We start from the raw sequence: 72,089 nt of genomic DNA on the forward strand, positions 1-72,089 counted from the left end.
ATTCATGCAACATTTGCACACAGATTACTACTACTAAAGAAGGAAAACATTCTGAAAATGTTTGGACCCATGTGATATTTTAATGTATTCACAAACCCATTTAGAGAGACAACACCAAGTAACTTATTATGATGGTCTTCTAGGATACTGCAATGCTTTGAATACATGATCACATTCAGTTGCCTAGCAATGGGTGTGGGGAAATCTTAGTCTTGGCTGCCAGAGTACAGTACTACTATAATGGGAAAAATTCTGAATGTACAACCACATGGGCAATTGAACTACCCAGCTTTCAAGGCCCCATGACTATTATGGTAAAGACCCAGGCAAGGTTAATCAAAAGTGGACTGAAGGACAAGCTTGATGGTGCCAAATGCCCATGAACCAAAGCTGACTAGGTTTTCCTCATGCCTGCCACATCCATCCAATATATGTTAAGACTTGACTTTGATGTACTTAGGGAATCTCTTTGGTTGCTTCAAAGTCGAGGAGTGGGAATAATTGACAGCACAGCTCCCAGAGGAGAATGTTACCATTTTCTGTGGAAGTGTACATTGTGAGATTGAAACAGCCAGTGGAGAAAATGAGAACACAACAGGGATTCTATCCCATTGCCTGAGGGCTCTTCGTGGAATGAAAGAAAACATGGGGGGGTTCTCCTGAATGATAAACAATTTTTTTAAATTTTATTTTACATACCTATCCCAGTTTCCCCTCTCTCTCTCCATTCCTCCCTCCCTCCCTCTTTCCCTCTCCCCCACCCTTACATGCACCCGACCACCCTCTCTTCCCATCTTCCCCCCCCAGTCCACATGTAGGGTGATGCTCTCCAGGAAGTGTCAGCTAAATCTGTCATTTGGAGTAGGGACTAGGACTTCTCTCCTGTCTCTATGTTAAGTGAGTATCCCTACATGGGGTGGGGGGGGAGTACACCAAAAGTCCTTTTGTGTACCAGGAATGCATCCTGGTTCCACTGTATGAGGACCCTTAGACAGCTCAGGCCTTCTATCTGAGATACATACATGTTCAGGGGATCTGAGTAAGTCTCATGCTGGATTCTTAGCACTCAGTCTGGGAGCCCATTAGCTCCTCCTTGTTCAGGTAAGTTGTCTCTATGTGTTTATGCAGCATGGTCTTGTCCTCCCTCTCTGCATCTGGATTCTAGCTCAGCTCAGTGTTTAGTTGTGGGTGTTTGCTTCTGTTTCCAACAGGTACTAGATGAGGGCTCCATGATGGTGGATAAGTTAGTCATTGATCTCATTATCAGGAAAGGGTATTTATGGGAGCCTGTCTACATTGCTCAAATTGTTAGTTGCAGTCAGTCTTGTTAAAGCTTTAGAAAGAGAGGCTAGGAGTGAAGCTCAGTGGTAAAACACCTGCCCAGCATATTCAGGTGCCTGGGTGTAATTCCCAGCCTAACCATAAATCAACTCTGAGATAATGTCTTTTGTACTCATTGCTGCTTCTCACTAATCTACAATTTCATCTGATCCTCGGCAGACAGAGTTGGCTAAAGCACTACCATTCCAAAACTTCTTAAACAACTGAAACTATAAACTTTTGCCTGACTTAAAATACAACAGTTGTAATTATTCTGTATCTACATTGGGGTTAATTAGCCTTTTAATGTATATACTTACACTTTTCTATTTCTTGCTTGGGCATAATCCAGCGCAGTCCATCCGAACATATCTAAAGACCAAACATCAGCTCCTTTATTTAATAAAAGTCTGACTAGATGTTCTGAATCCCATTTTACGCCATACATTAAGCTCGTTCTTAAATGATAGAAAGATGATTAAAGTAAACATTGAATTGCTCGTATTTTACCAATTCAATGTGTTACCATTGTGTGGAGAATTGAGCATTTAGAAACTAGACAATTATCTTGAGAGCACAAGTGTTCATCTCTGTCTCCTAGGCTATGAAGTGGAAATTAGCACTAAGATTCTTGACCCTCTTGATATGTGTGTGTGTGTGGGGGGAGGTTAAATTAGAACACACAATCATTTTAATGGTAATCCATGATCCAGTTAATGTTAATATGACCTAGGTCCTACTTGACCTAGTTTTAAAGCTTTGGTATTAAGCATGTAGGTACTGACCTAACCAAGCTAGCTCGGTCTTTCATGCCTAAATTTATGATTTCTGAGACTTTGAGGCTCTTCTACGACATGTAATAGTACCTTAGGAAAGACCTGATATCAGTAAACGTCAAAGAAGGCAATTTGAAGAAAAGTTGCCCAAAAGCCTATGATTTTACTTCAGTTAATTCTTAATATACTATACCAAAAATCAAGCACTATAAAGTTAAGTTTTCACAATAATTAAATAATTGAACTAAAACCTTATAATTTACAGAAAATGATTATATGACTATCCACATGACATTCTAAATAAGACATCAGGTATTATCACAGGGGACAGAAACTTGACTCTACATCATTTTTGTATTACTCATTGCATATAATTTTTTGATCTGACATGGTTTTATCCATATTTTTAGTTTATCCCATACATTTTTGATTTGAGTGACTGTTACTATTTTAGAATACAATTAATGTTTAAAAACGCAAAAGTGCATACCTTTGGTATGGGTCACAGAAATGAATATTTGCACCTGATGTTATTAGCAATGCTGCGGTCAATAAATTTTTTTTGTGGAGATCCAGCATCAGGGGGGTCAGGCCCTCCTGTAATGAAATCAACCAATAATTCATAATGCTGCCTATTCCCCAACTGAAGTGAAAACTTTATACATGGCACAGTGAATATAAAGTTTACCACAAAGTAGAGAGCACTAGAGATTTTCTTCACAGCAAACTGCTCATTCCTATGTTGTCATTGCAATTCTTCAATCCTGCCTACAGTTGTCGCAAGACCTCTCCAAAACTCATGTCAAACACTTTCCTTCCATGAATCTCTGTTCCTTTCACTACGTTTATCATGGTATATTAGAGTTATGTGTTTGCTTCCTTTTAAGTGAAAATTATTTTAATTGAATTAAAATCATTCCCCACTCCTGTTCCTACATTAGATACTCCCCTTCCCCCACACACCTCACCTCATTTAACTCTACTTAGTACTCTTCCCAGGCTCCTTCAAGTTAGTAGCCTCTTCATCTTTGATTATCTTTACTACATATATCTATATATGTGTGTACATGTATGTATAAACATATAAATAGAACCTACTGTCTCCATAGTTGTTCTGTATATGGTTTTTAGGACGGCCACTTTGCATTAAACAACCAATAAGTGGGTTTACCTTGAAGAGAAGCAACATTTGATAATAAATTCAAAATCTAGGGATGGAACACAGTGAAGGATTTCATCTTCTACCTTAACATGTCCACTGGTATTTTTATAATTCCAGTCTTTTTATGCAGCTGTTTCTAGGAGAGACTGTTGCATGGAAGACTTCCTCATTATTCTGCCTATTACAATCTTTTCAATCCCTCTTCCTCAATGTTTTCTGAGCCACAGACTCAAGAGTTGTGATGTAGATGTACAAGCCAACATTTCTTGGGAGCATATCTCAAAGGAACCAACCCCCAAACAAATGCCAAAGGATTTCAATATTTTGTTGAATAGGTGTACTAAATTTTCCTCTCTAACTCAGAATTTCTACCTGTATTTCAAATGATATTTGTGTGCCAGATGTAACATTTTCCAACATGAAATATGACAAAAACTGTGAAATTGTTCTTTTTCAAAATAAATAAATAACCAAAATGTGCTTCTTTGGTAAATTCCTGTTTGACCAACCGTGTGTGCAGCAGACATTAGCATCTGAACAACTTGTTTCAGGGGACCCACGATAGCAATGCCAGTCCCTTGCTCTGAACATGTCACCAAAGAAATTGACTCAAAATAGTCGAAGCGCCATATAAACTTTGATGAATTGACTGTTTCTATCATGTTATATGATGCAAGTTGTCCTAACCCTAGAAAGCCCAAGACATGTTCCTTAAAAATTGTTCAATTTAATTTTTGTTCATTTCATACATAGGTGCTGTAGTGACCTCATTTCAACCTTTCCTCACTGTCTCTCCTACTCCCCCTCTGTATCAACTCTTCTCATGCCCTCCCTACTCCTTCTAATTTTGATGACCTCTTCTTTAACCAGTATTGTTGTACACACAAATTTATCTATGCCTGGTGTATGTGTGTATGTATACCTATAATGTACTGAATCCATTTAGTTTTGCTCGTATTGTAAGTGTTAATAGCTGACGATCTAGCATTGCATTAATCTGTCAGAATTTGTTTCTAGAGAAAAAAGATTCTTCTCTCATCACCCATTGTTTACCCACTGGTAGAACCTTGTAAGATTATACTGAGTGGCAAGTCACTCGGTATTGTCATCATGTGGGCCTTATTTAGGCAAAAACAAGACTGAGATTTCCTGAGTTCATTATCCTTATTATATCTAGGAAACATTATCTTGCAATAGGCACAATAGTCCTTTGGTCCTTAGAGGCATTTGTCCCCTTTTCAATGATGTTCTGGTTTGCACCAGTAGAATCTGGCTAGTCAGCAATAGAATCTTATGTTCACATTATTGGAGTCAACAAATTGCAATAATAATACCTTACAGCATTTGGGGGGATCTCTTGAATTCTAGTCAACATTAATTCCAGGGACTGTTTACTTTTCCTCTTTTATTTAACACTCCTGTGCTTTGGGGTAGGGGAGACCGTTTCATCCTGTACTTAACACTACTTAAACTCCAAGACATGAGTTTAATTTCCTTGATATGATAATTCCGTGAGCAAGCAGATGTAACATATTCCTTTTTAAAGGTTAGATCTCAGTATACAGCCCAATCTGAGCTAGAAATCATGACCTTCTTGAAACAGAAACCCCCGGAACTCCTCCTGAGATTACAGGTATGCCATCACATCTGGATCATCTGCTTCTTCAAATTCTTTTGTATCATTTCTCCATTTTAATCAATGCTTAGGTTATTGATCAAGGCAAGATACAAATCAGAAATAAAGCAATGCTTTATCCATCAGTGAAAACTGAATAATCCCTGTATGTACTTGCTTTGGTACACTGCAATCACTCAGTAGCTTGCACTTGTGTGTAATATGACAGCAACACTGGATGTTGTTTGTAGGGTACACAACATGTCTGACTACAAACATGATCAACCCAATAAATCTAACACATCTCCTAATCAGAACGTTGTTATTTATATTGAAGATAATTTTTCAGGTGTTAGATATGACTTGTGCATAGTAGGCAATGCTCAGACACAAAGCTGATATTGAGAAATAATTTTAAAATGCCAATTGAATTCATAAATTTAAAATGTCAGTTCATTTCATAAATGCATCAGACATCCTAAATCAATATCAAAACACCAGGAAAGAAAAAAGGCAGACTGAAATAGTTACATAGGGAAAGCAGGGGATGTGAGGAAGGATTGCTAAGGCTTATTAGCAAATGGGACACACTTGGATGTTGAGTATGAAAGTGTTCACTGTAGGGACTGATTAAATCAAATGGGTTCAGAGGAGAAAGGAGTTGAATCTTTATGAACAAGATGAAATCCAGATTTCTGAATTCTCCTATAGATTGAGAGTATACTGTGTTCCTAGAGGAAACAGTAAGCATGGAGTACACTGACTCCACAGAGCTTTGGTTCACTCATTTTTTTTAACCTTTGCTACGTGTTTACCAACAGATTTGTACAAAGCAAGTATTGGTAGTGCAATCAACCAACTGTTCCTCAAAATAAAACAGTCCCAGATATAGTTTGAAAGTGAAATGTCACCCAGAGGTTCATGTGACTGACACTGTAGCCTAGCTGGTCACTATTTTGCAGGAAGCTTGTGGAAGCATTTGGACATGGATCCTTGCTCTCTGAGCTATGTCATGTTGGCAATGTTGGGGTTAGTCCCAATATTGTCCCAATTTCTCCAGCGGCTTTTGCTTTCAAGGCTGTGGGCATGGGAGAAGGTGAAATGTAAGTTCCTGACAGGATGAACCAGCATAATTAAACTTCTGTGCTTTCTCGACCAAGACAAGATCATCCCCTGCGACACAACAACTCCTTTCTTTCTGCTGGTACAAGCAGGAATGTTAAAACAATGACAAAATCATTATCAAGCACAGACTGTAATCAAGTCATTGGGATGGTTAGTTTCAATTGTCAAGGACACCACCTAGAATGACTTAGGATGAGTGTTTCCATTGGGAAGCTGAATCAATTAGGCAGACCTGTGGAAATGACTGTGGGTGATTATCGATTGGTAATTGATGAGACAGTGCCAGCGCACTGTGGATGCTAGCACAGCCTGATTCGGGGTTTGAGTTGTGTAACCGTCCAGATGGTAACTGAGTACTAAACAAATAGGCAGCATGGGCTCATGCATATCTTTCTACTCTTGTCTGAGGATGACAAGCTGTCTCAAGCTCCTTCCTATGGGACTTCTCCAATAATGGTCAAGATCTTGGATGGTAAGTCAAATTAGCCTTTGCTCCCCTGTGTTGCTTTTGGTCAGGACACTATCACAGCAACAGAAACAAAACTCTAATAGCCAGATGGTGTTGGTGTATGCCTTTAATTCCAGCACTTGGGAGGCAGCAACAGGTAGATCTTTGTGAGTTTGAGGCCAGACTTGTATACAAACAGAGTTCCAGGACAGCCAGGGCTGTTACACAGAGAACCCCAGTCTTGAATAACAAAAACAAAACTGACATAATACCAACACAGATGTTTCTTGAACTGGTTCTTTCACACTCTATTGATATTTTAATAAAATGTACAATTAACTGATCAACACTGCTCAATCTAAGCTAGGTAATGGAATTTATATGTTCCTTATTTTGTCTCTCTCTCTCTCTTTTTTTTTCTTTTGTTTTTTACAACTGCGAAACATATTGCCAAGGCTCTATAACCTTAAAATATTCAGTAAGATCTTTTACTTAACAGGTACCTTCAACTGACTACAGGGTTGTCATTTGCTCTACATCAGAAAACAAAAGCAAAAATACCAACCACAAAAAAAAAAAAAAAAAAAAAAAAACCCACATGAAATTAACTTTTGGTTCTGTACACTGTCTGATAAACATGAGACATGCAAATCCATGAAGAAGATGTCTTTATTTCTTAAAAGACTGAACATAAGTAATTTGTTAAAGTATTTGGAATTCGAGTGAATTATTTTTTTATTGTATTCATAGTTATCACTGAGAATAGACTCATATTCTCAACCAGAAAGGCTGAGAGAGTGTCATTATAAAATCATTGGATAGGAGAGAACACAAAGAAATCGCAGCTAACTGAGGTCTCAGTCTTGTAAAGAAGGCATAATTTTTTTGATATCAGGGCATTCACATATCACACTCATATATTCAGTGGGTATTAGTGTGGAGCTGCATAAGGATCTCAGAAATATTTTAAGAATCCATTCCCAAGCCTTTTTTAGATTTAGTAAACCCAAGTCCTCAGAGAAGTCTTGACTTTGACATTTTTAAAGCACTCCTCAATGTGAGTTCCAAGTATAGCTTCGAACTCAAGAACCAGACAACTTTGCTTCAGTCTCTTCTCACACCCATTCAACCAAGTCCCTTCTTCGTTTGGAAATTTGGCCATAGGAAGAAGAAGCCAGAGACATCCACTACTGGAAGACTTGATTTGATTTCCCTGGGCATTCTACAGTTATTAAAAATAATAACTAGGTCTCATCATCCAAAAGTGATCAATCTCAACTCTAGGGAATGCATTGCAGATTGGAGAGGAGAATTTAGACACTCATCTGAACAGTCACATCAGCAGGAACAGGATTAGACACTAGGGTAACATCTGAACACCTCTCTGATTTCAACATAAACTTCCCACATCTTTTTCAAATCAGTTATATCTCCACTCCAAGCATTTAAAGGAAATTTCTTGCTGAAATCATTGGCTTCACCTACCTTCCCAACAGGTGTTATCTGCTGGTTGTCAAAAAGAGCACGTGTCTCATATTGAACAGTGTGATGTCCACAGATTCCTACTAAACTGACCTCTAGGTGAGATTCTATCTCAGGACTTTCCTCAAAAGGTTCCTATTCCCCAAATTGAAGAGCAACATGTCAACACAAGAAATGGAAAAGATTCGCAAATGATGACCTGTTGTCAATATTGCCATACACTTTCAGTTTCCATCTTGGCCTATGTCCTGAAGCTTCTGATGATTTTACCCTATTATTGATGCTTCAATCTTACTGTTCAGAAATAAACATGGGCACATAACTATCCGAACACCAAGAGTTCAGTTTTCAAACCGTGTGTTTATTTGAGGACCAAGATAAAGCTTACTTCCAAGGTAAGGTTTGCTTGCTTTTATTATTTTAAACTGGTTAGAAAAGTGGTGGAAAATATTGATAAAGTAGAAGTATTATACATGGCATACTTTGTGTTTTCATGAAGATTTGCTTTCCTACAAACAGGAAAGCTGTGTTCTCTAATACTTCTTTCAATAAACCAAGGTTATTTCTCCCATATTTAAAATCAGATTTATGAAAGTTCCATAGTTATTTTGACTACATCTACCCTTCTCTCTCTACTCCTTCCTGATCCACCCACTTTCCCTCCCCACCATACTTTCTGTGCTCATTAATAGATCCCACTCACTAAGTCTAGGGATCATTGCAAAATTCTCTAAGAGACAGAGCAAGTCGATTGACCACAAGGAAACAGTGTCTTCTGGACACAACAGGGCAGATGTTCATATGAACTCACAGTAATTGTGACAGCACTCACAAGACTCACCCAGGCAATACCAAGTCAGCCAAACTCTTCATTGTGGAGACAGGAAGTTAGGACGAAGTCCTATCTCTAGCTGGGGAGCTATTGGCAACTGATAGCTGTGGGAGAGGGAGAGCCAGTTTTATTTAGCAGTGTGACTCCCTAGTAGGCTGACCAAACTGCAGTGGATGGTCACAAACCCAAAAGCATATGGGCTGTGTGAACTGCACTAATTTGTTGCACTAAAAAAGCACAACAACCATGTTGATGTTTAAATAAATACCAATCAAATGATTTCTAAATGTCAGTCAGGGAATACTTGAGCTTCAGAACCCAGATAATTGTGGCCCTATACATGAACTTGTGAAAGCACACAGTTCCTAAATACTTGAGAATTTAATTTAGGTAATCTTTACCTCTGACAGCTCTTCCACATTGCTCGCTGAGGCCAAAAGGGCAGCTACGATTTCAAGGGAGTCATTGTATATGGCATGATGAAGAGTCGTTTCTCTGTTGATGTTTTTCACGTTTGGATCTGCTTCTTCTTGTGGGAGAAGCAAGACTGTGTCTCTTGAGACAGTCTGTACAGCCTGTGGATGTTGTAAAAAGAAAAACATTGAAAACTCAAGTAATTCAAAACAGGCATGTCACAGCTTTCACTATGATTCATGTTTAAGTGAGGTAATTTCATTTTCAGTATGAGCAAATAAGTCAAATCATTCCGGAAATTGATATATCTGTACTACCTTGACATGCGGTGTCATCAACTTGCCATCCGTGAAGTTTTTGTCACAGCCATTCATTAAAAGAAACTTAACTACACTGTTCATCCATGAAAGGAGGCATAATGGAGAGCCATTCTGTGGGAGAAAGACACATGTTTTTATTGAAATTCTAGGCTATTATGTCAGCATGTACAATCACTCATAGTTTGCAATAATTACATGACATGTAAATCCTCTGACTCCCCACAGACCAGTGTTTAACTTTCTTCTAAGCATGTTAATTTGCTCTTATTATTCACTATATTTGAGCATCTTACTCACTGTCCAGAACGTTTGTCAATGGGGGAGAGAACCCATGGCTTTTGCATGCTAGATCAGTCCTCTGTCACTCACTCATCTAGCTCTGGGCCAAGGTTCTGGCTCAGAAGGGCCTACTTGAACAGAGACAGCATGACCTTTGCCTTGAACTCCTACTGACTTTGCATCCTGCTCTAGGCGGCATCCTCACCATCTATCCTTTAGTCCATCAATGCAGTGATTTCTTCATTTTTACATGCAGATCCAAACAACTCCTCTCCCAGTGTACTATGACACATCAGTGAGGATCTTTGCAACCACTCTGCATGGGCTTCTGCACAATAGCTCCACATGGTAGACATTTATTAATATTATTAATATTAATTACTATTAAAGTGTGATGAACATTTCAAGTAAGCAGCAATCCATTATCTACTCTGCAAAAATTTTCGAGGTTATTTGTACACTTACATGATCCGAAAATGCTGTTAGTTTGCTTTTATTTAACTTGAGACAGAGTCTGCTTTGTTAAAAAAAAAAAAAAACTACATTAATTCATGCTCTTAATATGACATGGTGCCCAACTTAAGAATTTCTTTGACTCAAATTTTCATTCACCAAAAACTGGAATGTCATTGACAATTCTTATTGCCAACAATGACTGCTAACCCTTAAATGCTATTCATTCCTAGCACACAAAATTGAATGTCATCATGCAAGTCATGGTGCCTTGGACTAGTTGATATGACATATATGCATGGCATTCCTAGTCTCTTAAGCTAGACTTTAATAAATGCTTGTTCTAAATGCACTATATGTAAGACCTGTGAAACCTATCAACAGCAAAGTGTAAATGCATAGGAACCTTTACTTAGTTTTTTTTTTTTTTTTTTTTTTTTTTTTTTTTTTTATACAAAGTTTAAGCTGTAGGTTACTTGGAGTTCAAATCAGTTGGTTTGGCTCATTCTTGACAAAAGTTGAAGACATGGAGAATTCATGGGAAACATATGTTTGCTATGCCCAATTGCAGTATCTAAGAATAATTTCACAAGGGAGATTAAGGACAATGTGGGCCATCTCAACTTGGGCCCAATTATAAAAAAATAATAACATGTGAGCCAAATATGTTTCAAAATCAACAGTTTTTAAGAATAAATGGATAGTCACATTAGAGAATTAACAGTACAACTGAAAGCCTTAGAACAAAAAGAAGCACACTCACCTTGGAGGATTAGATGCCAGGAAATAATCAACTTGAAGTCTGAAAGCAACAAAATATAAACCAGGAAAACAATACAAAAAATTATTGCAACAAAGAGTCATCAAAAGCCTTCCAACCACAAAAACTCCAGCGCCAGATGGCTTCAGTGCAGAATTCTACCAGACATTCAAGGAAGAATTAATACCAATACTCCTCAAATCGTTCCACAAACTAGAAACAGAAGGTTCATTGTCAAGCTCTTTTTATGAGGCCACAATAACCTTTGTACACAAGCCTCACAAAGACACAACTAAGAATGAAAACCACAGACCAATATCCCTGATGAACATCGATGCAAAAATACTTAATAAAATACTGGCAAATCGATTCAAGAATACATCAGAGAAATCATCCATCACGACCAAGTAGGCTTCATCCCTGGATTGCAGGGATGGTTTAACATATGAAAATCTATCAACGTGATCCATGATGTAAGCAAACAGAAAAAAAAAAACTATAATGAATTTTCTTTGTTCATTTTTTAAATTCTACTTAATTGTTCTTCACCCCCACATCTCCCATGTTTTGATAAAGAGAAATAATGAAAGGATATTGTTGGGTGTGTAGGGGAGATTGGAAGTATCTAGGTAGAAGTCAGGGAGGAGAAACAATGATTAGAATACATCATATAAATTGAAAGTTTGAAATGGTATGAAGGGAAAAAGAAGATAATAGCGAACTGAAATTATAATCACGTTAAAAGACCACATCATGCCATGACCCTGTCACCTTCATGCCAGAGATTCTGGGTGAGATCACAATATGTAAATAAATGAATATTACCCTCACAAAATAGAATAAAAGAAACCACATGTTCATCTCCATATTCGCAGGAAAGACCACTGACAAAATTCAATGTCTGGATCTTTATGCTAAAAGTCATGGAGAGGCTATGGATTGTGGGGATACACCTCAATACCATAAAAGCTATGAACAACAGGCCTATGAGCAGCATCTTGTTAAATTGAGAAACAACTTAAAATATTCCTACTAAGATAAGAAACATGACAAGGATGTTTGCTTGCTCCATGTCTATCATGTCTATCAGTAAAGAGCTGAAGTCCTAAATAGAGTAATAAGACAAGAAGGAAATTAAAGGATACAAATAATAAAACAACTAAAGTTTCATATTTGTAGACATGATGTTATAAGCTGTAAATATTCGATCAATAAACTATAGAGCTAAACAACACTTTATCAAATTATCAAAGTAGAAAAGTAACATACAAAAACCAGTAGATGCCTTACATACCAATGACAAACATACTGAAAAATAACTTTGACAAACACCTGGAAATAGATCACCTATGTATCCTACACGTGATAGATGGATACTGTAAATGTAGTATATGTACAAAATAGACTGTCATTCAGCTGTGAAGTAAAATGGAATAATGTAAACTACAAGGAAATGTAGGGCACTGATGGGCCCTTCATGGACCAGGGAGGCACCTTGAGCAAGCCTGAAGCTGTTGGCAGGACTATCTTGCCCCAGAGTTGTTATTGGTGTTCTTCTTATTTTCTTGCCCCCTGGAGTTGTTATTGGTACTCTTCCTGTTTTCCTAACACACATCTCTTGGGGAGGAGCTAAGCCTGAAAATTGTACTCTTGACCCTGTTGTTTTCCACTGTGCTTGTGAATCAGTGGATAAGCCCACAATATCTCTTCAATAGAGGACATTCAGCATTCAGCATCCAACAAGACCGCTGTCTTGTCTCTTATTTCAATCTCTAGGCTTTCACCCAATTAGTGAAATACATCATAGCGAGGGAGCTACATGGCAGTGAAAAAAAAGGATACATGCTGAGGCCAACCAAGCTCATAAAAACAAATTATATATGTTGTCTTCATGTGTCAATGCTAGCTTTGAGACTTTTATATGTTTAACTTGGATTACATGTAGATGCCATGTAATTAGAAATGACACATTAAGACATGGAAATAGTAAAATATAGGGAAAAATCAAAGCAGAGAAGAGGATCATGAGGTGCTGAGAGCTTCAAACATGAAGGGGTTGGGAGATGTGAAAAAGAAGGAGAAACTCTTAACACAATTGATGGATCATCAAAAAGACAAATAGAAAAAGGTGACTTTGAAACTCAAGTTCAATATAGTTAGAACGGTAGTAAAAGAAAGGTGACAAGAAATAACCCCGGAAGTATAGTCTCTGTTACAGAAATGAATTCAGGAGGGTAAGTGAGAACATGGGGGAAATGGTGTGGGGTAACCCGTACTAAGGATGTATGAATATGCCTATGGAATTTAGGTTTGTAAACGAGATAAAATATGTACTGGAAAATATTATGGAAAAACAAGGATCAGGGAAAACAGATAGGCTGAATAGATGTTTATTCAGGGAGAAATAACTCAAAACATGGGCAGATGAACACCAGCAGGTTCCAGTCCCAAGGATGCCTCCAGATGCTCTTCGTCGAGGAAGCAAGACAGAGCTCTGGGCTTCCGGATCCCAGACCTAAGTCCTCCACATCACGTACGAAGCTGTCTCCACCCCTAATGGGCATGGTCAGTGCAACGGGTGCAGGCAGGTGAATATCTCAATACAATTTCCCTTTTAGTTTAAATAAAAGATTTAGGCTTGATACAAAACTATATACAAAGACAGTGAATATCAAATATGCTCTAAGAAAAGGAGAATCAAGAACATACCTTCTTAAGACCTACATATCTAGTCCTAGCTTGAAGGTATAACAATGATTTATAACAGAGTCGGCCTAAGCTGGAAAGCTTAAGTCTAGTGCCTAATATTTCTGTCTAGGAATTGAAAATAATAATTGTGATAGTCTAATCTTCAACCTAAGTAAAATCCAGAGAAGGAAGATAACATTATTAGGGTAGGTAGGAAGTGCAGATGGGCAGCTTCCAAATGGTCCAGCAAAGGCAGAAACCACAGGCTACCTGGAGAGTCCCACAACGTCTCACAGCAACGTTGGTGCAACCAGTTTTGACTGAGGCCTAGAGTATCTGACAGACCATCACAGAAGCAGGGATGTAAAAGGCTTACTAACCTGACTTGGCAAGGTTCAGCAGTCTTCAATGTGTGTCACCTGCAAGCACATTAGGACAGCATGTCCAAGTCAGTTGTCAAGGTGGGGGCAGTTCTTTGCCCAAGTGGTCATTAGCCAAGGAGAGGAAGGACTACAGATGGAGCAACAGCAGTGCCCAGCATATTTTTGGTAAAAGCATGATGTTATCAGGAGCTATAGTGTCTCATGTCAACGGAGTACTAATATTAAAACTTTTAAATGCCATGTTCTACAGGTCGATGAAGTGTTTGGAGAGCAAGCATCTATGTCTGACTAATCTCATAGGTATAAGAACATGAGTAAAGATAATCTGCAATACTCGGGAGTTAAAACTTCCCTGAGTAAGCAGGGACAATTACTTTAGATATGTAGAGTAGAAATGTCTTGACCACAGGTAGAACTGTATAATGCAGCATGAAAAAAATATTAAATTTTATCAATATACAAAATGTGTCGAATGTAAGTAAAGGTTACAACATATAAGAATCTATAACAATGCAAGTTGTATATAACCAATAATAAGTGTTGTTCCTACCAGGTTTCCTCAACCTCCAAGGAAGTGACTCCTGACTGCAAAAGCAAAAGGTTTTTATTGCTAAGAACTGAACTGCCTGGGACTTCACTCTATCAGAAGACTAAGGTGCCCGCTTAAAATTGCAAAGAGTTTTTAGAGGGAAAGGGAGTTTGAGACTGCCAGTCTCAGCCCAGAAGGTTTCTAAAGTTACAGAGATTTCATAGAATACAATTTTTTTTTACAAGACAGGATTGTTTAGCGCACTTGCAAGGTTAGGGGGTTTTCTTTTCTATGTCTGGCGGGCTCAGTGGCCTTGTCATTAAGCTGACTGGAGAGTACATCCACTCAGAGAGTTATCTATATCTATTGGCAGAAACACTTGTCCTTTCTGGTTTTCCCTTCTTGGCATGAGTCCTGTATCTTTTAGTTATTAATTTTCCCACATAATAAGAAAGTAAGTTAATTTACCGATATCCCATTTACATCATACCTTTCCCAACCATACCCTATACCTGTCTAAAAAAAGCCTGAGCAACACTTTCCATACCCAACTGTAGGTAACTAAAACCAACCCTATGCAGATGAGTAATACACCTAAAAGCCAACAGGAGGGAAAGGGGTGTCATCATTATCTTAAGATTACTTCCTGCTAAAATAGGATGATGATTACTTGATGGTATGGTGGAGGAAGAAAATTTCTTGACAGGGACTAGCTGTAACCTTTGTAGCTAGTCTCTGAGTGGCAGGATATGCTTGACTGAAGTTCTATCTGAAACTCTGGCCAGGCTATAATGAGAAGGTGCACCATTTCAGCAAGCCAGTCAGGAGCTGTCTTGAGCTTAACAGTCACAAACAGGTTTTAGGATGATGTCTGTAGTCCAGATGCATGCATCAGTTTGAGTCAAGTGGAAACAAAAGTGTGGCCCCATATTCTTTCTAGAGATTTCAAAGATTGCTGTTGAGAATTTTCCAGTTCCTTGTTAAAAACTTGAACAGCAATATCAACATAAAACTTTCAAACTTTAAGGTATGCATATTGGGAAAGTCAACAATAATCATGAAAATGTGTATGAGGAAAAGTAGGATTTTAGAGAGAAAATCGAGTATAGGCAAATGACAGTCCCCAGACTTTTTTTTCTGCCTTAGACCAATTGGCTTCTTGATATAAGGCAGAAACTGACTTTAATATGAAACATATGCTTGAATTTAGAGAAGGAAAGCCAAATCCAACTCCAAAGCCAGCATTGGTTTACATTTACTGGGACTAATAGAGTACTAGGAAGTAAAGAGAAATAGATTCCTGTATAGAAATATTTCACTAGAATTAAATATTTTTACCATATATCAGATTCCTCTTCATTAGATGGTTCTTTCTGGAGAGATATTTTCTCTTCTGTAAGTACCTACATGGTCAGTGTCCTTTGGCTGTTTGAAGATGGGTGTTTTCTATGTCCTGTATTGACAAGAACAGAACACTTCCTCTCCACACAAATCCAAATCATGGGAACTATTTGGAGGATGACTTGTCATTTCTCTCCATTAAGATGTTTCTCTTGTTCAACTTGAATCTTGATCAACTTAGATGGTATCCACAGCTTTTGTTCTCCTGTTGATACAAAAGCAAAACCCCTACCCCAACGTAGCACATATCCTGGTTTCCATACTGAGGTCAATACCTCCTTGAAGGACACAGGTTGGTTTAGTTCAGAAGTTTTTACTATTTTGCAGTGTCTTTCTGTAGCTGTTTTTCCTTTCTCATTAGTATTAAGAAAGCATTATGTAATCTGTGTCTGGGTGTCTTGGTTCCCCCTGCCTGTTTATAGAGCATTTCTTTTAAAGCACAATTAGATCTCTCAACTACTTGTTGTCCTGTAGGATTGTATGGTATACCGGTTATGTGCCTTATGTTATAATACTCAAAAAACTGTTTCAATTTGCTGGAGACTTATGCTGGAGCATTGTCAGTTTTCCTTTGTGCAGCTATTCCTATAATGGCCATTACCTCTAATAGGTGTGTGGTATCAAAATCAGCCTTTTGAGAGCTCAGAACAGTGGCCCATAGAAATCCTGAAAATGTGTCTATGATGCACATATTATAATTTTCCAAATTCTGCAAATTCATTTGCCATATTTCATTCCTATTTATACCTTTAAGGTTACACCAGGCTGGCAGAGGAGTTTGGTAATAGAATGAGCAAGTAGGACATTTCCTTACGATTTCCTTAGCTTGTTGCCAAGTAATAGAAAAATCCTTTTTTAAACCTTTGCTGTTAACATGATGCTTCTTATGAAACCCCGAGGCCTCTAGCACACTTCCTATTAATAACCGATCAATTTCATCATTGCCTTGTGCTAGAGGACCTAGCAGACCCATATGTGATCTGATGTGCTGTGTGTGTGTGTGTGTGTGTGTGTGTGTGTGTGTGTGTGTGTGTATAGAGCTAGCCCTAATCCTGATAGCAGCTTGTAATTGTATAAACAATGAAGTTAATTCTGCATCATCAGGAATAAATTCGGCAGTCTCAATATGCAAGACAAATCTCTGCGTATTGAGAGTAAGTAATTATATTGCGGGATTCTGTAAAATCTATAAGTACCATGAGAATGGCATACAATTCTGTCCTTTGTTCAGAATTAAAGGGCTTTGAACTACTAATATTTCCTGATTTATATGAGGTCTTACCTGATCTGTTTGCATCAGTGTAGAATTTAGGAACTTCAGAGATTTGTATCTTTCTTAAAATTTGTGGAAGTATCCACATCATTTTCTTTAAGAGTTTTATTCTCTCACTTTTGGGATAACTGTTAGTAATCACTCCCAAAATGTTACTACAAGCTCTTTTCCAATATTCATTATCTTTCCATAAGGAGGAAATTTCCTTATTAGTTAAAGGTACTATAATTTCTGCTGGGTCCTTTCCTGTCAATTGACTAAGTCTTAATTTACAATTTAAAATCAAATCAGAGATCTTTTCTATGCTTATTTTTAGTTTCTGATTCTTTTCATGTGGTAGAAATATCCATTCTAATATGATATCTTCTGACTTCATCAAATCCCTGAAAGGTGTTCTCTACATGGTAACACAACCAGAATATAGTCTAGTTTCGGATAACACGGTGAATATATGGCTCTAGTATCCTCTTTTCTACAGACTCTAATTCCTTTTTAGTTTCAGCTGGTAATATTGATGGACTATTCAAGTCCTTGTCTCCTTTTAGGGCCATTTTCAAGTGTTTTAAATATGCCCTTCTACTTCAATTATGGTTTGTAGCTGAGAAACCTCTCCTGATCTGTACTTTTTGTGACCTAGTTTTTTTGTAGACCTGTTTTATATACTAAGTAGTTGATAGAATTGATTCTTTGTATTTTCTTAGGTGCAATTTTTAATCCCCAGCGAGGTCAAAACTTCTTTTTTTTTACTCAGATATTTTTTCTAATATTTCTATTTTAGCATCATCCAACAATATGTCATCCATGTAATGGTAAATTATGGATTGTGGGTACTGTTTAGGAATTATTTCCAAACATTTTTGCAGAAAATATTGTCAGAGGGTTGGGCTATTTAGCATTCCCTGTGGCAGAAAGTTCCATTGATATCTCTTGACTGGCAGAGAATTATTGTATTAGGTATCATGAATGCAAAGTTTCTTTATCTTTTTCATGTAAAGGTATAGAGAAGAAGCAATCTTTTAAATCAATGACTACAATACACCATTGTTTGGGTATCAGAGAAGGCAAGGGCATTCCAGGCTGTAAAGAGCCCATTGGCTAGATAACTTTATTGACGGCTCACAATATTTATCTGTCTCTTTCAACAGAGACAGATGAATACCAGCAGGCTACAGTTTCAAGGATGCTTCTGGATCTCCAGTGTTCCTGATTCCACACCTAGTTTCTCCACACCACCTCTGCCTCTGTCTCCACCCCAGTGGGCATGGTCAGTGCAACAGGTGTGGAGTGGGCAGCTGGATATCTCACCACAGGAAAAAAAATTGCTTCACTGTTACTTGGGTGTTTTATACTGTGGGTTTGGTTTCCCACTGTCTCTAGTTCTTAGGGAAGAGTAATGGCTATGTTGTTTGGAAAGAGATTCTTCTGGGGTTCTGATAGGTGTGGCCATTGGGGATTCAAGGCAAAATGTGTTTCTGGGTATTGGCAGCTCACACTGAAAAAGTGTCGGGAGGGCTGGGGAAATCATAGGAGGGAGAGTAGCAGGGTGATCCACTAGGATTTTCTTAGTCTCTTGGGAATGTGGGAAAAGAGCAATGAGAGACCACAGCAGAATATCTACTATAGATCTGGTGATGACTGGGGCATTGAAGTTGGAGGAACTGAAGGAGTGGTAATGAGCTGAAGTTAGCTTCCTTGCTTCCCTGGTTAGAGTGTCTTATGGATTGCCAGGGAGTGCTTTCTGGAGTTAGAGCCTGGGACAACACAATGATCATAGGGTAAGGACAGGATGGGAAGATCAGTGTAATCCACTGTAAACAGGATCATCGGGGAAGGTTACTCTGTTGCAGATCTAGGTATGAGACTGGAGGATTGGATTTAAAGGAGCAGAGGAAGAGGTGAATATCTGCATGCAGCCTGCCTATAACTCTGGCCAGAGTGGCCTGTAGGTTCTTGGAGTTGTGTACTGGGCTAAAACAAGTAGTGTAAGGAAAGATTGGAGGGGAGAATCTTTGTGATTCACTGGAGATGAGCACAGGGAAGGGAGGTATCTGTTGCTGGTGATATGATGCAGATTATGGGATGAGACTGGGAGAATGAATTTGGAGTAGAGGGAGAGGTGAAGCTCTGTAGTCATCCTACCTGTTTTTCTGGACTGGATGCTTTTATTTACAGTTATACTCATAACAATGACTGCCATCTACCTTGGTCAGAGGAATGTCTTTTGCCATAGGTAGTAATTAAGGTAGAGACTCCTAACTACTTAAAATTATCAGAATAAGTTACTGTGATGCTAATCTGAAGATGAGTCATTTGTACCAACCTCCCACTATGGAAAGTTCAGGAAACACTAAGGAACAATTAATGGTCAGGAGAAACAAAAGATTATGAATATGTGAAATGCTCTGTTCCAGACAGAACAAAGCTGATGCACAGATCAATTCACACAGCAGCTGTGTGTCATACACTAGACTTGCACAAGGTCAAGCCAGTCAAAAATCCAGCATGAATGCGGATGGTTGGCAGCTGATGGTTCTTAAAGGAGGGGATGATTTTGTCTTGGATTTGTGGCTACTAATAGGTTGCCTATGTTCCAGTAGATGGTTTCACAAACATTCACACATACTTAGCACTACTTGAACTGAGTGAACTATTAAGGATTATTTTTTTTAAAGGACATGCAGTCCATAGGATTCAGGGATACATGTTGATAAATACCAGGGCATGTGGAAAGTCACCAGTGCAATGTAGATAGAACATATTTTTTAAAAATAAATCATTATATGAATGCATGAATGTTTCAAAAAATAAAATGTAGTGTTGCTGTACTGATGTTAAAGAAAATGTTAAGTTTAACATTTTGTGGAGTTATGGGACTGTATTAAGAAGACAGAAAAAAAGGTTATAACTAAAATTCAAATATTTACTAATCAGTATGTACTTAATTTTTCTAGCATTGTGATTTTCTGCTCTTTTTCTGAGGTCTGCTTTTGGTCATCCATGAAATATTCTGTCGGGAAGTCTACTTATTTCACTATAACAACTACAGTTTGCATGCAAATAAAATCCATTTGTAGTGAAAATACTTACAAACATGTAAAATTTGTTTTAAGAAAATACTTTCATTTTCCTTAGGAATAATTTCAATGATGCAAATTATAGCTCAAATATTTACTTATAAGTACTCCCACTTCACAAAGTACATGTCAGAAAGTAACGGTAAGTGGGTGTTAATTTCCCTGTGGTTAGCTTAGAGTTTGCTGACTTGTAAGATACACACACACACACACACACACACACACACACACACTTCTCTCACACAGTACTGCATGACCTTCCATTTCTCCCAGTCCCCTCCACCTTACTTCACCTCTCCCTCAGATCTACCCCTCCCCCATTTCCCTCAGAAAAGAGTAGGCCTCCTTCATTTTCACCCATTGAATGCAGTGGTTTCTTATCTTGGTGGTAACCAACAGCTGTCTCATCATTAACTCCCATTTAATAGGAGAAAAATCATGCCAAGCACAGTAAACCAAGTCAATATCCATGGCTGGAGAGATACTAGATCCTGAAGCAATCTTACTACTATAAGTTTTATAACTGTATTCTAAGTACTTATCCCGAGACGCAGAGTTATCACCTCAGATAATTCCACTAGCCAATATACAGGAGGAGCATGAGAAGACTTGGAAACTATCTCTCCTGAGAATTGTACAAAAATTACAGTTGATCTATCACGTAACATTTAACCATAAATAAAAAGAAAAACAATAGCCCACCAAAAGTAGAAGATACAGTGTCCCACTCTACTGCATTTTCATTAGAGAACACCAAGTTGTCATTTACAAATGACGTTTATAAAAGCCCTCAATCTTCATCATGAAAAAAGAACTAAGGAAACCATCACATCAGTTCACACAAAATGTGAAAGAAGCCATAGGATTCTTTTTTAATCCTTTTAAGCTAAATTTACAAATCAGGATATAAATGCCTATATTGTGCCAGGAATGTCCTTCTTCAGGGGACGGGTCCAACTTTACAACATAAGTAACTCAATTATGTTGTCTAATTGGTTCAGGCTTAATCAGAAACTACCAAGCACTTTAAAACCATATATGTTCAGTCAGTAGTAGAGACCTCTGACAAAGCAGATCCCTTGTACTACTGCCTCTGTTTCCTTTTACATTCTCTAGATGTCTTTATTATACAGAGCACGCCCCCTTGTTCCCCTCTAAAGTCTTCAGTGATGCTCTCCAGCCTTTACATATTCATCCCAGGAATCTGTAGATTCCTGGAAACATGGGCTCAAAGGACATGAGCAACAGCTGGTTCCCTGCTTTAGGCAGACTAAATGGAGGGGCAACATCACACACCCAAGCCTGAACATATACTATTATCTATGAATATGGTATCCCATCTTTCACTCTAGAAAGGCCATGTTTTGAAAACAGTGCAGGATGCTCTAGATGGTAATCCAGGGTTCAGTGAATATAAATATGGCCTAGTTTATTCTTGACCAAGTTTTCAATCTTTGATGTTATCCTGAGAGTTAGTGACCTGAAATAGATGCATCTGTCATGTCTATTCGTATAAATTATGAGATTTTCAGGCTTGATATAAAAACAAAAATGCTCCACCAACCTAAACTTCTTGTAATGACACCAGTAAACTTTGAGAAAGACAGCAGAATAAAATCCATCGGACTGCCTAAGATTTTAATTTTTACTTGTTTTTACTGTATTGTACTACAACATAAAGTATTATAAAGGTAATATTTCACAAGGAATCAATAATTGAACATCCCTCACATAAAGGGTTGAGTGGAATTGGGAAGACATTTTGGAGTTCCTACTGAAAAAGGAATCAATCTTTACTTAAGTGAAATATTTAGATGCAGTGTAGTCCAGTATGCTAAGAGTGTAAAGTTCAAAGTGTAAGTATACATATATGGGTGCTAGGTAACATTAACTTTAGGTATAAAATAATTATAACTCTTGTATTTTACCTGCTTGAGAGTTCAGTGCTCAATTTCAGTAGTTTTGAACTGGAAGTATTTGAGTCAACTCCACCTGCCAAGGAACAAACAAAAAGAATTATTAGTAAGAAGTAGAAACACATGAAGAAATTGTATCTCAGGGTGAAGATATTTATGGTGCTGTAGGGCAAGAGTGTATCTGCCAGACTCCTCGGCAAAGCAAGAATTAAACTGTCCACTGGTATTGGCAGTTTGTCAGTCACTTGTCTCTGTGTCCTGCACAATGTCTGGCAGACACTTCCGTGAAGAAGGAATCCTGTAGCACTGTCCATCTTGTTTTATCAGTCACTTTCCTGTGGGTCCTGCATGTCAAGATTATAGAGTATCAATTCAAACAGTCCAGACAAGAGCAGTTTCTTGCCCAAATGGCTAGTCTTGCTAGATTGGGAGTATACTCCACAATGAGTTTCTTCAATGTCCATATTTCATTGTGACAAAGATGATGTTGCCAGGAGCAGTTAACTCTTATGGTCCAGAGAAAGCCCTAAAAAAATTAAAATGCCATATTCTTTAGGTCTTTGAAAGTTTTGAATAATGTCTATCCATTTGAAAAATATCTCTATATAGCTATAATTACCTAAATATAAATTTGAATATTATAGGTATCTATCTATAATTTATAATTAATTATGCATTACATTTTTAAATGAGCTACATAAAGACAATACTTAAAGAAGAAGGGAACACAATAAATGAAAATGCATTCCAAAAGAGAGAAACAGAGCATTCATCGCTATAGCATAACCCCCTTGTAACCTTTAAAAAGAGATTGGTAATGATAACTAACCATATACTACCAAACCCATTTAAATGAAAACAAACATTTATAGACAATATTTGGTAATTTGGGTATCATTGATTCCAAGCTTTTTCCTGCTTATTGTGATTGTCGTAATTCAATGGGAATCCAGAGAGGAAGCAGAAATCCTGACTGTAGTGGTCTGCAAGGCTGCCTTGTCCCAGCTGTTTTGAAAGTTGGATCAACTGGGACCCTGTTTCAGGGTTTCGAGCTTGATCAAACCATGTTAGTCTGTAGGGAATTCACAGCTTTTCATTTTCTGAGGAAACAAAAATAAAAATTCATTTCCCTAGTTACCTGTCCTTAGACTTAAATTTTGAAGTCCAAGCATTTTTTAAATGTATAGGTTGTAATAATTTTATAGCATTTCTAATCAAATATATTTTAGCAGCTGTAGCTCTTTCCTCTGCAAATAATTAAATTAAAAATTGCATTATAGTATACAATATCCAGACTCCGTGTATTTTCCATTTTTACGTGGCTTTTTTTTATTACTCTATTCCTTTTCATTTTAATTTTTTTTTCTGAGACATAGACTGAACACTGCCCAGTCAGTTTTTATTTTTTTAACCAAATATTCTTTTTATTTTCTCTTGCAAGCTTATGTACATTTTTAAACACACTGTAGAGACCTTTTAGGTTTTACTTCATCTGAATCAGTCATTACTATATGTCTCTACCTTTTTTCTAGCCACAAGTCTTGTATCTGATAAACAGCATTGCAAAAATTAAAGGGGCACCTGTTTTAGCCACTTGTTTTACCAAGATGGCAGCGATACATTTACCAACAGCATTGATAGCTGTGCTCATAGAATTGGTCTATGCTGCCGCCTTGGAGCTGTGGTCACTGCTACTGCCAGCTGTCCTACACATCACTCAATTTCAAGCAGGGCCTCTTAACAGTGCACTTCTTTTTTGTTTGTGTGTTTTGTTAATGCTGAGTCAGGAAACATTTCTTAAAAGAGTCATGTGAGTCTCTGCTTGTCTCTAGCAAAACAGAGCCTGACCAAGAAAAATGCTACCAAGAAGACTTGCTTGTCTCTGTTCTTTTGTTTCTAAAATCCCTTCTTAAGCTTTTGTCAAGTTTTAAGTGGAAGTTTTTAGTACACATGTTGCAGGGAGCATTTTGCTATAAGCACTTTCCCGCCAGCTTGGTCCCAGAGCTGCTTGAGCCCCAAATAACACACAGAGATGCTCTATTAGATATAAAGCTGTTGGCCTGTTCCTCACATTTCTTATTAGCTAGCTCTGTCTTAAATATTAACCCATATCTATCAAAGTGTTTCCTGGTGCTCTCATCTTACCGGAGAAAGGGTATGGACATATTACTTCTCTCATGTCCTACATAAACTGCCATACAAAAATATTCATAATTAGCATGTTGGGATGAAAAGCCTTCTGCTTATGTTCAGACCCCAGAACATTTATTGTAGTGAGTAAGTTTTATATTCTAAAGAATTTAACATGGTATATATTTCTGTAGTATTAACACTAAACTGCATTGGAATATTTACTCATTTATTTATTTATGTGTGAGTATTTTCCTGTACACCATGTGAGTATGCATGTACACCATGTGCCTGTATGGTGCTTGTGGTAGTCATAAAATGGTGCTATATGTCTTGGAACTGTAGCCACGGATGGTTGGAAAACCCAGCATAGGTTCTGGAAAGTGAACTCAGGACCCTTCCAAGAGCAACAAGGGCTCTTAACTTTTAAGTCATATTTTCAGCCTCAACTACACATTATACATCTACAAAAAATTTATTTCATATTAATTAAGAATCCATCGCAGTAAGTGACCATGACTACTAATCATAAATGTCATTGAAAACATGATTTGTATTAGTAATACAAGATACAATATTCAATCATTTTATGATTTCCTTTTCTATGTATGTAATTTAAGTGCCTTTTTGTTCTTATACATTTTAATTAAAGTATAAGATAACTTTCCCTGTCTTCACTCCAGCACACCCACAATCCAGCCTCTTCCGTGTCCCTCCAGTCTCAGACTGCTAGTCAATTTTCCCCTATAATTATCATTAAAAGTGGGCTTGTGCACAGAGCACACCCTTTACAGACACTTGTACAAACACACTCACGCACACACACACACACACACACACACACACACACGTGTGTACTCAGTTTTACTCTTTGTGTTTATATGGTTACAGCGCTGACTACATTTTCATTGAACAGTCAATTAGGGGGCTTGTCCATGATCATGCTAACTCTTCCTGTCTCAGCAGTCACTAGTTTGCTATAGTTACTTATCCAGGAGCATGACCCTCTTGAGAGTGGCCCACTTCTTTGTTAGAATGACTTTTGTTACTGCCTTTATTTGTTTATTATTCATACAGCAATTTCTATGAGACATTGTTTCACAGCAGACTTTCAGATTTACAGGCTTTCCATCTGCCACTTCTGTGATGTCCCCTGAATCATAGATGCTGGAGTGGTGATGTAGGGGAACCCTTTGGGACTAGGATCCATACATTCTGTTGATTTGTGCTCTGTGTCTGCTTGTCGATTTGTGGTGATAATCCCTTTTGCTATAAAGAAACACTCCTGTGATGATGGGATCTGTTGTTCATGTTTGTCTTCTTAAAAAAAAAAAATCAGTACTTACATTTACTGTATTCATGGATTCCTTGTAGTGTTTTCTTTGTCTCTAGTTTATTCATCTCTACTTTAAGTTTTATCACTTGTTGCTCTCCACTGTTTGCTGGTTTAGTTCTTGTTTTTCCAAATTCTTGAGTTGCATCATCAATTCACTTATGTTTCTTTGTGATATTTAATGTAGACACTTAAGGCTATGAACTGCCCTCTTAAACTGTCACCAAGGTTATGTTGTGTTGTGTTTCATTTTCATTCAGGCAAGGATTATTTTCCTTCATTGCTTTCCTCTCTGACTAATTCAATAATGAATTGCTTCATCTCTAGAAGTTTATATGCATTCTATAGTTTTATTTGTTGTCAAGTAAATTTTATTACACAGTAGTCAGGTAGGATACAAGGCATTATTTCAATTTTCTCAGGTTTTCTTTCTGTCCCATCAAAGGCTCCAGTTTAGAGGAGCTTCTCTGTGCTTCTGAGTATAATGTATGTTCTTTGGAGTTTAGGCAGAATAAGATTTTAATTATCTATTAGATCCATTTGATGACAATGTCATCTTATTCTGAGGTTTATTTGATCATTTTTTTGGCCACATGAATTACCTATTTTAAAAAATTGAGCTTTTTAAACACCTTAATATTTTGGAGTTTGTTTTCATCTGTGTCTTAATTCTACCAAACAGATGCTTGCAAAGTGGCATCAGATTTTGGTGCATGTATGTTAAGTATTGTTATATTTTCTTGATTATCTGATACTTTGGTCACTATGATTTGACTTTTGTTGCTTCTTCTGATTCATTTAATTGGAAGTCTATTCTCATATATTAGGATGGCAATAACTCTTTGATTCCTGCCATTATTTGTTTACAATACCTTCTATGTCCTTTCATTGTAAGATGGTGCCTGGCATTAAAACTAAAATGCTTTTGACAACACAAAGTTACATTTAGTGTCTTAGTCCATTTAGGTGGTTTTTGTCTTTTGATTGGAATGTTGAGGCCATTAATATTTGGAGCCATTATCAATAGGTATGTATGGATTTTAGCCTTTTTTCTAGCTATTTCATCTTGTTAGCTGTTCTTTGTATTTTATCAAAATATGGCTTTGTTTTTTCCTTTCTAAAAGTATTTTTGTACTTATTCTTCTGTTCGGTTAAAGTATTCCAGTCAGCATTCTGTTCAGAGTTTTTGTTTCATATGACTATTAGAGAATTAGAGACTGATATGAATATTAGAGACTATTAGACAGTTTTGATGTGCATAGCGGTATCAGTTGGCATGCATGTTCTTCAGTATTTGAAGTGCATTGCTTCAGACTCTTCTGACTTTCAGAGTTCACTTGAAAAATCAGCTGTTACTCTGACGGCTTTTCATTTCTGAGTGATTTGTGTGACTTCTTTTTCTATTGCAGCTTACATTATTTTTCCTTGTCCAGTATATTAGGTGATTTAACTATCATGTACTTTGTGATGTTTCTTTCCAGGTCTTATCTAGTCATGTTTCTGACTGCTTCTCGAATCTTTATGTGTATATCCTTCCTTACATGCGTAAAATTTTCCTCAGTGATCTTGTTGCAAGTCTGGTCTGTGCTATTGACCTATTGACCTAGAATTATTCTCCTGTATGTATACCTATAATTTGAAGATATGATGGTGTGTGATTTCCTAACCTATACGTTACTTTGTCTATAATTTTTCATATTATCTTTTGATTTCATCTAGTTCTATTTTGTCATCACATCCTGATATTCTGTCTTTTCTTTACTTCATTATATTGTTAAGGCTTTACTGTGAGCTTTCTCACTGGATATTTAAGCTTTCAATTTTCATCTTTGTTTTAGCCATTGCCCTTAAGCTAGGCCTCTAGGTATAGAGATGCCCCCACTGGGCAATTATGGGGGAATAAGGATATGAAGTGATATACTCAGCTAATATGGCTCAAAAACAGGGTTCAAAACTGTTGCGTCTTGGCAAGCAAGGAAACGCGACCATGACTCTTCTTCAAGCAGTTTATTCAGGAATCTGTTACATCAGCTTCTGCCTCCCCCAGCCCCAGCAAGCCCTTAAATGTGTGCTCACTGCCAATTCATCTCATGCCAACTGGGGATCCCAGATAGGCCACAAGGAGGAAGATAACCAGATCCATCAAGCACTTCCAAATAAGGCTTGTTTACAGCTAAGCACTAAGCACAGTCTACCTGGCATCCAGCCAGGAGCCATCTTGGGGCTGTGGCTTCCCACACACACCCTTGGTTCAAGAATATGCTTGTGGGTTTGCAGAGAAAGTGAAAAATCAACTTCCCCAGCAAAGGTAACTAAAAACATGGAGGCATGCCACCTGCTGGTCTAAAGCAAATCATGTGAACTTGGTGATAGAAGAAAGAAGGAATGGGGTGGGAAACAGAAGAGACTTACTGAACAAGGCTGACTCACAAACAAAGAGGGTTTTAGCTTGGATTTGTATCTGTGGGTACCCAGATGTCTGTTGTTTAGAGGAAAGGGAAAAAAGAGACACTCAGAAAAAGTGACTCAAAAACCTAAAATAGCTGTATTTTGTATTCAAACACTCCACTTAGGAAAATACAGTCATAATGTTACTGAAATATTTTTTTACAAGGCAATTGCTTCTTGCCCTCCTCCATGGTAGTGCTGGAGTTCTTAAATGTATAAATAAAATTATTCTCTTTATCTCTGAGACACTGAACCCAAGATTCCATGATTCAAAATAAGGTGCTATGTGTATCTGCTACTCCTCTGGTTCGTTTTTTAAGTTTTTCAACAAAGATAAGGCAAATATTCTCCATTTTATAAAATATTTTCTATCTTCTTATATCTGATTCATCAAAAGGATGGATGGTAGCATGTTTTACCATACAGGAGTAACTGGAGCTTCCGGTGTTGCCAACAGACTCTTGAGCACCAAAAGTATTCTCTAGAAGTCATACTTTTTAAAATTGTCATCAAGACTGTCACATGATTTTTTTCCAAGTGCAATAACACTAGAATGATAATATTACAGGCAAAGAACAAATAACCTTATTCTTTGGAGGAAACTCTTCCAGCCATGCCTGATTTAAATTCTATCTTTCCTGTGTGTGATTGGTATCTGTTATCTTACATGTTAAACATGAAGTCAACCCTACACCAAGGGAATACTTAACTATTTTTTCTTATGTGTCAACACTGGCTTAGAGTTTGCCTGAAAATCCTATCCATCGCACAGTAGTTTGTCTTAGATTCTTGCAGTTGCTATTAGTCAGTACAAAGATACATCCTACTCCCACCAAGGTCAGGAAAAACCTCATTTAACTGTGAGTATATTGTCATACATTTGAAATGAACACAAGGAGAGACATCTTGTATTTCATGAGAATTATGTACTGCATGTACACATAATTCATGTCATATTTGTCATGTTCTGCATCTGTTTAATGGGCATTATTAGTCATCAATCTCATTATCAGGGAAGGGCAATGAAGGCAGACTTTCCACTGTTGCTCAGATTGTAAGTTGGGGTCATCCTTGTAGGTCTCTGTGTCTCTGGTCATTTCTTTAGAGTCAATTTCCTTTTCAAACCTATGTGGCTTCCTCTATTATTGTACCTCTCTCCTTTTTCTCTCTTGTGTGTTCCTTCCTTGACGAGGTCTTCCTAGTCCCACATGCTTTCCTTTCCTCACCATCTCATTCTCTAACTCCCTCTCCATTCCTTATATGCTCGGCAGATCTTGTTCCTTTCTCCTTTTACCATCATAGAGCTCCCATCTATTTATTAGCTGAAGGAAACAGAAGCAGCTAAAAACTGAACCAACTTCCTTGAATCCAGTTGCAGAAAGGGAGGACTGATAACAAAATGGGGGCAAAACCGGGCTACAAAACCCAAACAGACATCTGACCTGAACAACGGGGAGCTAATGAAAGCCAGGACTGATAGCTGGGAAAATAGCATTGGCCCAACTCAGACCCCTTGAATATGGTTCTCAATTAGAATGCCTGGGCAGTCAATGGGACCACTGAAGTGGAACCGGGATGTATCCCTGGTACATGAAATGACTTTGGGAACTCATTCCCCATGGAGGGATACTCCCTTAGCCTAGAGGCAGGAAGGAGGGCCTAGTCCCTTCTCCAAATGACTTGCGAGATTTTGTTAAACCTTCCTGGAATACATCACCCACCCTATGGAGTAAAGGGAATGGGATGGGATATTAGTTCGGGTATGGGAGGAAGGGAGAAAAGGAGGAAAAGTGAAATGAAATTGATATGTAAAATAAGAAAATAAAAAAAAAATAGCAACCATGAAAATTGATAAGATAAATTTACCAGTCACCCTGAGGTGATAATGGTTTTAATGACATAAAGGGTGCTTTATTTTTGATATTACAAAATGACATTAAAGGATTTTTAATTGTTTTGTAAAAGTTTTGATAATGTTTATATTTATATGGTTACAGGATATTTGTGCTTATGGTTAATGTTTGGACTTAAAGTGCTAAAATGTAAGATCATAGCCATAAGCTCCATATGCAAAACATTAAGTTGTGGTGTTCATTTCTTATGATACAGTAGGGCAATGCATCCTTGTTTTTGCTAAATTTGGTAAGCTTAAGCTATTTAGATGAACTGAGTCACATATATTTTCATGCTTTGATAAAAGGAGCTTCAATTTACAATCATTATTTTTAAAGCTAAACCAGACAATAATAAGTGCCGTGCTCAGACTGCCAGAGTTCCGAGCTTGACAGAGGGTGCTGGGATTGAAACACATAACAGATCGCCAAGAGAAGTGAAGAAGAAGCTGCTGCTGCCATTTATTACAGATAGTAATGGGCTTATATACCCAAGCAGCGGTATGGGCTAAGCCTATGAGGAAGTCATACATCATGCACACCTGGGGTCAAGGTATGGGCACTGTACCCTGGGATTTCTGAAAACAACCTTGTTTACTCAACCTTGTTAGTGTGGAAGTTGTACAGCTGGGTAGGGAGAAGAGAGCTGTAAGGGATAAGTACTTAAATTTCCCAACAATAAATTTCTAGTTTAATAAAAGCTGCTAACCTATTATAAGATGTTAAAAAATATAAGTACAAATGATTAGTAAAGGGGGTACACCTTACTCAGTCCCCTGTATATGTTTTTAATGGTTAAGCTTAAAACAAGTAACTAAAAAATGTTGTCTATTCAGATCTACCTTGGCAGACTTCTAATACTACAGAGATCTGTAGTTATGGTGTTTAAAGTGTTAACTAAATAGCTTATAAGATCAGACAGAGAATTCCAGATCCTGACAGTGACCAAAGATCCCTTAAAAAGATTATGGGTCACCACGGATTGTGACGTCACTGACTAGTGGGCAAGATGCTCAAATGTGATGCCTACTACCAGGCAGGACCTGGTGCATACCATGGACAGTCTGCAGGCACTGGAAAATTCAATGCACCACCTTTGCCCAGACAAAATAAGGTCAGTCTTTTCCATGTCCCTCTTCCACAGAGAGAAAGAAAACTACCACTCTATAGACCTGGTGAAGATATACTTCTGCCACTGATGCTATAGAGACTTGGGTATGCCTAACTGTATGTTAGCTAACTGTATGGTCCCTGTCATTTTTGAATAGATTCAGAAGTTACTTAAAATTTATCCTTCTCAAATCTCTGATAGTATTGATGGTTTCACTATCCATAACTTTGTCAGTTTGACAGTATCAGGCAGCCTTGATACAGCACCGAAATAAGGAACTAAGGATATAAAGGGTATAAAATTATCTAAGGTATAAAATATTAGAGCTTTACATTAAATAAAGTTCTGATAAGCTAATACAGCGGTGATAGGTGATTTCTCTCTGTCAGTATGATTCTCTTATTGGACAATGAACAAAGCCCATTGGCCAATAGAAAAGCAAGTCTAGGAGACAAGGAGGATTTGGAGAAAGTTAGGAGGAGAGTCAACATATAGGACTAAGAGAGCAGAACTTCAGACCCTCTCTCTGGTGAGATAAGGCCATTTGGAAGTACTTAGGTCAATAGAAATGGGTCAAAATTTAAGATACAATTGGCCAACAAGGAATGCTAATAACAGGCCAATAGCTTTATATCTAACATAGCATCTCTGTATGTTATTTGGGGATGGTGAGGCTGTTTCACCAGGCTGGTGTGAAAACTAAGCATAGCAGCAGTGGCTACCTGCTGTTCAGCCCCAAGCTGAAAGATTTAAGATTTATTTTGGGTGTCATCTAAGTATAAACATAAAAGGCTAGCATCAAGCCTAAGGCACCTCTGTCCAATCTATACCTGGATCTCTCTGGTCAGAAGAAACATGTACAAGTCATTTGTGTCAGGACTCAAAGGTATAAATATATTCCTGCTGTTTTACAGATGCCCAATATCTGCTTTTTCTGCAATATGGATTTAATAAGTAAAGCATTTGTTATCTCACCTGTATGTTCCTGAGGATGGGACTCCTGTCCTTCTTGATCACTAAAACTATGGACCTAAGAGTTCCAATTAAGTATGTAAGTTTTAACTTCTCTTCACAGTTTAAACATGTCTCCACAGATTTCCACTTCTGGAAGACAGGCATCAGTTGCTGACTATAGCCTGCTCCTAAAGACAGCTAGCCCTGGACTTGTTGTGGATGTGAACCAGTCCAGTCGATGTGAATCTTCAACAGAGTCTGCAAACTAATGCCTCTGATAAATGATCCATTTACTGATTACTGAGTTCTACTTTTTTTTTTTTTTTTTTTTTTTTTTTTTTTGCTTTGGCTAGCATTTTAGCCTTATCATGAGCCAGGCAACAACACCACAAAACTCAGCAGGAAGTAGCATAGTAAAGAATACTTGGCTCCTTTACCCTGGTTGAGATGTTAATCCAAAGGAAACTTGAATACATAGGAATTACTAACCTGTACCAAAAACTTCCCAAGAATCTCTTTCTAGTAACCCCACAATGGGTTACCTAAAAGTAAGGGGGAAATGATGGGCCAAAAATTAAATTAATCAAAGTTAAAGAACTTGGGCCCTAAGCTATTCAGAGAAAGGGAACTTCTGATGGTAAAGGAAAATGTAACTCCTTAAATCAGGAGTGCCATAGCTGGCACCTGAGCCCACTTTCAGAGAAGAGGAGGTGACAGTCCACCACTTATGTCAAACATTACTATGTATGATAATTGCTGGTCAAAAGTTCCCTGATAGTTGTAATGATCAGTCATGCCAAGGGATAATTGACAGATCCTCTGAGCCTCTAACGCTGAAACGCCATGCCCTGTTCTATCTTTCTCAAATGTATCTTGCTTGAAATGTATAGTTAGTGCTTTTCTCTGTACTTTGTATGACCATAAGTAGCCATGGAAACTCTGAAATGTGTGGCCTTCAACCTCATGGTCTTCCCATTTAAGGGCTTCCCTTTTATGGCTGGTTGGCATCTCATTCCCCCACCACTGAGTGAAACCCAAACAGGCCAGCTTGAAATGTAAATAGATACTTTTGTGATTGCATCAATAAAATGATTAAAGGACCTTATTAATTCATTTTAAGTTTTATTATCTCTTAAACTTTCCCAAGTATAGAATGGTTTGCACTTTTACCAGGCTTCTTGAGACAGAGAGAAAGAGAGAGAGAGAGTGAAAGAGAGAGAGAGAGAGAGAGAGAGAGAGAGAGAGAGAGAGAGAGAGAATAGTGAACGTAAGTGGGAGACATTATAGGATTGAAGAGAAAACTGAACCTAAAGACATGTCCAGAGACTTACAAAACTAACCCTAACTAACAATGTGAGCAACATTGGAAAGGCTACCAGAAATGCCCTTCTCTCATAATTAGATCAACCACTAACTTATCCACCATCATGGAGCCCTCATTAGTACATGGTAGAAACAGAAGCAAACACCCACAACTAAACACTGAGCTCAACTACAATCCAAATGCAGAGAGGAAGGACATAACCAAGCTGCAGAAACACATAGAGACAGCTGACCTGAACAAGGAGGAGCTAATGGGCCCATAGACTGATAGCTGAGGATCCAGCAGGGGACTGACTCAGAGCCCCTGAACATGTGTCTCAACTAGAAAGTCTGAGGAGTCTAAGGATCCTCGTAGAGTGTAACCGGGATATATTCTGGTGCACAAAAGGACTTTGTGGACACATCCCACATGGAGGGATACCCCCTTAACCTAGAGACAGAAGAGGAGTCCTATTCTATACTTCAAATGATTTCTCAGGTTTAGATGACCCCTCCTGGAGGGCATCACCCTACATGTGGAGGAGTGGGGGTGCATGGGATGGGAGGGTTTTGGGATGCATTTGAGGGTGGGAGTGAGGGAAAGATGGAGGGAGGAAGGAAGGGAGAGGGCACTGGAATCTATATGAAAAATAAAAAATAAATTAATACATAAAAAATGCCCAGGAGAGGACGGATTCTCCATAGATTACTAAAACTTCAAAGAACAAAGAAGAGCGAATGTCAATACTCTCTGGTTGTTCTTAAAATAGAAACAGAAGCAGCATTGCCTAACGATTTGAAAAGGCCATAAGTATCCTGATACATACAACACACAAATGCCCCACAAAGAATGAGAATTATAGTATAATTTCCTTTATGAACATAAAATATTTGCAAACCAAACTCAAGATTATATCAATAAGAGTATCTACCACCATCAAGTAGGCTACATCAAAACGATGGGTGAAAACACACAAAGTGGTAGATATAATCCATCATATAAATAAACTAGAAGACACACTACTTGATCATCTAATTAGATGCAGAAGAGGCCATTGGCAAAATCCAACAACTCATCATAAAATCCTTGAATAACGAGAGATACAAGGCAGAAAATGTCAACATAATAGATGGTATTCACAAGGCTATAGTCAATATCAACTTAAATGCAAAGGATAGGTATTGATTACTGCATATTAGCATACTTTTCTTCCCTGACTTTGTTTACAACGATGTGCTCTATGCCTTTGAGCTGTATCTCTTCTCCTATCTACATATTATTCAAAGGTTTAGACTTTCCATACTGTCTTTGTGCCTGAATAATTTTTCTTCTTTGATCAAGGCATTGACACCTTCTTCCTTGACATCCAGACTGGAAATTCTCTCTTAGGTATTTTGTAAGGTTGATAAGGCTTGCCTATGAAATTTTTGTTTAACATCTACTATTTTTATTACCGGTTTATCTTCTCTTTGTGTTTTCATTGACGATTCTATTTTTTATTACTTACCATTTTTTAAAATATCCATCATTAAAATAAACTGTTTTCAAGGTCTACATGTGTCATTTGTGAATAACCTCTTTAACGGTATTATTGGATGGCCACTCTCTCTATATTTATTGTATATTGTATATGAAATCTAAGCTAGAACATTCAAATAGATGAACCAGATCAAGGGAATACAAATAATAGAGGAATTACTCAAGGTCTCCTTATTTTCAAGTGATAAGATTTTTATATACAAAATCCCCAAAGACTCTACCAGAAATAAAATCTATAACAGAAAAACACCTTTAACACAACAAGAGAAGGACATAGAAGTAACACAAAATCAAGTAGCCATCTTCATAGAAATTTAAAAAATGCAAAAATTAAAATGCAATAAGGAAAACAGTACCTTTCACAAGAGCTTTCAAAACAAAATGTCTTGGTATAATTCTGGCCGAGCAAGTGACATGCTTGTGTGATAAAATATGTTAAGGTCTTGAAGAGACAAATAGGTGAAGACAGCACACAATGGAAATATCTCCCATGCTAGCTGAACACTAGAATTAATATTGTGAAAATGGGCATCCTACAAAAGTAATTTACAAATTTATGCAATTATCTCCCCCATCCCTCAGATCCCTACTCCTCAGGTGTCTTTTTAAATAAAGCAGGCCTCCCAGGTATATAAACCAAGCAGGGCATGACAAGATATAAAAAGACTATGTAGAGACCCCCATTTCAAGGCAGTTGAGGCACTCTAATAGGAGGAAAAGGATCCAAAGAGCAGGCAAAAGAGCCAGAGACAGCCTCACTCCCACTATTTAGGAGTCTTACAAAACCTGAAACTAAACAGCCACAACATTTCTGTAAAGACCTAGCACAGATGTGTACACACTCCAGGGTTACCACTTGAGCCTCTGAACTACTATGAGCCCTGCTTAGTTTATTCTGTGGTCCTTGTTTGCTGATGTACTGGACATCCATAGCTCCTACATTCCTTCCTCCCTCTCTTCTGTGGGAGTCTGCTGGGCATGGACTAATGTTTCCTGTGGGTCTCTTCATCTGTTCTTGTAAGCTGCTGGAGGAAGCCTGTCTAGTGAATAGGGATAGGCACTGATCTAGGACTATAGCAGACTGTCATTAGGAACCAATTCAATGACTTTTTTTCTTTTCCTTTTTGCCAGTTTTCTTTACTTCAACCTTAGGTCTCTGTATGATCGAGCTCCTGTTGCTGTACATTCAGGCAGTGTCAGGTGGTACGAGTGTGTTTTTTCCACCAGCCTTGGATCAAGCCCAAAATAACACACAGACTCTCTGTATTAGATATAATGCTGTTGACCTGTTACTTGTTTCTTATCAGCTATCTCTGTTTAAAAAGAAACCCATTTCTATTAATCTAAGTAATTCCACGTGATCTTATCTTACTGGAGAGAGGGGATGGCGTTCTGCTCTCATTCCTCCATCTTGGAATTCCTCTCCTACTACCTTCTCCCTCCCCCTTGTCTCCTAGTTCCACCTATCTCCCTTTCGTATTGGCCAACAGTGTTCTATTCATTAACCAATGAGAGAAACATATTTACAGAATGACATTTCTCATAAGTCAGGCATGGGATCCCTCTCTTGCCTGGGGTCTAAAGTTAGACCAGTCATTGGTTGGTCACTCCCACAAGCTCAGAACCACCATTGTCCCAAAACATCCTGCAGCCTGGACAGATTGTGGGTTGAAGGTTTTGTGGCAGGGTTGGTGTCCTAGACCCACCATTTTTGCCTATTAGGTTAGAGGAGATGACTAGATAATGCTCTGAGTCTTCCATTTCTACAAGTACTCATTAGGGTCACTCTTGGAAGATTCCATTGCACTTAGTTTTCACATTACTTTCCAATTGCCAACCCTATTTCCAGTCATATCACCCAGCACTCTCTCCCTCTGCCCCACCCTCCCCCATATGATCCCTCCTGTTCCTGTCACCACCTGTTCCCTATCCACCTGTAAACTATTCTGTTTTTCCCTTCCCAGGGAAATGCGTGTATCTCCAGTAGAGAGAAATCAATTCTGGGTAATTAAAAAGAATATCGTGAGGTTATCACAAACCCAGTTTTAAAGTTGTAGTATACTAGTAAAAACCAGAATGTCGCTGGAATAAACCAGGCAAGTTGATCAAGGAAGAATATAGATAAAGACAACTTAGAGAAAGAAACAAGTTTGTCAGAAAGAAACAAGTTTGTCAGAAATTTCAGAAAATATAACGTTCTCAAAGGTAATGATGATCCCACAAACCTGATTCACAATTGCTATAAAACAAAATGGCTCAGTTATTTAATATGTTTGTGCATGTTTTGCAAGCATAATTGCTTGTGCACTGAATTATGTTTTCTGTCTATAGAATCCACAGACGCATCAGATTATTGAGAAAAGGAGTTATAGGCAGTTACAAGTTGTCATGCTGGCCCTGGAAACTGAAACTATGTCCTCTGTCAGAACAGCCACTGCTCTTAACACTGTGTCATCTCGCCAGCCCTACATCTACTCATTTTTTAAAACTTCTTTCTTTTATTATTATTTTTATACTTATCCTATACACACATTCCAGCTCCCTCTCCCTATACTGCCCCTGCCTCCCTCCTTCCCTCTCGGGCCTTCAGACCACCCTCCTATCCCTTCCACAGGGAGGGTGATGCTTTCCAGGAGAGATCAACAAAATTTGTCAAGACATTTGGATTAGAGTCTAGGCACCACCTCCTGCATCAAGGCTAAGGGAGTATCTCTTCATGGTCATGGGCTCTTAAGTCCTTTTATACCAATTCCTTCAAGGGTACATCCCACTTTCTCTTCGATGAGGTTCAGTGTGGTTCTGTTTATGTTGAGGTCTTTGATCCACTGGGACTTGTGTTTTTTTCATGGCGATAGACATGTTTCTATCTGCAGTCTTCTACACACCATCATTCAGTTGTGCCTGCACCATTTGTTGAAGATGTTTTCCTCTTTACATTGTCTAATTTCAGGTGTTTATAGGTATGTGGGTTAGTATGGGTTTTCTATTCAATTCCTTTGGTACACATATGTATTTTTCTGCCAATTCCAAGCTATTATCAGTACAATAAGCTCTATAGTAGAGCTTAAAGTCAGGGATGGTGATTCCTTCTATTGTCCCTTTATTGTACAAGGTTTTTTTGACTATCCTGGGTCATATATTGTTTCATATACAGTTGAGTACTATTCTTAAAGTTGAGTGAAGAATTATGCTGGGATTTTGATGGGGATTTCATTGAATCTGTAGATTGGGCAAGAGTTCCAGTTTTATTTCGTTTATACTGCCTATCCAAGGGCACTGGAGATATTTCTATTTTCTACTATCTTCGTTAATTTCTTTTTTTAAAGACACAAACTTCTTGAGATATAGACCTTGCTATAAAGGTCTTTCAATTGTTTGGTCAGTGTTACCTCAATATATTTTACGTTGCTTGTGGCTATTGTAAAGAGTGATGTTTCTTTGATTTCTTTCTCAGCCCTTTTATCATCTGTATACACTCGACCTACAGTTTTTTAGAGTTAATCTTGTATCCTGCTAATTTGCTGAAGGTGTTTATCAGCTTAAGGAGTTCCCTGGCAGAGTTTTTTCTGGTCACTTATGTAAACTCTTATATCATCTGCAAATAGTGACAGTTTGACTTCTTTCTTTCCAATTTGTATCCCCTACATCTCCTTTTGTTGCCTTAATGCTGTAGCTGGAACGTCAAGTACAATACTGAAGAGATATTGAGAGAGTGGACAGCCTTGTCTTGTTCCTGATTTTAGAGGAATCATCTTAAGCTTCTTTCCATTTAGTTTGATGTTGGCTGTTGGTTTACTGTATATTGCTTTTATTATGTTTAGGTATGTTCCTGTTATCCCTGACCTCTCCAAGACCTTTATCATAAAATGGCGTTGGATTCTGTCAAAGGCTTATTTAGCATCTAATGAGATGATCATATTCTTTTTCTTTTTCATTTTGTTTATATGGTAGGTCACATTGTTAATTTTCTTATGTTGAACCATGCCTGCATCCTTGGGATGAAGCCTTCTTTGGCATGGGGGATGATTCCTCTGATGTGTTCTTGGATTAGATTTGCCATTATTTTATTGAGAAATTTTCATCAATGTGCATGTTGGATAATGTAGTTTTGTTTCTTAGTTGTGACTTTGTGTGGCTTTGGTAGTCTCTTTAAAAAGGTTTAGCAAGGAACCTTTGTTTCCATTGTGTGGAACAATTTGAGGAATGTTGGTATTAGCTCTTCTCTGAATTTCTGATAGAATTCTGCATTGAAGATATTTGGCCCTGAGATTTTTTTTTTGGTAGGATTCTTTTGATGAGTGCTTTTATTTCTTTAGGTAGGTCTATTTGCTTGATTATCAGTTCTTCATTTAAATTTGGAAAGTGATAGCTATCCATAAATTTGTACATTTCCCTTAATCTTTTAAATTTTGTGAAGTACTGGTTTTCAAAGTCTGACCTGAAAAGTCTCTTGATTTCCTCAGTGAACTTTGTTATGCCCCCTCTTTGTTTCCAAATTTGCTCATTGGCATGCTCTCCCCCCCTCTCTCTCTCTCTCTCTCTCTCTCTCTCTCTCTCTCTCTCTCTCTCTCTCTCTAATTTTGGGTGAGTCCAGATGGAGCTTTGTGTATCTGGTTGATTTTCTCTAACAACCAACTCTTTGTTATATTGATTCTTTGTATTGATTTCCCAGTTTCTACTTTATTCATTTCAGCTGTGATTGATTATTTTCTGGTTTCTACTCCTCTGAGATTTGCTTTTTTGTTTTTTGTTTGTTTGTTTTTTTTTATTCTTGGTCTTTCAGTTGTATTGTTAATTGTCTAATGTGGCTACCCTCCATATTCTTCATATGGGCACTTCGTTCAAAGAATATTCCTCATAGCATTGTTTTCAAAATTCCCTGTATGTTCGGGTATATTTTGTCCTCATTCTCTTTGAATTCTCGGGAATCTTTCATTCCTTTTTTGTCCCAGGAATAGTTAAATTGTGCATTTTCAGTTTCCATGAGTATATAGTGTTTCTGCAGTTTGTGTTCTAATTGAATTTCTACATGGAAGCATGGTGGTCTGATAAGGTGTAGAGAGATAGTCCAATTTTTTTTTTGTATCTGTTGAGGTTTTTTAACTTGCCATGTATGTTGTCCATTTTAGAGAAGGTTCCATGTGGAGCTGTGAAGAAGGTATATTTTATTGTGTGTGGATGTAATGTTCTATAGATGTCTGGTAAAGCCAATTGGGCATATTTTCTGTTAGATCTTGTATTTCTGTGTTAAGATTCTGTCTGGTGGCCCTGTCTAGTGCTGAGAGTAGGGTTGTAATCAGTTGGTTGCTCAGCAACTCCTACTAACCACTGAGCAATATTTCCAGTCTTGTATGTACTATCATTCTTGGGAAAAGGAAACAGGGTCTTGATACACAGCTCAGGCTAGCCCTTCTAAGTATAGCTTACATATTGCAGGCCATTACAGTGTGTGACTTCAGGTGTATGCATCAAGTCTAGAGTAGCTAGTGTTTATAATGCACACTTACTATGGTACTAATGACTTACTCTTTAAGGTTATCTTTGTCCTAGGCAAATGTAAGCCAGTGGTGAAAAATGAACCAATGAAATCTACTTTTAGATTTAATACAGCATAGCAAAATAAATAACTTGCATTGTTGATAGGAAACTTTGGGTAGAAAGAATATTGTCTGCAGTTTGCACAAATTCTTCATTTTGAAGTATAATTACACAGATAATACAGACATTCTGATGAAATGTTTACCATAGTGCAGATAATGGGAACCAGAAAATGAAGGAATAAATCCAGGGTGATGAGCATACTGCCTCTCAAACGCAAAAAGGAGCTTGAAAACTCCACTTTCACTATTAACATTGAAAGTCCAGAGATCTATGTCACAGCACATTCCAAACTAAGTCTGTAGCATCCACCACTAATAATGTGGTCAAGCCAGGGCATTGCCTTTATGTCCTTGATTTTAAGTGCTGTCACTTGTGATGGTGTATACACTTCTTTCTAAAGGGATACCCTGTGATAAGACAATTCTACACTCTGCCCCATCCATGGTTCACAGTAAGTTCACAGTTTCCTTGCACATGCTCCCACATTATACATGTCCCATGTACTTCAAAGGTGGGTGATCTGCACCTCACGTCTGCCTTCATTCAGAGCACCGGATCTAGAAGGACAGAATCTATCCCTGGCTTCCCATAGACAGAATGGTAGAAAACCCTGTCACCACCACCAGCCTTTCTATCTCTATCAGTACCGTATTCCAGATGGTTGAGCATTATATCCCCTTGGAAGCTTTGGGCAGCCCGTGGGTTTGATTACTTCAAGATCTCTAATTCAAGGAAATCCAGATAAATATTCTATATACACCCTAATTACTTATATTTAAATCAAGTAAATTTGTTCTATTTCTAGTTAAGTAAATCAAAACATTCCCAAGCTCAAATTGATTGTTACTTCCCATCTACCTTCATCAGCAGAGTGCAATTGTGTTCACCACACATTTTCGTCTTTATCCTCCACCAGGAGAGTACCCAAGTCGGTCCATCCATTGCCACAGGCAAAATGCAGTGCTGTCCTGTGAGAATAAGAGGGATTTTGAATGAATATACCATACGACATGTCAACATACACATCTCCTAGTGAAATTGCAAGCCCTAACTGATAAGTAATTCATCTGCTTTCTAAACAATGATGTGACTTTTTTTCTGAAGGAAAGGCAATATTCATGCACACTTGAAATTTCCTTCAGCTCACATGCCTGTCCATTTCATTTGTATGTACTCTTACTTGTGGGTTCAGGACATAGAAAGAAGACAGTCAGAATGTCTGATATAATGTCTCCTAATGGCTTCCAGCAAAATCAAAATCCTATCACCGAATTTGTTCCCCTGGGAGATCTCGTGAATGCATACTTCATTCTCTCTCTCTTCTCTTCTCTCTCTCTGTATGTTAGCTTGTCTCTCTCTATCTCTTTTTAAACTCTGTGTGTGAGTTTGTGTGTGTGTGTGTGTGTGTGTGTGTGTGTGTGTGCGCGTCTGTCTGTGTGTCAGTGTGTTCTGCTCTCTCACTAGAGTAAAACATTAATTTCTACTTAGAGAATTCTAAGTGGTGCATAGATCTGCCCAAGAATGAGTCCTAGAGCCGAAAGAAGTTAACATGTGTCCCCATTCCTAACCAAGAACCAATCTCCAATACACAACCTCTTGCAAAGGAAATTTAACTTTCTCCACAAAAACTATACCAACTATTCTAGTGGTAGGCTCCATGGCCAACAGTCGACGGCCAACAGAAAGCAACTCAATCTTTAAAGGCTACTTGTCTCATAATGTTGTGTCTGGGTTTCTTTTGATAATATAATTTAATTATTTATCATTATTTATTAGTACACTATTTTTACCTTACAGATAAGTTGTGTAATACTAAGGCTTCCTGTGTTACGTTTTTAAGAGATTGCTAAGTGTGTGAATAAGTTAGTGTCTCTATCCATATCTCTTTCTCTTGCCTCATCTTGGGCTCTTTTCTTTCTGATTGCTCATTTTGTCTGAATCTGGTGTGTTAGTTTTTATTATCCCTTCCAATATATATTTTACTATAATATTATCCATCAGAACCTTGTTGGTTTCTAATGAGAGGCACAAAGGGGGTGGATCCAGATGGCTGGGAGGGGAAGAGGGGAGTAATTGGGAGGATTAATGGGAGGGAAAACCACAATAAATAGTTAATGAAGTAATTAAAAGTGTGGAAGGCAAAGGAGACAGTGTGGAGAACCTTAAAATAATTCAACAAGTGTTGTGTTGGTGTCTGTGTCTCACAAATGATACAGCAATCTCATGGCCTATACATCAGAAATAATGAAAAGTGGGAATTCTGAAAGGGATATCTCCATGCCAGTTCTCTTCAGCACATGTGTCCAATTGTTGGGATTGTAGGCCTGGCAGGTTATAGACAGCCAGCACATCTCACCCCCAAGAGGCTAGACTCATGAGACATGCTGCCACCTCTACTGCAGAGCTGTCGCTCATCATTGCACTCTCTTGGCAGAGCCATCCCGTCCACATATCTTGAGATAGGACATTTGTCTGTAGATGCACACTGTATCCCTGAAGAGAAGGTAAAAAGCACAGCACCAGTAAGACTGAGTGGGAGAAAATGACTCATGCTGGGCAAGGGATCTCTGCCCTGGTGCTGGAAGATAAGACATGGGCCCACCAGTAGCCTGATGCGCTCTGTTATGGTGAACAAATATATGGTGGGTATCGAAGAGAGGGAAGGCCCTAGGGGGAGGGGAAGAAAGGAGGGAGGGAAGGAGTGAGGGAGAGAGAAAGAGATACTGTCTGTCTGATTCGTGACCTATTAAGAGAAGCCAATACAGAGTTATGAAGGCAGAGAGTAGTGGGCTGAGTTAGGTGGACAACTTGTCACCAGGAGGCATCGTGCTATTGATGGTTGTGCTGTGGCCAAAGGCCTTGTATGTACCTGTAGACTGGCTGCAGTTGTGATTTTGGTGATGTCCTCTTAACACTGAAGGCAGAGAATATAGTGCTGCACGGAGTTAGCTGCAACAACATGGACAATGACAGCAGCCTTGGAGAAGGCCAAAAGGTCCTGCACCTCACCTGGGCAGCGTGACACAGCTGGTTCTACTGGCATGGTTATTGGTGAGTCCACCAACAGCTATAACTTTGTCCCAGAATATGAGAGCAAGAGAATCAGCCCCAGTCCTGCAGTTTTCCACAAAGGGTTAGCTAGCCAGGACAGTACCAGGCAGCTCACCCCGGTAATAAATTTAAAGCAGAGCAGGTGGTCTAACCACCCCAGCAACCACCCAGACCTAGTACAAAGCTAGGAATTAACCCTTCCCATCTTCCACCCAGTCATCTGCTGTAGTCCAAAAACAGGGTGGTCCTGCAGACCCAAAGTTACAGGATCTCCATGACATAGGACAACAGTCTATTCAAGAGGAGCCCCAGTGACGGCCCAGTATTAATGATGTAGCAAAAACCAGAGACCTGAAACCAGACCAATGACTCAATGCAATGAACATTTGCAAGTAAAATTATATGGAGTACAGGCCTGTGTAACTCATTGAGTCAGACTGCAGCTTCCAGAGACATTTCTTTTCTTCTCTTTTCAATTTTATCTTGTTTTATCCTGGAGAGGGGTTGCAAGGCAAGAGGACTGATGGAAAGGATGGGGGGAGAAGGTCAGAGAGAGTAATTAAGACCCATGTGCCATATGTAAGGAGTAGCCATAGGGTTTTTACTTGCCGGCCAGGATCCATGGCGGCGCCAGCCCCCAATAACATACAGAGGTCTGGATTTGATATAATGCTGTTGGCCAGGTACTTGTTTCTTATCAGCTAGCTCTGTCTTTAGTATTAGCCCATTTCTGTTCATCTAAGTCCCATCTTACCGGAGAGATAGCTGGCGTCCTGCTCTCTCCAGACTCTTCATTTGGACTCCTCCTTACTACCTCCTCAAATCCTCCTTGTCCCCTAGTCTCGCTTATCTTGCTTTGCTATTGGCCAACATTGTTTATTCATTAACCAGTATGAGAAACATATTTACAGAATGACATTTCCCATCAGGCAGATGAGAAAGGGGCAGAGAAAGGAATTAAGACCCATGATATGAAATCCACTATGAATCAATAACAAGATTTTGGAAAACAAAAGTCAAATTATTTGAACAACCCATAGATCCATTTCAATATAAATGATATATAGAATGCACATACAACCAATATTATTTTGCACTGACTTGGATAAAGTCCACAATTTGGATACACTTGAGGGCATTTTATTAAGTTAAATAATCAACGTCCAGAAAGTCAAATGTTATGTGATCTTGTGAATGTTAAGTGTGCACAGTAGAAAATGAAAAGATACAGAGGATATCACAGTGGTGTCCAACATCTGGGAGATGGGAGAGGAATGTGGTGGTTTTGTTTGATTGTATGAAGTGATGCTAAATAAGATAGTTTCAAAGATATGAAAAGAAGAGAATCCATTCCAAGTCCTTAAAAGTATATTTCTGATAAGTTTATTGTGCCTGATATATAATAAATATCACTAATTTTTAATAGGTTAATGAAACATCCATTTGCATTATTATTGATATGTTGACAGAATTATGTTTCAAGGAGTGTAAAATCCTGTTCTAAAAAAACAAGACATGGGCTGTGTGGTGGTGCCACATGCCTTTATTCACAGGACTTGGGAGGCAGAGGCAGGCTGATCTTTGGGAGTTCGAGGCTACAGAGTAAGTGCTCTGATAAGAGTCAAAGCTAAACAGAGAAACCATGTCTCGAAAAACCAAAGAAACAAAACAAAACACAAGGCATACTTATCCCTTTTTCACAAGCTCCACACAAATTCATACAATTTGGCCACAGGTACCAAAGGGCACAGAATATAGGGCTGTGTTGCCATGGCTGGCTTATGATGCATTATTATCATTTGGATGCTAGAATGACAATAGCAACTCTTGATGTTTACAGTGACAATTGGGAACAACTTACAAATTCTTTAGTACATAAAAAAGGTGGTTTTACAAAGAACAATGTTCTTCTGATTTATGATAATGGCAGGTATATAACAGACTGATTATCAAGGCATGGCAGGTGATAACTAAATAAAATTTTCTTGCAACATTAGACAACATTAGAAACAGCGAAATTTTAATCTAAAGGGACCCAGTTCCTCCCCCCCCCATTTTTTCAAGAACCATTAACCTAGAAGAAAATATGTGTTTAAATGGGGAAGTGAGGCTCAGATTAAACACAGTCATTATAGTAAACAGAAAACATGAGAGACAGAGGAGTACATATGACAGAGAATAAATGGATTTCAAGAAATGGTATAGGTAATTGGGAAGGTAAGTATATTTAAGGAAATCTTTATAAAGTTAGTAGTTTTTCAATAACTGTATTTGTTATATTTTACATTTCGAATAATGTTCACTCTATAGTTAAAATAATATAAAATAATGAGAACATACATGTAATTATAAATGTGTGTCTCTGTGTGTGTCTGTGTGTGTGTGTAATAAAATTTACAAACAAGGAATGGAAAGATTTCCTTGAAGAGATTAAATGTTGGCAAAACTATGAAGGCACATGAACACAAAACTAAGACAAGTTACATGTATTTCTTTTGTGCATGAGACAGAGTCATGGTGTGTAAGAGGCTCCCATGGAAGGGGAAACAGTTATAATCTGTGTCCCATCCTGCTGCTCACACAGATGTCCCAAGCACCCAAACCGGCCCAACTATGCAGATCAAAATTATGGTAAAGTTGGGTGACAGAAAGCACAGCTGGGCACTCCCCACATAAGTCTCCTTTGGGAAGACAAGAGAGATGGCTCCTCCCATATTGGACTTGATTCCTTCTCTGCCATGGATCCTGCTTGAGGGCCTCTTACCTGCTTTCAACATGTGTCCACCTGTGAGCACCCACACTGAGACACCATAGAACTTTGTCTCAGATTCTTAGAGCTGTTTGCATCCGACTTCTGTGATTCTATGAGATATATCTGCAGAAGTTTTCAGGCAAAAAGAACATGACGCCTCATGTCTTCCTGCATTCAAAGAACTCCAAAAGACCCTCATAGCTTCTCTTAATGCTCTGTATATCCAGCAATAGTATTCTAAAGTCTAAAATTCTCTAAAGTCAAGAACCTCACGAAGACCTTCTCGGGATGTCTTCCCTGGGCTGCAGGAGACATACCTTAAGTGACCATTCTGTGCCGCACTCCTCCTGTAATTTGTCTTGATACCATCACCCATTAGAAGGCAACCTGCTGTCCTCACAATGTCAGGGTACTGAGCACAAGTGGTGAGAGTCGATCAGTTGTGGATACATTGATCAGAAATGGTGGTGTAAAGCCACCTTCGTTAACGAATATGCTCCAACAATTCTTAGCAGTTACACATATGTCCACGCGGATGTGAAGCTGTGCCCATGCAAATGTACCTCAGTGCTCATGCGCAATTGCATGTCCCTGTGATCCTGACCTCATCAAAGAGCGCTGACATTCATTGTTCAGTGCGCAAGCGCAGAGTAAGGCCTGAATACTCTCCTCCTTTACAGCCTTGTGTTCCTTTAAGGGTCAAAGATTCATGTCTTCATGAAAGAGGCTTGTGAATCACTAACTCACTACTATGAGATTGGTATCCTTACACAGGAAACTATTGAAAATAATGTGAATGCCACGAAGTGGAAGCATAGTTTACAAGAAAATTCAAAAACCCTCTCTACTTACCTGTTTCTTTCTCTTCCTCAGACCATGGACCCTGGCGACTACAACAAGAATTTAGTAGTTGAAGAACAAGCTTCTGCTCCGCGATTTCAGAGACAGCTGGGCTCCACTGGAGAAGTCAGCGCACATTATGCAGGCGAGACGAACACGCAGCAAAGCAGCAGACCTCAAGTATGTAGCTTTTTTTTTAATAGTTTGTAGTTTTAAATATCTATATATTACAGCATTTACATGTCTCCTCTTCTTATCCCAAACTTTTTCTGTTTCTTCCTCCTCAGTTTAGAATTCATGCCCTCTCATTTTATTATTGTTACACACACATGTATAAACAAATAAATATATTAATACTCCCTACTGAGTCCATTTAGTTTTCCTCATAGGAATGTGATCACAGGGCATAAGACTTGAATTAGAACAACTAAGGGCCTTATCGATAGGGAAGCTTAACCTCCCTGTCTCAATAGTCATTATTTTCCTGGAGCTCTTGATGGAGAGTGCTGTATAGGCAGCCATATTGTCAGGTTTCCTAGATTCAGGGGCCGTGTCATACATAGGAGACACAGTCTTGCAGCAGATGTACTTTCCCCTGTGTCTATTACAGTCTCCCACCCTCTTCTGTGATGTCCCCTGGGCCTGCTAACTCTACATTCCTCCTCCTTGTGACACAGTTCCTCTTCACTCATTCTTCCTCTTCCTTCTCCTCATCATCTTTCTCATCTTCTCTGGGCATCTTAGTCTCATTCTCCTGCATCTTCTAGGTTCTGGAAACAGCAGACCTCTGCCCCAAGCTTCTCCACACCCTAGCTCTCCTGAAAATCTACTGGAGAGAACAGAATCATCCTTTTTCTTCTTCCTTTTCTCAGCACATGTCCTCCTTGCCCTCCCTCCTAGGCGTGGCCTTTTGTCTGCTTCCCATTTAGATGGAGAATTCCAGCAGTCTTGTCTGTTTCAAGCTGACCTATTCTGAGAAATTCTGACTCAGGTGAGTCCTACAGCAGCGCTGCAGCAGTCTTCTGGGTGATAAACGAATAGGAGAATGAACAGGTCACCTGAAATATTCAATGCTGAACTACTCACTGCCTAGTAGAAACTCGCCAACAAAGTTATAGAGGTTCAAGCCAGGCTTGGTGGTACATGCCTTAATCCTAGCACTCGGGAGGCAGAGTCAGGAGGGTCTCTGTGAGTTCCAGGGGAGTCTATTCTTCTATCGAGCTAGTTCCAGAAGAGGCTCCAAAGCAATACAAAGAAACCCTGTCTCGAAATGAACAATAAACAAAAAACAAAAAGAAAGAAGAGAAAGAAAGGACAAAACAGTGCTAGAGCTTCGGTGACCTCATGGTACAGTTCATAGATTCCTATGTCTAAATAGATTTTAGGTAGACAGTATGCATACTCTTTGACCAGGATGGATCATTATGTTGTATAACGTGGATTATTTAATGATAATGGGGGAGAATTTGACATAATTTTATTTTTTCTTATTTTACATATCTATCCCATTTCCCTTTCCCTTCCTCTATCCCTCCCATGCCCCCTGAACTCTCTCCCATCCCATCCCTCCCACATTACACACGGAGGGTGATGGCTTCCAGGAGGAATCAAGAAAATCTGTCCAGTCATTTGGAGTTGGGACTAGGCCCACCCTCCTGCCTCTAGGCTAAGGGAGTATCCATCTGTGAGGAATGTGCTCCCAAAGTTCTTTCCTGCACCAGGGATACATCCTGGTTCCACTGTGTCAGGTCCTTTAGACTGCCCAGACCTTCTAACGGAGACCCATGTTCAGGAGGTCTGAGTCAGACCAATGCTGGATTCCTAGCTGTCAGTTAGAAGGTCCATTAGCTCCCCCTAGTTCAGTTCAGCTGTCTCTGTGGGTATCTGTAGCCTCCTCCATTTTCTTATCACTCCTCCCTGTCAGTAACTATATTCCAGGAGGAGCATTTGACATAATTTTATGCTTAATTGAAAATAGAAAAGTTGGAGCATCTTTGGTTGTATCTTCTCAACAAAGGCTTCATTCTGGAACCAAATTTTCTGCTTCTACATCCCGTTATAGGACGTTCAGTTGAATAAAAGACCATATCCATTCTTAATTAAAGACTTGCTAATAATCCACTGACCATAAGGCAAACAGGCACCTTTTACCTTAGCATATAACTTCTTTTGCAATGGGAACTGTCCCCATTTATTTCTTACTTTCCAGTAGTTTTCCCCTGAAATATGTATTCCTTTCCAATTTCTAATTTCTGCTACATTCTCTGTACCATCTAATCCTTAATAATCCACATGCTTTCTTTTCTCTCTCATTAGAATTCAAAAGGCATCTAAAACTAATATTAAAAGAACATACTGAAAGAGAAATGTAGACAACACCCCATCTCCATGCCATGGCAATGGTGGAACAGAATTTCTGGGAGAGGACAACCAATGTCTAACTTGACTTAAGGCCACTGCACCAGAAGGAACACATACCCAACATTGCTTTGGTAACCACGTCCAGAATATAGAAATCCCACAGGCCTAGGGTAAACCCATACACTACTGGTGAAAAAAACAAAATGAATAAACTGACTTCCAATGATACTCTGCCATACTTATAGAACAGTAGCTTATCCACTCATCATCAGAGATGCTGTTTCCTCCAGCAGCAAGTGCCACCAATTTCAGAGACCATATCGAAACATTATGCAGAGATAGATAGATAGATAGATAGATAGAGAGAGAGAGAATGCAAGAGAGAAAAAGAGAGAGAGAGAATGACAGAGAGCTAGAGAGAGATAGTGAGAGTCTAAATGGAAGGTCTCCACCAAATCCCTCCCTCAGAGCTCAGGGAATCCCGCTGAAGAGGATTTGGAAATAGTGTATAAAAAGAGGACATGAGGACACACACACGAAGAAGAAAGCTCTCTGAATAAACTAAGCAGGCTCCCTGAAACTGAACCAGCAAGCTCTGGCTCTTCGTTGGTCTAAACCAGGATCTCTGCCTTCATATTGCAGCCTTTAGCTTAGCATTTTAATAGGACTCCTGACTGTGAGAAAGAGTTGGTCTCTGAATCTTGTTCCTGTCCTGGGGACTCATTTTCTCCTGTTGGGTTGCTGTAAACCACTTTGGCATGATAGTTTTGGCTTCACATATATTTTATTGTGTCATGCTTTGTTATTACCTCTTAGAAGCCTGGCATTTCCTAATGACAGAGTGAAAGGAGTGGATCCAGAGGGAGGGGAGGAGAAGAGGAACGGGGAGCATCAGAGGGAGGGGCAAGGAGAATTAGGATGTGTTGTAAAAGAACAGAATCTCTGTTTTCAATAAAAGAAAAATATAAAATAAAAACAAACAGGGAAAATGAAACAGCCAAAGGGAAAGCACAAGAAACACATACAGAGGCTGAGACCTACAAATTTGCATACACAGTAAACCCATAGTAACAAAATTGGAAACCATAATATATAAGCAAAAGAAACATAAGGTACACATTATTTATAGAAAAAGCCGTGTGAAAGAAATAATCTCACTGAGTTTGTTTGCTATTACCATCTGCTGGTGGCCACAGGGCCCACCCTTGACTGAAGTGTGTGTGTAGAGTTCGACGACACTGGAGGCAACTACTTCTTCCTTTGTGGGTGGTCACTAACTGGAGAGAGCACTATGTTTGTTTGGGGACTTGTGTCTAATTTCCCTGTCAGAACCGGGATCCCACCTGCCTGAGATCTATGCTTCCATGTTTAGGCTGGCACGATTTCTGTGATGTTATATGTATGTCTGTGTGACAGTCCTGTGTGGCAGGCCTTGTTTCCCTGATGTCTCCCATCCCCACTGGCCCTTACAGTCTCCTCTGCTGTGGGAAGAATTGATGGAGACAGCCCATTTAGGATTGAGTGTCTGAGGATGTGTCAGCAGGATGTCTCAGTGTCTTCATATTGTCTAGTTGTGGGTCTCTGTATTTGCTACCACTTTTCATTCATAGGGGAAAATCCTTGTACTTTTGTGCAGCGTGAGATCCCCGTGATGGAAACTCCTGAGTGCTTAGCTGTGAAAGCAAAGAAATAACAGGCAAGGCATCTGAAGGTACATTCTTTGGAGGTAGTTTGTCACTGTGGGGAAGGGTCTTGAGGTCCTTGCTCAAGCTTCACCTAGCATGACAGTCATTTCATTCCCTGTTGACTGCAGATCAAGGTACAGAACTTTCATCTCCTTCTCCAACAGGAAGCTTGCCTGCCTGCCACCCTGCTTCCTGCCATGATGATGTAGAACTAATTCATTTAGACATGGGCCACAGAGGACAAAAAAGCAAACAAATCATCTAGTTCTGAAAGAAAAAAAAAAAGATGATCATTAAACTATAGATCTATACTCTTAGGAGCAGTTATTCCTGCCAGCCTGGTCCCACATCCATGTCAGCCCCACATAACACATACAGACTCTGTATCAAATATAAAGATGTTGGCCTTTTTCTAGTGTTTCTTATTGGTTATCTCTGTTTTAAATATGAACTCATTTCTATTAATCTAAGTGTTTTTAAGTGATCTTATCTTACTAGAGAGAGAATCCAGATCTTCTTAACTTCTTGACTCTCCTCCTGTTTCTCCCAGATTCTTCCTTGTCTTCTAGTACAGCCCATCTTGCCTTCCTCTTTGCCAACAGTGCTTTATTCATTAACCATTTAGAGAAACACATTCACAGAATGACATCTCCCATCACAAAACTTATGTCATATGAACAAAGGTGCGACTTTTTCACATTTAACATATTTTGATGTTAAGATTATTCTGGATTAAGATCGAGACAACTGTAGAGTCTTTGAGTGGTTTGTGTTTCACAGTGTTGACAGTTGACAGTAGGATCAGGGGCTGTCTCTAAGGTTATAGCTGGCTTTTGGGTACCTCTTCCTTATACTTGTTTGCTGTGCCCTGCCTTAATACTAGGGGGAGGTACATATTTCAGGTGCCGCAACATGACAAACCATGTTTTGTTGATGTGGGAGAACAGAAAGGAAGACAAGTGTACTTGGGGAAGAGGAAGCGAGCAGCAGCAGGAGGGTAGAGAGGGGAGGTGGGGCGGAATTGAAGGAGAGGAGGGAGAGGAAACTGCAGTAGGGGTATAAAATAAATAAATAAGTTTAATTTTAAGAAATCATGAAGACAAGACCATCCTCAGGTGAACATGGAACTCATGGTCACCCTGGTCAATTAAAAACCAGGTCTCAAGGAAGCCTAGCCCATATTTTTTTTTTTTGCCCACATATGACATTTTACTTTGCCAAGACAGCTAACACATATAGCATTTAGTAGTCATATAAAAAGGATCCCAGGCAGGCTTGGTGGCCCATGTTTTAATCCCAGGGCTCTGGAATCAGGCTCTCTGAGTTTGAAGCAGGCCTACTCTATTGAGCAATTTCTAGCCCAGGAAGGATACATAATGAAACTTTGTTTCAAAGAACCTAAGACCAAGGCCAGGAATGGTGGTTTAAGCCTGTATTCCAAGCACTTGTGAGGCAGAGGCAGGAGGATCTGTCTTTGAGTTCAAGGACAGCCAAAGTACATAGCAAATTCCAGGACAGGCAGGACTGCATAGAGAGATCCTTTCCAAATATCATTTCAAACCAAAACATAAAGATGTCTTTGTGCATTACAGTGAAATATTGAAGTCTCTATTACCCAAAGATAGGGATTCTTACAAAAAGGCACAGCCTTTCTTTGTCTTGATAAAGACATACAATTCTTCTTATAGATCACCAATATCAATTGCCAAATATTTTGTGCATACACTCCTCATAGTAGCTGAAATATTTCAAGTATCAGAGTTTGTGAATATTTCCTATATACCTACAAGAATTTTGATGGGGATACCATTGAATCTGTAGATTACTTTTGGCAAGAATGCCGTTTTTACTATGTTTATCCTACCTATCAAAGAGCATGGGAAAACTTTCCATTTTATGGTATCTTCTATAATTTCTTCCTTGAAAGTCTCAAAGTTCTTGCTCTACAGGTCTTTCACTTGTTTGGTTCGAGTTACCTTTTATGTTCTTTGTGGCTGTTGTAAAGGGTATTATTTCTCTGATTTATTACTCAGCCCATTTATCATCTGTATATAGTAGGACTACTGATTATTTGAGTTAATATTGTATCCAGCCACTTTTCTGAAAGCATTTATCAGCTGTAGGAGTTCCTTGGTAGAGTTTTTTTGGATCTCTTCTGTAGACTATCATGTCATCTGCAAATGGTAAATTTTGACTTTTTCCTTTCTAATTTGTATCCCTTTGAATTCCTTTTGTTACCTTATTGCTCTAGGTAGAATTTCAAGTACAGTATTGAAGAGATATGGACCTAGTGGACAAACAGTGGGTTTCTCTCCATTTAGTTTGATGTTGGCTGTTGGTTTACTGTGTGTTGCTTTCATTATGTGTATGTATGTTCCTGTTGTCCCTGATCTCTCCAAGACCTTTATCATGAAGGGGTGTTGGATTTTGTCAGAGGCTTTTTCCGCATTTAGTGGAAGGATCACATTGTTTTTCTTTTTCAGTTTGTTTATATAGTGGATTAGAGTGATAGATTTTCATATGTTGAACCATCCCTGCATCCCTGGGATGAAGTCTGCTTGGTCATGGTGGATGATTTCTCTGATGTGTACTTGAATTCAATTAGCAGGTACTTTATGGAGTATTTTTATATCAATGTTCATTAAGGGTATTGGTCTGTAGTTCTCTTTCTTAGTTGTGTCTTTGTGTGGATTGAGTAATAAGGTAATTGTAGCCAATCAAAAAGAGTTTGGTAATGCACCTTATGCTTCTGTGTGTGGAACAATTTGAGGAGTATGGTAGTAGCTTTTCTTTGAATTCCTGTTAGAATTTTGCACTGAAGCCATCTGGCCTTGGTTTGTGTTTTGTTTGGTGTTTTCTTGGGAGACTTTTGATGACTGCTTCTATTTCATTAGGGGTTATAGGTCTATTTAAATTGCTTACCTGTTCTTGATATATTTTTTGTAGATGATATCTATCTAGAAATTTGTTCATTTACATTAAGTGTTCTAATATGTGGAGTACAGGTTTTCAAAGTGTGACCTGAAGGTTCTCTGGATTTCCTCAGTGTCCTTTGTTATGTCCTCCTTTTCATTTCTTATTTTCTAAATTGCATGTCCTCTGTGCATGTTGGTTAATTTGGATAAAGTCTTGTCAATCTTGATGACTTTCAGGAAGAACCAACTCTGTTACATTGTTCCTTTGTTTTGTTTTCTTTGTTTCTACTATATTGTTTCAGCCCTCAATTTGAATATTTCCAAGTGTCTACTTTTCAAGAATGAGTTCACTTCTTTTTGTTCTAGAGCTTTCAGTTGTGTGGTTAATTCTCTAATGTGACTATTCTCCACTTTCTTCATGTGGGCACTTAGTGCAATAAACGTTCCTCTTAGTACCGCTTTCAAAGTGTACCATAAGTTTGAGTATGTTGTGTCTTAATTCTCATTAATTTCTAGGAAGTCTTTACTTTCCTCCTTTATTTCTTCCTTGATCCAGGAATGGTGCAATTGTGCACTTTTCAGATTCCATGAGTTTGTAGGCTTTCTGTAGTTTGTGTTTTTGTTGAATTCTAACTTTAAAGCATGGTGCTCTAATAAGATACAGGGGGCTATTCCAATGTTTTTGTTCTGTTGAGGTTTGTTATGTTGCCGACTATGTGGTTGATTTTAGAGACGCTTCCATGTGGAGCTAAGAAGAAGGTATATTCTTTTGTGTTTGAATGGATTGTTCTATAGATGTCTGTTCAACCCAATTAGGTCCTAACTTCTGTTAGTTCTTTTGTTTCTTTGTTAAGATTCTGCTTGTGGTCCTGTCTAGTAGTGAGAAATTGACATTGAAGTCTCCCACTATAAGTTTACGATGTTGTATGTGAGATTTGAGTTTTAGTAATGTTTCTCTTGCAAATGTGGGTTCCTTTGTATTTGGGGCATAGAATTTCAGACCTGAGACTTTGTCCTGATGGATTTTTCCAGTGATGAATACAAAATGACCTTGTTTATCTCTTTTGATTGACTTTAGTTAAAATCTAATTTGTTAAATATTAGGATAGATACACCTGCTTGTTTCTTGGTCCCATTTGATTGGGAAATATTTCCCAATCCTTTACTCTGAGGTAGTGTCTGTCTTTCAGTTTAGGTGTGTTTTCTTGTATGCAGCAGAAGGATGGGGTCTGTCTTCATATCCATTATGTTAACCTGTGTGTTTTTATAGACAAATTAAGACCATTAGTATTGAGGGAAATTAAGGACCAGTGATTATTAATTCTCATTTCTTTTGGATTTGTTGGTGCTGGTGGTATTGAGAGTATTAGATTTACCACACTTTTTCTTTTGGCTTCTGGCAAAGTGGGATTATCTATTGCCTATGTTTTTGTGAGTGTAGTCAATTTTCTTGGGTTGGCATTTTCCTTCTAGAACTTTCTGTGGGGTGTATTTGCAGATGGGTATTGTGTAAATCTGGTTTTGTCATGGAATATCTGGATTTTCTTCATCTACAGTGATTGAGAGTTTACTGGGTATAATAATCTGGGATGGTATTTGTGGTCTGTTAGTATTTGGAGAACATCTGTCCAGCACTTTGTGGCTTTCAGAGTTTCCATGGAGAAGTCAGGTGTAATTCTGATATATCTTCCTATATATGTTATCTAGCATTCTTCAGTTAAAATGCTAAAATCTAGTAAAACTTTAACCAAATTTTAATTAAGCCCTGCCTAGTATTCTTTCCACTTGACATTCTTCAATTCCACTCACATTGCCAAATTCTAAATGGACCCTCTCACTGATGTTAAAATCCCATCAGTACTCAGTGATTTCTAGCTGTGTGAGTCATTGTCCATGTGCATCTCCCCTTTGGTATACATTAGAGGAGACTATGACAAAGGCAAAAGTGATCTCTGACTCCTCTAGTCCAAATTCATTGAACAACAGTGCAAGATAACTTCCAAGTTCTCAAGTGTGTGTGCTACTTCAGGGAAACTGAGGTTATAGTATAGTTAGCATTTTGCTTTGAGTAAAAAGCCTTACCAGTGCTTTATAACCTGGCTAAAATATATTATGTGTTAATACACATTTAAAAACTCAGATAAATAGAATGTCTAATGTAAAAGAAAATAAACATACCTGAGTGCATGTCAATATATAAAGTTAAACAAAATAATAGTTAATTAAAATTCTCTGAAACCAAAAACAGAGGTTCCTTTAGTTACAATTAAACCATGAAGAGAGACAATCTCTTATAAACTAGGAGGAAGAAAGCATACCTAGCCTAGAGAGCTGATCAGGTACAAAAATCAGAATGGTGACATTGAAAGGAGATGGTCCAGCAGTCAGAAACTTGTGGATGATAGACTGCAGGGAAACCTGTGTCACAGCTGCTGTAAGAACCAAAAGTGTTCAAAATCCAATGAAAATAAAGAACTTATTCTGGCATTACTAACAACCTGAAACTCCTAAGCAACAAATAGCTATAAGACAATCTGGTTTCCTAGAACATTCAACATGAAAGCTTGGCACATACAGTAATATAGTGGGCATAAAGACTTGAAATGATGGCAGGAAGAACAGGCTCACAATATAAGCAAACCAATAGTCTCCTCAACTCTACTAAAACTGCCAAGGCAGGCTATGAAAAGCAGGAGCCATTCATGTTAGTTCTTAGTACTTTATTGGCAACTACCTGAATAAATTGTAGGTTGGCTTGCAAAGCTGGAGGCAATGGTCAGTCTAAGAATCGGGTCCTGAAGTTTTGGAAGTATTCCATTTTGTCTTCCATGATTGTGGTACAGGAGAAAAAAATATATTGAAGCAGATGATTGGAGATGCAGATGTGGGGTCCAGGCCAGAGGTTGAAGACATGAAAGGAGTTGTACAGAAACATGACCCTGATTTGTTTCTCGTGGAGCAGATTCTAAGTGAAAGACTGATAAGGCTTTTAAAAAAAATGTCTCAGTATCAGAAACTAAACCATCAGAGTAACATCTTCCATGTGCTACACACTTAACACAATCCGTAATTGATCCTCAGGAAATAAACACATGACTATCATATACTGAGGTAGATAATTTAAATCCCTATGTATCAGTGAGAAACTGGAACATATAAAATTCTAGTTTCTTAAATTTATTTTGATGTGTGATTTGGAAATAACTGCTATATGGTTATATAGCAAGCTCACATTCAAAGAGTTTCCATTAGAAGAAAGGAACATATCAAAGCTACAGGACTTAACTCATGTACTGTATCAAATAAGGTAACTAATACCTATGAGCCCAGCAATAACCAACATTCAACGGCCTTAATAGATAGATACAAGTTAGGCACCTTGCCAGTCAAGACCAAAATGAGCTAAAATACAATGGATGAGAAGACTAGGGCAAAGTTTTGTGGTAACTGGGTTGTAAAATTTTGGAATGAACAATAATATCTCTGAAGAGATGCTATAAATAGTACAAATAAATGGGAACCCCATTTCCCAGTATTGGGGGAAAAAAGATGAATGCATTTATATGGAAGGTTGTCCCTTCTATGTATGTGAATATTCAGTGCAATTGAACACATTCAAACTCTTCTGTTTTCTTAAAATATTAACATTGTTCTACAAACCTATGACCATTTGCTAAAGCATCACATTTTCTACACAACCTTTTAAAATCATATACATAATTATGACTAATAAGGCTGTGCCAAGAGTCCAAGTAGAAGATTCAAGAGCACTGCATGAAAATTGCACAAATAACTAACCTGATTATAGACATCTGTGTTTAATTTGAGGTGCTCAAAGAACAACCTTCCTGGCCCCAGAGAAGTTGAGAATGACTACAAGTTAGAGGCATATCAGTCTTTTCACAGTATCTAGGAATATTACCTTTCTATGTAAGGATTTCCAAGTTATTTTACATGCATTTCATGGACATGCTAATGAATGCATAGCTCAGAAGTCCTCCTATATTTTCCAGTCCCTGAGCCCAGCAGACTTCCTATTACTTACTTTCTACTTTGCTGTTTTGGGTACATAAGTAAATAACAGAAACATTACTGAAAACATAACAATTTCTCTTGTCAGCTCCTGTGGCTTAAAAGTCTATTACACCTTGAACTTATTTATATTCATTAAATTTTATGTGTACAAATTATATTTGTAACTTTCTTTAGCTCCAGTCCATTAAAGGCATTTTTCTTTTACTTTAGAAACAAACAAATATTATTTTATTTGTTGTATGAATTATGAAATCAGTTCTTATATTCTATGGCATTATCTTCTTTCATTTTAGACATTACCACCTTGATAGTGTAAAGCTGGTAAAGGCACAGGAATTTCCAGTTTAGTGTTGTTGCTGCAGTATCTATTCAAGAGCTTTGAAATGTTGAGAATTTAAAAAAATGTTCAGTGTTATCGTTACATCAGTAAATAAAAGTCAGCAAAAATGACAATAATGTGTATCACCATAAAGAAATAAAGATCAGACTATAGTGTTATTCAGCAGTAGAGATCATGCTTATGGTTAGGATGGACTTAACTTCTAATTTTAATAGGTTATTTTTTGGTGGATAAATTTATGCAGTCTTGTAGAACAGAACTGTTGGAGATCAGTTGGTTCCATTTACACTTTATGGGTCCCTAGAGCAAGTGACATCTCTGAAGGGTTGATTCATCTTTTCTAATTTGGTGTAGGTTGGTCACATGAACATTTAAGCCAAGGGTGCAGGAGGCAAGTAGATCTCTGTGTTTGAGGGCAGCCTGGTTTTCAAAGCCAGTTCCAGGCCAGCCAGGGTGACAGTGAGAGTGGCTCGAAAAAATACAAAAGTTTCTTCTTCTGAGTGTTAGATTGTACTAGACTGCTTATCAGCATTGCTTTAATTTTTGTAATATACACTGAAATACAAAGAGCATGCTCCACTGTTAAACTGTATGTCCCTAAGAGCGAAAATTCAAACGTTTATGCTTTTACTAATAAATTGTTGACATGTACTTCTGAATTTGCCAGAAGGCGGAGGAACTTTCCAACATCAAAACTTCAGAAGAAATCTGTTTTAGTCTGTCCATCAAAAATAATCTAGCAGGAAAAACAAAACAAAAGAAAAAACAAACAAACAAACAAACAAAAACAGGTCAAAATATATTTCTGATCTGCACTTTTCTGTTCTGCCAAATAACTCTCTTCTGTTGTACATTAAAAATTGATAACTACCATTTTTTATAGGTGGAAACATGAATCTAGATGGCGTTGTTGCTCTCCTAGACTACAGTGCAGATGGTGCCTCCATTCATTATTTTCTTTGAGGGTGGCTTAGAGAAGGGAAAATGTTAACAAATTAGGTCTAGCAACTGTCACCATAACCAGCTGCTGCTTACCATCCATAAAACACCAGGACTTAGGACAAATAGGACTGATGTCATCTTAAGATTTCATTTTGACCATGATTTATTTGTTTTGTCCTTCTTTCCTTTCTTCCTTCCTTTCTTCCTCCCTCCCTCCCTCGCTCCCTACCTCCCTCCCTCCCTCTCTCTCTCTCTCTCTCTTTCTTTCTTTGTTTCCTTTTTTCCCAGAAAGAACATGTCATGTAGGCTGTCTGAAAATAAGTGCATTTAATTAAAACAGAATTTTTACTCAGGTAATAAAAATACTAATAAATTAATTGTGGTATCCTCACAATAGGCAAGAAATCACTGAGTGCAGAGCATTGCTATATCAAGGGTAGAATGGTTTTCTTGCTTTGTAATAGTGTTTGTTACATGCCCAACATACGGCAGGGGAAAATATGATTATAGGGTGACAGCTCATAAAATAAACACACACACACAGGCTTTCTCTAGACATGTATAAATATACATGAATAGTATGCAATTATTATTTTCATTCAACTGAGAAAATCTGCATGTTCCTATATATGCAAGTTAGGCACAGGCTGTGAATAGAGTTTAGTGGTAGCAAGAGTGTTTATGATGTGTGAGGTACTCCATTCAGTTCCCAGCACCTAAAAAGAGGAGGTGGGGGCAAGAGTAATGAACAAGCCTGCCTTTATTTTATGCTTAAAACCCATCACATAATCATTGGAGGTGTCTTTATGGGGCTCCAATCAGAACCAGCCAAGCGGCCCCAAGTTTGTACCTGAGTGGGGTTGCATTGATGAGGGAAAGAAGTTCATGCCTGAGTGGGGGAGTGTAGTTGAGGGAAACGCTATCTATAGATGATAAAGAAAAAACAGAGACACAGAATCAAAGTCAGGAGGACAGCAGCTCAGTGAATACTGAAATGCCACGAGTTAATTTTTCACCATTCATATACCTTATCGAAAAAGGGGAACACAGTATCATGTATATGGAACATGACTTTCCTTCCTCACTTTTTCTAAGGGTTCAGTAACAACAACTTAGCTTCAACTTCTTCCCTAGCCTTGAGGATCAGGAGTGGTCACACCTCAGATTCAACTTCTCCTTCCCTAGCCTTGAGAGTCAGGAGTAGCCACACCTCACATTCAGCTTGGTTGTTATTTACAATAAGACAGTCAAACATCCTTCTGAGGTCACATCTTTGATCCTTAGGTCTTATGACTTCCTGAGGACAGTTTTGAACTCTCTGACCTTGTGCCAAGATGGAGGGGGCACCGACACATAATAAAGAGGCTAGGCTCAATCCTGTTTATGACTAAACCTGTTTCTCAAGGATTGGTTTATATCCCACCTATAACCTTAACTACACATGGTTCCATACTGCCAGTTCCAGTAAACCACAATGTAGTTGTTGTTGTTTTTCACTCCTCATTCTTTTGCTCTTTGCTCTTTGGAGCCCTGCTATCCTGCTCCCAAATAAATCACATGGAAGCCTATTTTTTTTTATTAATGCCTGGTCTTAGCTTGGCTTGCTTCTTGCCAGTTTTTCTTAAGTTACATTTCCCATCTACCTTTTGCCTCTGGCCTTTTACGTTTTCTTACTTCTGTATATCTTACTTTCACTCTTACTCCATGGGTGGCTGGGTGGCTGGTTGGGTGCCTGGGTGGCTGGGTAGCTGGCCCCTTCTTCTTGCTCCTTGATATCCTCCCAGATTTCTCCCATTTATCCTCCATGCCTTCCAACACTCCTAGCCCTCTTCTGCCTAAATATCAGCCATTTAGCTCTTTCTTAGACCAATCAAGTGTTTTAGACATGCAAGGTAACAGAGCTTCACAAAGTCAATCTAATACAACATAAAGGAATGCATCACATCTTTGTGTCATTGGACAAACATTCTACAGCATAAACGAATATAACACATCTTAAATTCAAATTCTACAATACCACAACCATGACTTTCAAAAAGTTATAATAACTATTTTGCACACTCCCTTTGTTGCAAAAGTTTGTTCTAACTACCTTGCTATGGTCATCTTTTGTTAAGACAACCTTATTATGACCACCTTGTAATCATGTCTCCCAAACTCCCAAAGCCCCTATTTTTGAGCTATAAAATTTTGTCTTCCTCACGTCAAGGGTTGACCACTTGAGTTCCATCTGAGGGGCAAGCAGCTCATGTGCATAAACAAAAATGCTTGCTTTATTAAGTTCCTTGCTTCCTGCAATTTGTCCATGATGATTTGGGTCAGTGGTCTTTCTCCTTGCATTTTAGGATTAACAGAGGTTAAGCATATTTTGAGCCTTTGCAAAGATTTTCTTTATCTACCATAACTTTGTCTCATGAAATACTTGCTTCTAAATTTATATTTACCTTTCAATCTTGTTTATTTATTTTTTTCATCTGTCACAGAGAGTCATTTTAAATGGCTTACATGGTGAAATTTCACAATTTGTAAAAACGTAGGTGAGTATTTTTTATTTCAGGAGATATTCTTTGATTAATTTATGAGCCATTATTTTCTAGTATTCTTTTACAAGGTTGGCTATGTTACACCTTCCAAAATAACACCAAAAATGGGAAAGAAGTTAAACATCTTTTTGAAACTTGATTAACATTGTCTCTAAATTTGACCAAATTTAATTGGATTACAAATGCCCAATTTTGTTTACCACATTAAATAGTATATATTCAACCACTATCTATCTCTCCTTCTACACCCATACCCCTAGCAGTGGGACCATGATCTTTCTCAGGTGCATGAGTTGGTGTTTTGGAACCTATTTGCTATGTTGGATGCCTCACTTAGCTTTGATGCAGTGGGGTGGAGCTTGGTCCTGCCTTAAACTTGCTATGCCAAGCTTTGTTGACTCCCATGGAAAGCCTTCCCCTTTCTGAGTGGTTGGGGGTAGAAAGGAAGTTGGGGTGGGAACAAGAAGAGAGGAACTGTATATAAACAAGGTATGTAAAAGAAATAAAGCATTTAATAGAAAAAAGAAAAAACACTTTTGAATTTCTGGTATACTTAACCTTTCTCCATGAAGTTCTTATTTCTTGTTTGTCTAATCAAGAAATGTTCATGTAATCTAAATAGGTCAAAAAAAAAACCAAACAAACAAAACAAAACAAAACAAAAAAAAAAAAAAAAAAAAAAAAAAACCCACCACCACTTTGACCTCTTTTTTCCACACTAACACAAACATTATATTCTGAAAAAGTGACAAGTTTCATGTTTCCCGTACTTGTGTCCCTCAGGCAGACACAAACTTTATCCTAAGTTAGGGTACATAAAACAAACAACAGCAACAACAAACAGCTCTAAAACTAAGAATTGAAAGCATCTAATTGTCCAATTATCCTATTGTGAGAGAAACCCTAGATGAAGCAAAAACTAATACAAAAGATTTATTAAGCAAAATGCTTAATCTATTTACTGAAATCATACCAAAGAAAAGGACCTTCAAAGATTAAACAAATATTTCTAGGAAAGGAATAACTCAATGGTAGAGCTGCTGCCTAACATGAGACCCTCCATGGGTTTCAATCCCAACACAAAGGTAGCTAGAATAATGGGGAAGTTAAGATATGCAAAACAAAACAATACAAAACCCATAATTGTTAAAGCTAAAACTAAAAGAAAATAGAAAGTTAAGTAATAGTGATGATTTAGAACTAGTTCATTTAAACATGGGTCACAAAGGATAAAAAGCAAACAAAGCACCTAGTTCTGATAGAAAACAAAGATGATCCTTAAACTCTGAATCAAAACCTATACAATATCAACAAAGGAGTAACTTTTTTCACATTTTACATATTTCGATAATAAGCTTATGCTGGGTTAAGAAGATCAAGGTAACTGTCCAATCTTTGTGAGGTTTAAGTTTCAGGGTGTGATAGCTGTGCAGCTTGGTCTAGCTCAGGACTCCTAACAGTGGGATCGGGGGCTATCTCTAAGGCTTTGACTGACTTCTGGGTACCTCTTGCTTATACTGGTCTGCCTTACCCAGCCTTAATACAAGGGGAGGTGCTTAGTTCAAGTGCAAATGATATGCCATGTTTTGTTGATATGCATGGGATGCAGGCCCCATTCTGAAGGGAAATGAAGGCAAGCTTGTTGGGAGGGGGGAGGGGGTCGCAGCAGGGGTGTGGAGAAAAGAGTTTGGGGAGGAAATTGGAAGAGGGGAGGGAGAGGAAACTGTAGGAGGGGTGTAAAATAAATAAATGAATTTAGTTTAAAAAAGTGATCAAGACAAGGCCATCCTCAGGTGAATAAGGAATTCAAGGCCACCATGGCCTATAAAAACGCAGGTCTTAATGAAGTCTGGCCCCAAATTTCAAGCCCACATATGTTATTTTACTTTGCCACAGCACAGCTACCACTAATAAGCATTCAATAGTCATATAAAAGGATCTCAGGCAGGGGTGGTGGCACATGGTTTAATCCTGGGCTCTGGAACAGGCAAGAAGTTTCTGAGTTTGAAACTGGCCTACTCTACTCAGCAACTTCCAGGCCAGAAAGGATAGAAATTGACACTTGGTTTCAAAGAACCTATGACCAAGGCCAAGAATTGTGGTTTAAGCCTGTATTCCCCGGCACTTGGGAGACAGGCAGGAGAATCTGTCTGAGTTCAAGGCCAGCCAAAGAACATAGCAAGTTCCAGGACAGCCAGGGCTACACAGAAAGAACCTTTCCAGATATCAATCCAAACCAAAATAAAAATATGTCTTTTTGTATTATAGTGAAATATTGAATTCTCTATTACTTAAATGTAAGGGTTTTTACAAAAAGGCACAGCCTTTCTATATCTTGTTAAAGACATGTAATTCTTCTTATAAACCACAAATATTAAATGGAAAATATTTTATGCAGGCCCATCTCATAGGCCTGAAATGTTCCAAGTATCATACTTAGCAAATCTCTCCTATATAGCTATAAGAACAATCTAGTTCTACAAGGCCAGAACTTTTCAGAAGAGGCTGTTATATCATACAAATTAAGAATAAAAATTAAACAATGAATCTAGGCTTATGTAAACTGGTTCACCACACATATCCTAAGTATACTTTAAATACTAATACTATTTTTAAATGTTTATTTGTGGTGTATGTGTGTTGTATGTTTGATATGTTAGTCCAGGTACTTGCTACACCTGAAGTGCAATGGTCAGCAGACAGCTTTCAGGACTTGATCCTCTCTACCATGCACCCCCAGGATCAAGCTCTCTGTTGGGCTTAGACAGCAAAGTGCTTTCCTCTGATGAGTCATCTCAATGTCTCACAAATACATGTAAATCAGTGTTATAAATAATAGCTGATACCCCAAGTGACCATAAATACACTGACATGTGTGACTGATTTTCAAGTATACAAGAGTGAACCCAAGTTTCCTACTGAATCATTTTAAGTCAACTTCAAGAGTTGGAAGATTTTAGCATTGAAAATAATATTATCTAAAGCATCAGTAGGTATAATCACCCAAATTCAGTACATCCAGTGGTCTATGCAGTCACTTACACCAGTTAGAAACTTCTGTAGTGCCAGACATTAGCTAGATGCCTTTGCCACAGGACAATTAGTTGGCTATTTAAGATGCATGTAAATTAAAATATCATCAATTAGTACAGGAACTCTCTAAAGTTGAAAATATACAGAATATACCATCTAGCAAATAATCGCTCTAAGGTTAAGATTCCTCATGATGCCAAGTTGAGAGTTAGAAACTCTCAAGACCTGCAAATTACAAAAACCAACATTAAACAGTTTTATTTAAATTCCATTTTCTAGACTCCATCACCAAACCGTAATGATTCTGAGTAATTTGGATGTGACAGACTGCTCACATCCAATGAGGCAGACTGCTCAGTAGGCAATAGGTCTGCCTGGAGATGAAAACTCCATGACCAGCTCAGGAGTGGCTTCAGCATGACAGACAGACACAAACACACTCGAGGAGGTTTGCAACTGCTGCAGTTTTAACTTCAGAGCATTGGGTTTTTATGCAGAAAGTTCAAGGAACAGATCTTTGACCACAGTTTAAAGTTTACAGACATATTATATAAATGTCAGCAATTCCCTTGAAGCATGAGATCTTAAAAACATCTATTTTGGCTTGCCTGTGGTCAGCTGACCAGGGATTTGGCTCACTGAGTTTAGGGAATAGTCATTGCCTCTGATTAGTAAACTTTTAACAACATTGTTAAGAACTCTTGTACTGTTTTATTGATTTAGGGGCCCTAAGATCTCAAGTTTGAGTTTTATAGTAAATCCCACAACAGCTTTGTTGTGGGCTGGCTATTGTTAGGCAGGGTCTCCTTGTGGGCAAATTCCTACAGCTTTAGCTATGTTAATTTATCAGGCCTTGGGCTGACACCTGAAGTCTCAACCAGCTCTTTGAGTATTGTAATTGAGGGTACAGAGGACAGCATCCATCTGTTGATTGTTAGTCTGCATCTCTTTCAGTTCCCGAAATTGTATCTAAGCCTTCTCCAGGCTTCTCTGAACTAACAGTGGAGCTACAGGCCAAAACACCAATAATCAAAAGCATTATTGTTATCATAGCACAAAATGCACCCAGCACCCTTTCCAATCAGCCAGCCAAGCAAGGAGCTGCAGGGACCTGGCCACTTCTTCCCAGGAGGAATAACCACTTGTGGTGCAAACCTCTGCACAGGTAGCCATTTGAGATTTTTCTCAGACATTGCTACACTGTCCCCACTGGGGCTGGTGTGGCATGACATGGTAATCTGTGCAAGCTCTTCTAGCAATCCTGACAAGCAGCCAAATTTGGTTATCATTGCTCTGCACTTGTTGAGTTTTTATATTAAACCCCCACATCCCCCCCCCCCAACTTGGGAATGGTATAATGGATGTGAACAAATGCCCTCAGTGTATGCAGCCTGATATATAGCTCTTATATACTGAACTATCTCTTTCTAACTCTAGAAGAAGTATAATGTAGATGGAAGATGTTCTCTGTCTCTCCTGGTCCCAAATACACAGAATTTTTTCCTGCCTGTTGGTCACTACCACCTCTTATGAAAGAATCACTCACAGGCTAGTATTAAATGGAATTGCTTGATCGATGCTCCATGTTTACTACTGTCTAGCTCTCTCTAAGAAATTAACCCATTTCTACTGTAAGGATGGAAAATTTAGCCTAATTTTCCCTGGACTCTGCCCCCTAGCAGAGAGTAGGCAAAAGGTCATTCTTGACTTTTTATGACAGGGTGATTTACAGACAACACCTGTGATTAAATGAGAACAGGAAATGAGCCCTGCCACACTACCCAGAAGCCCTATTGAAAGCAGACTTCCAGGGCAAAGCGGGGGGGCTTGGATAGTTCAAATTGATTGTTCCACACTGGATATTATGAGATGATTGGTTTGTGATGCCAGGGTTTATTTGTAACCCTATAAAAGCTGTCTGAACCCTGTACCCCGGGTTCCCAGTCCTCTACCCCACGTGGAGTATGGCTGTGGACCCCAGTGCACTGGAATATAAAAGACCTCATGCTTTTGCAGCAAGGCCGTTTCTCGTGAGTGATTTGTGGGGGGGGGGGCTGCCTTTCCTGACTGGGGGCATGAGTGTTCAAGCCCTCCTGGGGTCTTTCACTACTAATCTGTGTATTGCTGCTTGGCTGTGGCTTACTGGTAACCTTCTGGCATCTTGCTTCCACGAAGACCACGTGATGTCTCCTCAGCTCTGCCTTCTTTCTCTCCGTAACTCTGTTTGGCTTTCCTGCCTAACTGTATTCTGCCTGGCCAGTGGTCAAAACAGCTTTATTCAGCACTCAATAAAAGGAACACATATTTACAACATACAGATGGACATCTAAACTTTGGGTGACTGTCCAGATAGCCAGTTGTTTCTGTCATTTCTTGTATGTTTTAGAAGTCACTTGCTTGCACTTCCTCCTCAACCAGGTAATATTCTTTTCCTTCTCAATTCTTCCAAGGGGTTGAAGACTATATAGATACAGTTACAATCCTTTTGTAACTTAACTAAAAGGGTATCAGGTATGAGATCAGATTCTTTAGGATAGGACAGCTATAAGAGTAATTAATGTCTGTAATTAACCCTTCACCTATCATCTGGACAATTAGTACCTGTTTCTTATTTGCTGATGTTCTTGATGGTTCTTCAAAGCTGATTCGCATGCTGCCCTGCCAGCCCCAAAAATCTCTAATTTCTCCTTGAACCACCTATATCCAAATACCCACAAAAAAGCTGCTTAGTAAATGCCTGTACACAAAGAGGAGTTGTCAGGCCAGGTGTAAGGTAAAGCTTTCCAGGACCTTTAGGTCCTTTTTGTCTGCTTTCCTTCCCTTCCCCACATGGCTTGGCTGTTGCAATTTGAAACTCATAGTTGCTGCTATCTGCTCCCTGTATGGGTTTATGGGTTGAGGTGAAGAGGGGAGTAGAGAGTGCCAGGTACTGGACCGAAGGTGTGTTGAAGCCCAGAGCCAGAGCTGTTGGCAGCCCTGAGCTTCCCCATGGGGATCCCACAGAAAACACTTTCCAGATTTCTGGGCCTGTGTCCAGCTACACACTTCTGTGTTTTCAGTTCCCCCTTCATGAAGAAAGTGCGGAGGGTAGAGGAGAAGATGCGGGTGCATGTTTGTGCTTGCCTGTTCATTTTTGTCTCAAGGTGTAAGTTAGACATATGTGACTTCAAGAAGGAGGGAGGCAGAGGGAGACAGTCTGAAGAGATCCTTCCCCAAGACTCCTGTGTCCCAAACAAGGGCAAAGAAATGATAAAAGGAAGAAATAACTTCAAGTGACAGTTGTGACTAGGGTTATATGCATGCTGCAAAAATTCCAGTGAAGATATCAATTCCAGCCTCAAGCTCCCTGACATGTACAATAACTCTTTTGAGTCTTGACCATTGCCTCTATCTAGAAAACTAACACTCATGCTCATGCTTCCTTTCAGAGTTCTGAAGGCCCCGCAGCTTGGGAAAAGCCTCCAATATACACGACTAGGCTATGATTGTATGGTTTAAACTTTCCTGACATTTACTCCTGGGGAAATTCCTTTCTTTTCCCCTAAATTCTATAAATAGAAGCTCCAGTTGTAGCTGGAGAGATGGCTCAGTCAACAAGGGTTGTACTGAGCTACAGCTTCGGGCCCCGTACTGTACTGTACTGCACAAGTGTGAAGACCTGAGATCAGATCCCCAACACCCAAGGAAAGTCAGTTATGTGGACAGGTGTCTATAGCCAGTGAGTTCTGGGAGATATGTACAGATTGCACAAACAGATGCATCTGTGGAGTACATTCGCCAACCAAGCTAAATGAACCAATGGACTCCAAGTTCTGTGAGAAAACCCATGTCCACAAAGCTAGGAGAAAAGCTATTAAGGAAGACATAAAACTTTAACCTGTAGTCCACACACACTACACTCATGTTTGGAACAGTATGCCTGCACACATAATTGCATACATCTACATGAACATACATACACAAAGCACAGGGAGCCAACATGTGGAAAGAATTAAGAGTAGTTGAAGGAGTGGAGTATATGGAGAACACATTCTATTTGTGCCCAGAGATCATTTGAAGGTGTTTGTTTAAGCACAAATACAAACATGGTCTAATCCATTTTTAAATACACATACATGTAAATAAGTGCCCCCACAAATCACGGTCTCCTGCTTCAAAGAGTTTGACTTAGTACACCCTTATTTCTTACCCTTTCTTGGATGCTTTAATGGGGACAGCAAATGAATTGCAAGTGATGAGCTCATAAAGAAAAAGATAATGAGAGAGAAGGGTTCTGTGGAGATATGGAAAGCAGATGAGAGCACAGAGCTGCTCCACACAAACCTAAGACACTAAAGTGCCAACAAGTGAGATGGAGACTGAACTCAGCCTGTTTAGCCAGACTCAGAGGGGAGAATGAGGAGAGCATGAACAATGCAAGAAATTAAAGTTTCAAGCTAAAGCCTCGATGAGGTCAGGAGTTCATAGCCAGGTGGCACTAGCATGGTTCTTCCCAAAGGCAAAAACTCTGCATACTTCTTTCCACACATGTATTCTGGAAAATTTGGCACCTAGGCTGACATCCTATAAGAAGCATTCATGGATCAGAAGTCTTGAGCACCTCAGGTACAAATTGAATACTTGCTCACTCACCCTGTCTCCATTCTTGTCCAGTCTTATTATCTCAATGTAAACCATAGAGGAACAACCAAAATCACCAATCCTCGAAGAAAGCCTCAAGTACACATGATGAGTCCCAAGAAGGAGTAGCTCATCGTGGAACTGAAAGACCTTTAAAAAGTGCATGGGCCAGAAGGTGACAGAGGAGCCCCTGGATCCCTCTCCACATTACTTTTTGAGACAGGATCTCTCACTGAACCTAGAAATCTCTGACTGGGCTAGACTGGCTGGTCAGCAGCCCGAGGCACCCTCGTTTTCTGTCCAAACTTGCCTGACATCTTGTGGGGACTCGAACACAGATCTTGATGCTTTCACGGTAGGTGCTTTACCACCTGTGCCATCTCCCCATTCCCAGCCTCTGTTCCTTTACAGACAGCAAGGGGAGGAAGAGACTTCCTTCCTCAGCTCCTTTTCCTAAGTTCATTTTTTATCCTTCACAGTATAAATTCTTTTCTAAGGAAATATAGGCATGAACAGAGCAGCAATATTTATGTACATTTAAAGTTGTCCTTTCAGCATGACCCATTCACTGGCTTTATTCTCCATCTCCCATCCATTTCAGACACACCCCAGCACACAGGCCAGCATCTTCAAGCAAACACAGATATGGAAGAGAATAGTTAGCCTGTGCAAGTGGTCACAGGACATTGTTTCAGCTACTTAATTTTATTTTTGCCTCGGTGGACTTTACAGCTGTTAATTACCAGTAGAAAAGTTCCAAATATTCCAATATCTGCTTTCTCATGATGGGTTTCTTTCCATTTTAATAACTCCCAAGAGAAACAGTGGGCTTTTTAATGAAAATTCATTTCAATACTTAAGTCATCCTACCAAGTAGACACACTCACACACAAATCAGAAAACATATCTCTTTAGTCACACTTCCTCTTTTCTCTTAATAATTCTGTCCCCCGACTAATATAGCCAAGTTTCCTTTTTCTTTCACCTTCCCAAGTGGGGTTAGTGAAAATCTAATCCCACTGATGGAAAGGGATACAAACCCCTGCTTGTCAGGGGCAGGTGAATGCATTTGTTCCACAGTAACCTTCATGGTGATAATTTGCACTTGTTTTTGTGACCTTAACTGCTTCCAGGCCATTTAAGCTTGTCTTGAAGGTTCCCTCTTTGTGCTCTTAACTAAGGCAGATTTATATTTCTGGTGTGTTGGCTGTTTATTCTTAAGCACACTTGATTTTGAAACATATTTTGCTCACATGTTATTATGGAGTCTTCTTTCTAGGAATACAAACGGAAACAAACAAACAGAAAATGAAGACATAGATTGTATTTTACTTTTTGTGAATAAGCTCAGTGTCTAACAGTTGTGTAGCACAAATAGTCATTTATTTTTTAGTCTAATTTCAATTGCCTCCTGCTGTTTAGAGTGTTTAGCGAGCAGAATTCCCCTAGAGCTTCACGTGCCTCCCATGCCCATTGAGAGGTGTCTCCAAAGAACTGCAAGCACCTGAGCTGTGGTGCTCAGAGTGGGAGAAATTGGAAACTGGAGGGGTCAATTGAGGGGAAGGAAGAAACTACTGGGAGAAAGGACTGATTTGTGTGGGTGGGTTGGTGAGGAAGATCAGGGAGGATAGGGGGAATGAACCTATAATCAGAAGGTATTGTAGAGTCAAATACTCTTATGTTCAACAACCAGGAAAAGAGATAGCGTGATGGAGATAGACAGAGAGAGCGGGAGAGAGAGGAGAGATGGACAGAGAAGGGGAGAGAGAGGAGAGATAGAGGGAGATGAGAGAGAAATAGGCATAGAGTAAGACACAGGGGTGGGGGGGGGAAGAGGGAGGATGTCTTTTTCACAAAGGCCAGCTCATATAAATAACATGACCTTTCAGTGAAAAGCCCTAGATAAAATTTTAGACAGATGAATTTTACACTATCAAAGCAACTGCCAAGTAAGATTAATGTAGGGAATAAAGGTATTCTTCAAATTTGAAGAATAAAGACCTTGCATGGTAAGTATAAACTAAGGCAAGCAAGGGCACCAGGCCTACCTACACTGCACATGTGCACTGACACCATTTACTTCAGGGGCTGTGACCTATGAGGAAGAAGGTGCATATTAGAATTTACCAGTGTTGCTTGGCAACGATTGTTAAGTAACCATTTGGATCTGTGCTTAACAGGCAACACTTGAGTCGCTTCTTTGATCGACACGAGGATGGTTTTAGACCACTTTTATACGTAGTTTTTTATGTTTATGTTAATGGACTACACTTAATCCCAAATATTTAAGCCGAGAGGAAGGTGGACACAGAAGATGCTGTCCTCCTTAAGGACTCTCTGGTGTCTTAAAAAACAGCAAACTCCAAAACAATTCTGTAAGTCCTCTGACATTGGCCAAAACAACTTATGTT

Source organism: Phodopus roborovskii, unplaced genomic scaffold, assembly GCF_943737965.1.
Source record: "Phodopus roborovskii unplaced genomic scaffold, PHOROB, whole genome shotgun sequence".
Lineage (NCBI taxonomy): Eukaryota > Metazoa > Chordata > Mammalia > Rodentia > Cricetidae > Phodopus > Phodopus roborovskii.